Genomic DNA, 72,089 nt, shown 5'->3' with positions numbered 1-72,089 from the left:
GCACTGCAATGTACTGAGCAGGGACAAATTCACCAGGGCACCGGTGTTCCCCTCTGTGCTCCTTCCTCAAGATACCTTGGATGCTGCGATTGATGCTGCATCTAACGTGTGAGCTGAGAGAGGGCCATCATCGATCTGTTCATCTAAATAGGAGGAGCGATATTGTCTTCCTGCAGCCCACTTTGTCACCCCACAAGAGCCTCCAGCTGGAGGACCCCTCCAGCCACTTTTGGCCGCTTGATTTTGTCACGGCAGTTTAGAAGTCACTTGCCTGAGATGACAGTTTCTGAAACCTACGAAATGATCTGTTCAGAGATTATCTCCCCCACCAGTCTGCAAGCTTCGTAAGGGGAGATGGCATGTTTTTTAACTGTTTCCAAGCACCTTAGACATAATAGAAGCTCAATAAATATTTGTCCAATTAATGAATGTATGAATGAATAAGTAGAATGTCTTTATAGTTCAGTAGCTCTAATTCTTTTCTCTTGAATTTAAATTTCAGGTCCTTAAAATGATGAAGAATATAAAAATATTTATAAAATATTTATCAAATGTACATATAGCTAAATTTTTAAAGCCTGAGAACCTATATACACAAAGAAAATGAATAGCCATTTTTGGAAACTTGTGGCTAATGAATTACCATTTTAAAACATCAAGGGTAAGAGCTTATCGAATGACACTTTTAAAAGGAAAAGAGGAACTTCAACCCGTGTTTAAAAAGTAATGTGTTGGGCTTCTCTGGTGGCTCAGTAGTAAGGAATCAGCCTTCCAATGCAGGAGACACGGGTTCGATCCCTGATCTGGGAAGGTCCCACATGCCTCAGGGAAACAGGCCCATGCACAGCAACTATTGAGCCTGCGCTCTAGAGCCCGGGAGCCTCAACTACTGAGGCCATGTGGCAGCAAATACTGGAGCCCTCAAGCCCTGGAACCTGTGCTCTGCAGCAAGAAAATCCACAGCAATGAGAAGCTTGTGCACCGCAACTAGAAAGTAGCCCCCTTTCACCACAGCTAGAGAAAAGCCCATGCAGCAACAAAGGCCCAGCACAGCCAAAAATAAATAAGTAAAGGGGAAGGCGATGGCATCCCACTCCAGTACTCTTGCCTGGAAAATCCCACGGATGGAGGAGCCTGGTAGGCTCCAGTCCATGAGGTCGCGAAGAGTCGGACACGACTGAGCAACCTCACTTTCACTTTTCACTTTCATGCATTGGAGAAGGAAATGGCAACCCACTCCAGTGTTCTTGCCTGGAGAATCCCAGGGACGGCGGAGCCTGGTGGGCTGCCGTCTATGGGGTCGCACAGAGTCGGACACGACTGCAGCGACTTAGCAGCAGCAGCAGCAGCAAACATTTTTTAAGTAATGGAAAACAATACATGTATAAGGCTTTCCCAGGCGGCACAATGGTAAAGAATTCACCTGCCAATGCCGGAGACACAAGGGATGTGGGTTCAATCCCTGGGCTGGAAAGATCCCCTGGAGGAGGAAATGGCAACCTTCTCCAGTATTCTTGCCTAGAGAATCCCACAGACAGAGGAGCCTGGCAGGCTACAGTCCATCAGATCACAAAGAGTCAGCCATGACTGAGTGCGCTCACCCACACACACCCACACACACACGTATGTATAAAGGAAACTGAATAACTTGGCTGTACACCTGAAACATTGTAAGTCAACTATACTTCAATAAGAAATAAAAAATTTTAAGTAATGAATTTAGTTTAATAAGGTTCTAGCTCATCGGAATTATCTAGAAAATTAAGAGCCCCAATCCCCTAAAAATGGCCATTCCGTAATAACGAGTATGGGTTTTCTTCCAGACTTGTCTGGATATGTGCCAGCATGTCTAATTCACATTTGCTATATGAAATTCACATTTGTAAATGGAGTCTAATTAAATTTTTTTATTTAAAAGAACAGTTATAAATTAATTTGTTCTGTTGTTCCTCCTTGCTCTTCTTATAACAATATTTAGATATCATCCTATAGTTAAGATACAAAGCACTTAGCAATATCAATTTTATAATGAATTCAACAGTTCTTTATATTTGTTATTGTAACTTTATATTTATTTTAAAATAAAAATATGAACTTATTTCATGTAACTTTATATTTATTGTAACTTTGTATCTTTATATTTGTTATTGTAACTTAGATCAAAAAAGAAATGCACTGGTTCTTCCTTTTCAATTTTGAAAAGGAACAGAATGAAGGAAATTGTCTTATTGCTTGGCATTTGTTTGTTCAATACTTGTTCAACGAATGTGTTCAAAATTAATTCCTTTGGCAGTGCTCTTTATCTGACTCTCCTTGGGAAACTTACTCCTGCAATTATTTTTTTTACTACTGTATTTTCATCCTCTTCTCTACTGACTGTAAAGTATTCAAACTTCTCCTATCATTAAAATAAAGAAAAAAAGAGGATGGAGGAGTTAGGGAGGGGGGGAAATTTGGAGGAAATTCCCCATGATTTTACATTTCTCTCTGGCTATGGCCTTTGTCTTCCATTTCAGTGTCAAGCTCCTCCAAAGAATAGTTAACAATATGTTCCAATTCTTTTCCTCTCATTCACTTTTTAAATACACACATACACATACAACTGTAAGATTTATTCTCACCATGGAAAAGTTGGAAAATGCAGTCAAATGAAAAAAAGACAATCCAAACCATTTATAAGTTGATAGACTCTAGATAACCACTATTGACATTTAGTTCATTTTGCATATGTGCTTACCATTACTACAATCAGAATCATATGCAGTTTTGTATTTTTGTGACATTAAATTTTGATCATTTTACTCTCATTAAAAATTCTTCAAAACCATAAAATTTTAAGATTACAAATTATTCCATCATATGGTTTTGCAGTCATTCTCATTGATTTCAGATTTTCACTTTTTTATAGAAGTGTATGGTACTTTTCCCCATCTCTGATTATTCCAATAGATAAATTTCTAGAAGAATTCTAGAGTTAAAATGTAGCAATGCTTTAAAATACTTGCTACAAGTTTAAAATCACTTTCTTGAAAGAAAGTATGCAATGAAACACTAATAGTATGTGAAGGTAGTCATGGTCTTGCTTCTTCAGCATTCTTGGGTATTATAACTTTACTCATTTTTATTAATCTAGTAAGTGAAAAGTTTCTGGGTTTAATTTGCATTTCTTTTGTTACCAGTTCTGTTGAACTTTTTAAATGCACTTATTAGACCTTTTATTTCTTCTCTGAATTGTATATTATGTGTATTTTCTCCCAGTATTTTAGTGTTTTGTAATCCATTTGTGTAAGCTTTTTATATTTTAAAAGTCATAAGTTATAGCTACATTTTTTTCTGTTTTTGTCTGCCTTTTATTTTTTTATGTTCAGAAGTGGAAATTTCTATGTCAATAAATTGTTGTTTTTTTTTCTTAAACTTACAAATTAATTGCTTATACAGAGATAATATTCACCAGCGCATGGCTTTAGTTCTTATGACTTAGATATTTTTCCACCTGTTTACTTCTTTAATCCATCTAGGGAGGCTTAAAAATCTAAACTGATTTGTTCCAAATCACTAACCTATTATTCCAGTGCCAGCTGTGAAAATTCTTTCTCTCCTCAGTTGTGGTGCCTCTTTTATTCAATGTTATTATTTACTACAGTTTATTATGCCAGATGAATTTAAGATTATTAAGTCAATAAAACAAAACATTTCAACTTTTGCCACACCTATAATTCAACTTAAACACACACATAAAGGATTTACAAAGAAAACCTAGACTACCCAAGGATTCTCTTAACATGAAATATGTGTGTTGTCTTTCTATATTTTTTAAAGTGTAAAATATATAAATAAAGATCTGAATACATTGAGAAGTATACCACACTCCTGAACAACCTGAATATAGCAACTTGTCCTAAATTAATTTGTAGAAATGGAACTTTGCCAATCCAATCTTACTTTTTAAAATAAAAATATGAACTGTCCTAACTAAGACACCATGCACAACTAAGACACCATTTTTAGGTAAATTACATTTCTCTATCAGGTAAGCATATATGGGAACTTTTCATGTAGTCAATTTTTAGCTATCCACAATATATTGATTGACATTCTTATTTTGCAGGTAAACATTGACATTCTCATTTTGCAGGTAAACATTGACATTCTTATTTTGCAGGTCTAAGTCACCAAGAATGTTTGAAAATCAACCAATCAGACTTCTGTCACAGGTTGGATTCCCTGGGAAACAGTGTGAGACTGAAATGAATGAGTGTGAGGTTTATCAGAGATGCTCTTGCGATCCACACTTGAGGAAGGGAAGGAAAACAAGCAAGATTAGGGAGGAGGAAGTAGTTGGGCTACAACACAGAGCTAAATCCTCAGCCAGCCCTACAGGGAGCTCAAGGCTGGGGTGGTCCTTTAGAGTTGTATTTTTTCACCACCATATGGACCAGTCATGGGATGCAGACTGCCCTGGGAAAGGACTTCGGACAAATTAGCTTGCTTTTGCCAGATTCTTCCACAAGGGGGCAGATAAGTGAGGGTTTCCGTCAGCTGCAATCTTGAAGGGGGAAGGGACAGTGTCCTACGGTGTGCTCTGTGGCATAAACTTAAAAGTCGACTTCACCATTTCCTTGTTGTGAGTCAATTATCAGTGTCTACTCAGTAAGATTTGTAAAAGTAGAAAACAAATCTTGAGAGAAGTATTTTTAAAAAACACCCAGCCGAGTATACTCCATGTTATAAATGGAAAAGAACTAGATAAGAAAGCCTCCTGAAGTCCTCATTGTTGTGTTTTGTCTGACTCGTAGGCACGCAAAACCAGAACGGAAGAATTTCCATTCCCTTTGCTTCTCATTCCCCTCTTTAGTGAAGCAGCAAAATATAAAGAAGCCAGGAAGAAATAGGAGCGGATCAACGTACACATACATTCTTGGTCAGGGAATGTTAAGAATTGTCTGTCCATATTAACACAGAGCACTCAGTTTTATGGCCTTTCTTAACTGGGGTTGGGGGATGGGGGGACAGGTAGAAACGAAGGGGAGGATGGAGGGCATTGCAGAGGTGGCAGCTGAGGACGAGTGCGGAGGAGGAAACAGAAAGAAAATGACCAAACCCCTACCAGTGCCCACTTTCAGGTCACCTGCTTGTGCGTCCTGTTTCGCCTTCACAACAGCCTCGAAGGTAGACACTGGTACTGCTCAGTCACTCAGTTCTGTTAGAGTCTTTGAGACCCCACGGACTGTAGCCTGCCAGGCTGCTCTGTCCATGAAATTTTCCAGGCAAGAAATACTGGAGTGGGTTGCCATTTCCTACTCCAAAGGTAGACACTATTGTGCCCAATTTTCAGAGGGAAATGTGAAAGGCAGAGAGGTACTGTAACTTAGTCGAGATTTCATAGGCAGCAGCTGAGCTGGAATTAGAACTCCCATCTGTTGGCCTTCTGCACCTGTTTCTTTCTGTTATATGCTGTAAATATGAGGGATAGAATAGAAGAAAACAATTAGAAGTATCCTGCCATTCTAGTATCATTCACCTTTATCATCCATGTGGTTTAATGAATATTTATTGAGTGATTATCAGGACCTTTAATATTTGTGGGGTTTAAAAAGAGATGAGTAATATACAATTTTAGTCATAAGATGTACTGAGTTTATCAATTACTAGCATGTTGGTTTTGCTATTTTGTTCCCTATCAGCAGCAAAGTAACAAAAATGATTATCCAACTAATTTCTTCTTTAGCTTGCCTGAGTTACCAGGCTGCCTGACAAGCTAGCATTCAAAAGACATTACAAACATAAGGTATGCCCTGACAGGTTTCCCAGGTGGTGGAGTGGTAAAGAACTGGTCTGCCAATGCAGGAGACACAGGATAAGCAGGTTGAATCCCTGGGTCAGGAAGATCCCCTGGAATAGGAAATGACAACCGACGCTAGTATTCTTGCCTGGGAAATTCCATGGGCAGAGAAGCCTTTCAAGCTACAGACCATGGGGTCTCAGAGTAGGATGCAACTGAGACTGAGGATGCACATACCTTGACACAGATTTTTGGAGATGAAAGAAGCTGCTGGCATGGACAGGGGACTCATCTTTCCAATGGAGGCAAAGTAAAAGATGTGATGTAGGGAACTCCCTGGTGGTCCAGTGGCTAAGATTCTGCACTCCCAAGACAGGGGGTCTGGGACTGATTCCTAGTCAGGGAACTAGATCCTGTGTGCCACAACTAACACCCAGTGCAGCCAAATAAATAAATATTTTTTAAAAAGAATGTGATGTAAAGGAGTGGAAAATAAGAGATGAGGACATTCCTAATTGTTTGTTGGCTTCATTGAGGAACCTAAAAGAGTAAGTTAATACTGTTTATTCTTTCTCTTGGTATGGAGTCCTGGTTACAAGCAAAGGCTTTGTTACTAAATATACCCAAGTTTCCATCTGGTCCACATGCAAGATGCATATGTGGGCAAGTGACTTAACTTCTGTTACCTTGAGTGTCTCTGTACTTCTAAAACAAAGAATATTCATAGTACCCATCTCATTGACTTGTCGTGTGGGTTACCTGAGATACAAGCTTAGAGTCTGACGCTTAATGCTTTCTACTTATTAGCTCTGATTAAGAATTACTATGCTTTACTTGAACATTTATTTAACTCTGTTTTATATTTAATGTGGGAGACAGTTGGTTTAAAAAGTGGTCTCTGAAACTGGACAGCCTGAGTTCAAGCCCAGGCTCTGCCTTGTGCTGACTGCGCGTGTGACCTTGAGCGAGTTACTTACTCACACTGTGCCTCAGTTCTCTTGCCTGCAAAGTGGGGATTATAACAGATCTTACTTCAATGTTGTGAAGATCATGAGTTCATGTATGTAAAGCCTCTAGAACAAGACCATCTTGAAGACCTATGTTTTTATAGTTACCTACATACATGCATGTATACGTACTCCTAAAATAAAATATTCCAAGTTCTTGATTTCAGGCGTAACATGTCCAAAATTGAATTCATCCTGTTTTTCCCAACCCAAACCCTCCCTTCCTCCCATAGACCCCATCTTGGGAAACCTGACCACTGTGGGCACAGTAGTTGAGTACACACAAACCTTGAGACATACACACACACTGGAATGTATGCACACACACACACACCCACAAATACACCAGCTCCAAATAGTCCATGTCACTACAGTCCCTTCTCTGTGCTGAATTTCCCTGGGAAAGGGACCTGACTTTTGTCCTAGAATCTAAGGGCAAGATAAGATGGCAGGAATGTGCAGCCTGTGGCACAGTGAGCCCAAGTCGGAGGCTCACCCCAGTGCCCTCCGAACCTCCCTTATCAGCCCGCTTTCCTTCCTTCCATCATTCCCACCCACCAGTGCTCCCCTGGGGCCTCTTCCTGTGCCCAGTCCCTGGTTTCAGCCAATTTCAGCAATGAGCCTTCACAAAATATGATCTCTAATTAAAGTGTTTGCTGATAACTTCAGGTAGGAAAACTCCCCGGGGGCCTTTTCATTTTTTACAAGGAGGAAAAGGCAATGCCTCCTTCACGGCTTCTGCCCCTCCAGCCCTTCCCCTTCGTCCTTAATATCTGTCTGGCTTGGGAAACGCCCACAGCCGGTGGAGCAGAGGCCTACGTGGTTTTGTTCTCGGGGCTGCTCCTCTGGGGGTGCTGGGTTACAGGGCAGGGTTTGACAGGACACAACCAACATCAGCTCTATTACTCCCTTCCCAGATGAGGGGGCAAAGCAAGGGTCCTAGTTTTGGTTTAGAAACGGTTACTACCATTACCTAGTCAGGTTCTTTGACTATTCCCAACCCCCCCCCCGCCCCAACCCGAGACACTTTCACATTCTTAGTTGGGAAAAAAAGGGAGACAGGGGGCATATTAAAAAGAGGAAGGAGACATAGGTTTAGGTGAGGGCCTTGACAAGTTTTCTGAATAGACTAGATGTGCCTTGGATATACCAGTGGCTAAATGAGTGCCCCACTGGATCTTGAAAGCATAATAGAAATGTAGCATTTCAAGCTGGGATGCTGGAATTTCCTCCATAGCATCCCTGATAAGGGGCTTCTAGCCCCCTAGGACTGTTTATTTCATTTTCAGGTTATCCTCTCGCTGTCCTTCACTACCCCTTCCTCTCCTCTCCTCTGTCACATGACAAGAACTCCAGATATTCGACAAGAGCTATAGGTAGCACTACCCTCCCCCGGGGCCAGTGACACCCCAATCTGCCTTGCCTTCTCTTTCTCAGCATAAGCACTTTTGAAATTTCAAGTATGTGATCTGTGCCCACTTTTGCTATCTGCTGTCAAACCATGTGTCCCAGATTTTGTTTGGAGAAGTTGTTACTCTAGACTCCTAGGCTACTCCAATTTCTCTCATTCTGACCCCCTGATCTTGCTATCTTTCTTTCCCTTTGACCCATTACAACTTCTTAAATGTTTCACACAGGTACTTGTAAAATCTGCTGACTTCTAAAGAACTCTAACCATGGTTCTAAAGTACTGATGGACATGGAATACAGAGGTGACCAGAACATATGAGGAGAGGGTACAAATAATAACTCTCACATGATATACGGGCACAAAAGGGGAAGACAGAATGAGAGTCTAAACTTAATACAAAAGAGGAAAAGTGCATCCAATTCAGTTTATACCTGAAATCCCTTAAAACTTTGGATCTTTATTTTCCTAGATCAGTATTTGTCTTTTGTAGATTATACTTGCTTCCCTATCTCTTTACAAGTTAATTTTTTCTATGGTCCTCAATTAATTGTTCAACTTTTTCCTTAAGAATATCTACTCAACCTTTAGTACTCAAGATACCAGTACCACCTGGAGAACCAATACCATCACATGGGAGCCTGTTTGAAAGGCAGAATCTCAGAACATACATTTTAACCAGATACTCAAGTGATTCCTGTGCCCACTGAAGTCTCAGAGGCACTCTATTAACCTTCACTGTTGTTGCTAAGTCACTTCAGTCGTGTCCGACTCTTTGCGACCCCATGGACTGTAGCCCGCCAGGCTTCCCCGTCCCTGGGATTCTCCAGGCAAGAACACTGGAGTGGGTTGCCATTGCCTTCTCCAATGCATGAAAGTGAAAAGTGAAAAGTGAAAGTGAAGTCGCTCAGTCGTGTCTGACTCTTAGTGACCCCGTGGACTGCAGCCCACCAGGCTCCTCTGGCCATGGGATCTTCCAGGCAAGAGCACTGGAGTGGGGTGCCATTGCACCTGCAAATACTCCATGCTTCCTTGGCAGGGGCTGGAAAAATCTTAAAATTGTGTTCCAAAATTGCAGCAACACACCCTAGTCATTTATCCTTGACTGTGTGCGTTGATTTTCCTCTCAAAGGTGGATATAGTTAAATTTGCTTCCCTGGTGGCTTAGATGGTCAAGAATCTGCCTGCAGTGCAGAAGATCCAGGTTCGATCCCTGGATCAAGAAGATCCCCTGGAGAAGGAAGTGGCAACCCACTCCAGTATTCTTGCCTGGAGAAGTCTATGGACAGAGGAGCCCGGTAGGCTACAGTCCATGGGGTTGCAAAGAGTCAGACACGACTGAGTGACTAACATAAAAGAATAGTTAAATTCAGGGAAATTCAAGATAGGGGTGACATAAATACTCCAAGAACTAGAGATAGGGTACTTTACTGTACTTCTAGAAGAAGAAGGAGATTTAAATCATTGTCTTAGGATAAATATGGTGATGGGGAAAGAAAGAGACATGAGCAGAATCTAAAGTAATCTCAGGACTGAAGCTGAAAGGGCAGAAGATGGACTTGCAATGGCCATATTGGGTGGTAGTGAGGACGAATTTCCAGCCACTAACCCAATCCCCCCGGTTGGAAAGTGGGAGCAATGTAGGGGCAGTTAAGAGACTGTCTTGTAGATACTTAGCAAAGAAATACTGTGTATAAAAAGGATGCTGTAATGTCTTAAAGAAGTTGTGAAAGGTGGACTGCGGAACTTCCCTGAGCCTCAGTTTTCGCCTTTGTCAAATGGAAGGTCATTTCCAGTGTGAAGATTGTAATAAAGAATAAAAGCAAACCATGAGAAGCGTGTAGGCCAGGGTTGGCACATAAAACCGCACTGAATGGGCACAGAGGTAGCTGGAGTTATTCTGTTACCACTCTTCAGAGACTGAAAGCAGAGAACACATCTAGGAAGCTCTTCTAGTAGTAATAATAAAAACAACAGTGAATAAATGCTCACTGTGAGCTGGGCGCTTTTCTAAAAGTGCCTTACAGAAAGTAGTGGATTACTCCTGACCGCAGTCCTCTGAGACAGGTAGTGTTAGCCCCATTTGTCGGTTGAAAACTGAAGGACAGGGGAGGCTAGTGATTTTCATAAATTGCCACAGACAGAATTCAGATGTACAGTGTGACTTCAAATCCAGCATTCTTCACCACCAGCTATTCCAGTGTTCTACCAGCTACATGTGTTCCAGTAAAGACAAAGAAGAGAGGTTTGGAGGGGGATATAGAAAAGAAAGGGATGAGCAAAACCCTACCAGGGAGGAAGAGATGGCAGTGAGTGAGCAAGCAGCCCTGGATGAATAGCCAGAATCCAAAATAATCCTGAGCTGATGAGCAAAGCTGGGAGGAAAATGGAACTCTTGCCAGGGATGGAGGCTTGTTCGGGTTTTGGCTTGTCATGCTTGGAATGTTTAAGGTTTGAGCGAAATCTCTGGGATCACTTTAAAGCCATAAAGAATTATTTTTTAAAAATAAGATTGCTTTTGCTTTTTTGAACAAAGGACACTCAGAACCAACCATTCAGCTGAAGCCTGTGTGTTTAGTGATTAGTTCTGTACACAGGTGAGCATTTCTCAAGTAGCACATATTTAAAGAGCATAAGTGGCTTTTTTTCACACCCCATTTAATTTACACTGGTTTTACCTTCCTGCACAGATGGCCTGCTTTTCCTCTTCCTGTGCTTAATTCTCACTGAGCCAGAGAATGTTAAATGCCCATGAGGATTCTAGTGGAGTGAACGAATACAGGAAGAGGAGTCAGATGGTGCTGATATTACAACAAATCTGCAAGGAATGGTTTCTAAAGTTGTGATACTATGTACAAAGCATTAAAAAGATATTTTGCGGCATCATTAATAAGAAGATGCAAGTAATACTAATGGAAAATAAAGAAGGAAACTATATAGTACGCCCAGTATGATTCTTTCAAATGGTGAAAGCAAAATGTGTATAAATATATGTTTTTGTTTATCACATATTCTTCAAAGGCCAGGAATTTATTAAAAACGTAATAGTTGTTATTTCTAGGTGATAAGATTTAAGGTGATTTTATTCGTTAAATTCATTTTTATTTTTCTACACTGAGTAGTTATTTTATAATCAGAAAACTTCCATGCTTTAAAAAAAGAAAAGCAACATTTAGAGTCTCTGTTTTTCCTGTTAGGTGTTTAAATCTGAAGGAAAGCGGTAGTTTCTGCTGAATATTTTGCCTAGCGGGGGCAGTATTAGTCCCCAAGATCTCTGCAGTTGCCCTGTTATTGGGCTGTTTGGGAGAGCCTTAAGTTCAGGGAAGAAGTGAGGAGCTGGTCATCACCAGCTGTTGATTGTTTAGCGACATGAAGTAGAACTGCTCTTCCTATGAGGTGGAAAAGTCAGCCAAGAGGGACAGAAAGAGGGGGTGGAAGGAAGGAAGAACCTTCAGAAGAGCCTTCCTCTTCAGCATTTTTCAGTGATGTTTACAGGGGCTCTGCCAGCTGCAGCCTGCAGCTGTGTCTCCAGCTGTGTGTGGATGGGGCTGGGTGATGCACCCGTCAAGTGCCTGCTGGTCCTTTTCCAGGGCATGGCGACTCGTCAGTGCACCAGTGGGGCTGGGGCTGCCCTGATACTCTAGGAGCAGGGCTTTCTGGACAGCCTTCAGAACACTGAAGTTCTCAGAAAGATCAAGTGAGTCCATGTACATAAAACTGAAACCTACAAAGCATTATATTGATGCATTTGTTGAGATGATTTCGGTCCTTAAGCTCTACAACTTCAATCACAGTGACTTTCATAAACGCAGCAGACAAAAATTTTTATTGTTTAACATATTTTAAAATTCTGAAAATAACATTACAGTAACCATAAAGAATGCTGTAGAGCAAGAAAATTATGATCCACCACTCAAGAACCAAATTACTTCCATTTGGGGGACTTTAAAGTGTTTATACTCATAGTATAAGAAAGTCAAATTGCATTACAGAAATTCTGAAGAAAAAAAAGTATCATCCCTCTAAAATTCCATGACCCTAGGACAACTGTCATTAATTATGTATATTATCTTATGTTTTTCTAGAAGCAACATCTTTAAACCCTAAGTTGTAGTGGATATACTAAAGTTGTAATCTGATTTCCTTTTGTTTTTCTGTTTAACACCATATTAGGTAGGAGTCAGTTTAGGATAATCATTAAAAATCCCATGCTCTGCAGTCAGGTAGGAGATTCTTTAAGGAGTTCTCCTTCTATTAAGTGGAAAAGGGAAGTCACTGAAAGAGATCATTGATAAAGGGCAGGGGAAATGAAGAAGAATATTCAAAAGAGACTTCCAAGGGGGTAATACCCATTTCATAGAATTACTGTGAGACAGCTATGAAGTAATATCCGCAACATTGCAAATTTATGGCCTAGAATATAGAAAGCATATGGTACTTATTGTATCATATGTTGTTATATAGACTTTATATTAATTATTTTAATATCAATATAAGATTCCATAGATAAATATACTATAATAGCTCTATTATTGACTATTTTCTTAAAATTTTTTAGTGTTAAGTAATGCAGGACATTCCTTTTCTTACATTTTAGATGATCTCTTCTTGAGACCATACACAATTTTACGGAGTTACTATGTCAATGAATATTTTCTTGGTTCTGGATACATTTTGCTGTATTTATTTCCAAACATGTTCCAATTTACAATGCCATTATCAATATTTGAAAGCAGTAGTCTTACTGCACCATTGCCAGGATTGAATATTAAAGTTAGCTTGTGTGTAGGCACGTGCACACACATGTGTGCTTGTGTGTGCTCACTAATTTGGTAAAAAGCTAATGATGATGTATGAGGATTTTTGCTGAGTCAGGGCAAAGCCTCCAATAGGCTGGCATGTGGAATTAGGAAGCAATGCTCCCTAGAGGTATTCTTATGGTCTGGGCAGACTAACTTTTCTGATTATGGCAGAAAGTTCTAGGAATTTAACTCCAGTGGTATGTGCAGGACAGATGCCCAAGTGTGTCTCCTTACTTACATTGGTCCAGAAACTCAGTGGGAATTAATTAGTCTTCAGTTCATGAATGGGGGTCAGCAGGTGTAAAAAGTTTTAATGGTAAAATACAGAACCTCCAATGAAGAAAGAAAAAGGAGAAAAGAAAGAAGGAAGGAAGGAAGAAAAACTAAGCTTCAGGAAGAGGCAACTGAGCTTTAGAGTAAAAATTCTCTTTGAATAAAGGCATGTTCTGATACAGGCAGGATCTGACTGCTGAAAGGAACTGGTGCTCTTCTGAGCACTTAGAAAGAGAACATGATAATAAGAAAAAGGAAAAATATATCTCCTGGGGTACAACATCTCTGCTGTGGCAAATCTTTCTCGGAAACAACTAGCCAGGAAATGCGGACATTTCCACCCCGCCGGAGAGCGAGAAAAGTCCTCGAGTGGGCGGGCCAGGCTGTAGTCTGGGCAGCAGAGCATTAGCACCGGTGGGGCAGGGATGGCCAACATGATGGACACTGAGGCAGGGACAACCCTGCTCTGGGCACCATTCTGATAACACGTGAGGCAGAGGGCCTGCCTGTAGCTGCTTGCCATCCTCTTTCTGAATTTCTGCTTTTGATCTAGTGTCTTGGACACTAGATATCCAATCTTATCAGAATCATCAGTGAAATAACAGTAAAAAGTCCTGGGGAGATATCAGAGTAGGAAGTACCAGAAATGTCACCCCACCTAGAAAAAAAAATTGCAGTGGCAGAATCTGATTAACCTTCTCAGAATTTAGGAAACTGTCAAAGGCTTGAAACTTATAGAGGAGGGTGTGACTGTTAAATTGCAGTTAATTTTAGTTAATTCAGCTCACTGCACAGCAGCAGCTACCCAGTACCCACTCCCCAGACCCTTGGTAGGCAGCCAGCCATGCACACATTCCAGGAGAAGCTTGTATGTAGCTTGTAAGAGTCAGAGGGGGCAATAAGGATCCTCTATTAGGCATACCCCAGATCTGTGCTCTGATTACTGCTGCTGAGCATAGAAGTACAAAGAGGTGGGTGGCAACTTTTGTTGCACTTTTCCTCTTTGTTGCAAGATCCTTCTCTTCCTGAAGTTACTTCCAGGGGATTTAAGTGCCAGTGCTGTTCTTCACAGGAAGTTTTCTTTTTCCTTCCCTTCTGAGAGCCAGATATTAAAGACTGAGACTTCAAAAGATACTGAAAAATAGGGGAGATTAGAAAGTTACTGTACATGCCCAGGGAAAGGCACAGGCTTAGGAGAGATCTGAGAAGATCTTAAGTTTACTCCTTGGCACAGAGACAGTCCACTATTAAAAAAAAAAAAAAAAAGGAAAACAAAAACAAAACCCATCAACCCTAGGGAAGGGGAAGAATCTGACCTCCAAAGTTTCTATGTTATCAGATTCAAACGTCCAGTTTTCACCACCACCAACAAAAATCACAGGGCATACAAAAAAATAGGAAAGTCAGGCTCATTCAACAGAAAAAATCAGCAAGTGAAACTGTTTCTGAAAAAGACTTTATGGCAGATCTGCTAGACAGTCTTTGAAACAAATGTCTTCAAGATGCTCAAAGAACTAAAGTACAGTAAAAGTAACGTGTACGAAAAAAATGAAAATTAACTAAGGAAAAAGACTTCCGAAGCTGGAAAGGACAATAAAAAAAATTTAAAATTCACCCAAAACGATTCCAAGTAGAATTGAACAGAGCAAGAATCACTGAATTTGCAGATAAAACAATGGAAATGATCAACTGTGAGGAACAGAAAGAAAAAGATTGAAGAAAAGTGAGCAGAGAAAGCCTAAAGGACTTGGAATACACTGCTGAGCAGACCAACATACACATGATGGAGTCAAGGAGGAAGAGGAGGAGGAGAGATTATGTAAAGAAATAATAGTAAAAATCTTTCCAAATTTGAAGGCATGACTACAAACATCAGAGAAACTCAACTGCTCCAAGTAGAATAAACTCAGTGACCCACAGCAAGATACATTTTAGTTAAACTATCAAAAGACAGAGAGAATCTTGAAAGCAGCTTGAGAGAAGTGACTTGTCACAGATGAGGGATCCTCAATAAAATAATCACCAACTTTCTCATCAGAAACTTCAAAGGTCAGAAGGCAGTGGGCAGATATATTTAAAGTGCTAAAAGGAGAAAAACAAATCAAGAATCTTACGTCCGGCAGAACTATTTGTCAAAAATGAAGGGGAAATTAAATCATTTCCAGATAAACAAAATCTGAGGGAACTTGTTATTACTAGACCTGTCCTACAAAAAAATACTAAAGTAAGTACTGCAGGTTGAAATAAAAGGACAATAAACAGCAACTGAAAGTTGTATGAAAAAATAAAGAGCTCAATAAAGGTAAATATATGGGCAATTATAAAATCTAGTACTATTGTAAAAGTGCTTTGTAACTCCCCTTTTTGATTTCTACATGAGTTGAGAAACATACTTTTTCAGAAAAAGAATGATTGTTGTAGCTTTGGCCTATAACTCTACATCTTGCTTTCTGCATAATCCGAAAGGCTAATTCACGTTCTGAACACACGATATTTTAAAATGTAATTTTATGATAACAACTGATGAAACGGAGCAGAGATTTTGTATGTTATTATGGTTAACTGGTACATGTCCAAATTAAAGTGTTATAACTTTAGGATGTTAAAAGTAATCCCCATGGTAACCACAAAGAAAAGAACAATCCAATTCAAAAATGGGCAAATGACGTGAACAGGCATTTTTCCAACATGGCCGAGAAGCGTATGAAAAGATGCTCAACATAATTAATCACTAGGGAAATGCAAATCAAAATCACAATGAGCTATTACCTCACAGTCATTAAGATGCTGTGGTTGTTCAGCCTCTAAGTCATGTCCAACTCTTTGCGACCCCATGGACTGCAACACACCAAGTTTCCCTGTCCTTCACCATCTCCCTGAGTTTGCCCAAGTTTATGTCATGAACAGTACATGTATTTAAAAAGTATGGCTACTATTTAAAAACAAAACAAAACAGAAAATAGCGAGCAAAAAATTGGAAAACTCGTGCACTGTTGGTGAGAATGTGAAGCAATACAGCTGATGTGGAAAATACTATGGCAGCGCCTCAAAAAATTAAAATACAATTTGAGTATGATCCAGCAAACCCCATTTCTGGGTACATACACAAAATGGAAAGCAAGATCTTGGAGAGATGTTTCTACATCCATGTTCATAACAGCAGTATTCACAATAGCTACAACATGGAAGCAAATCGGGGTCCATTGACAGATGAATGGAAAGGCAGAATGTGATACCTACACACAATGGAATGTTACTTAGCCTTCAAAAGGAAGGAAATCCTCCAATACGTCACAACATGGAGCTAGTCACAAAAAGACAAATAATGTATGACTCCACTTACATGAGGCACTTGGAGCTGTCAAATCACAGAAACAGAAAGTAGAATGGTTGGTGCCAGAGGTTGGGGGATAGAGGTAATGGGGCATTATGGTTTAGTAGGGATAGTGTTTCAGTCTTGTAAGATCAAAATAGTTCTGGAGATGGATGGTAGTAATGGTTACACAAAAATATGAAGGTACTAACTAGCACCAAACTTAAATGGGTAAGGCGGTAAATTTCATGTATCTCATTATGTATATTTTAACACAATTAAAAAGTCTTGGAGAGAGAACCCGAGGGATTATCCTATAAGCAATGTGCATATATTTTAGTGTATAGGGTTTATAAAATCTGTTTTCATCACATATTGGTCCTTTTAGTTTCTTTCCCACTCTTAGCTCTGTTCTATTCAAAGAAGCTTGTCTAACAGCTGAGTTCTAAACAGGTGAGGTCCTTTGATAAGTGTTTTTATAGATTTATTTGCCCTCATCCAGGTTTATAACATATAAAGTCACTATAAAGGAGTGGATAAAAATGTAATAGACTGGAATTTAAAAAAAGTCAGAAAGACCTGGGATTAAATCTGAGCTCCAGAAGTAACTACCTATGTGACCTTGGGTAGTTATGCACCCTACATGCATATGAAATGATATGATGATGCTGCCTGGCACCAATAAGAGTTGGTGCTTGTTGACATTATACTCAGAAGCCCCAGCAGGAGCTAAGAGCATTCACTCTTTCTCATTCTGCTTGGTGTTGAGATGAATATGTCAGTGTAACACAGCCAGTTCACTTTGCAGTGAGAATTACATGCAGAGCATTGCTTAATGGACAATCAGATGACATCAACAAAATGAGGATTTGTAATGGATTTTGTAAAATATATATATGATTTTTTTCAATTAAATTTAGAAACTAGTCAAGCAGGGAAAAAAACCTTATTTTACCTGAATTTACCTGATAATCACAAACCTGGCCTGAGTAAGCATATAGCTTCTTAGAATAAGTCTTTCAAGACCTAGTTGTGCAAACCTGGATTTCCCTAAAAGACCATAGCTTTGACTATACTGACAAAGGTCCATTGAGTCAAAACTATGGTTTTTCCAGTAGTCATGTATGGATGTAAGAGTTGGACCATAAAGAAAGCTGAGCGCTGAAGAATTGGTGCTTTTGAACTGTGGTGTTGGAGAAGACTCTTGACAGTCCCTTGGACAGCAAGGAGATCAGTCAGTCCTAAAGGAAATTAGTCCTGAATATTCATTGGAAGGACTGATTCTGAGACTGAAGCTCCAATAATTTGATGTGAAGAACTGAATAACTGGAAAAGACCCTGGTGCTGGGAAAGACTGAAGTCAGGAGGAGAAGGGGATGACAGAGGATGAGATGGTTGGATGGCATCACTGACTCGATGGACATGAATTTGAGCAAGCTCTGGGAGTTGGTGATGGACAGGGAAGCCTGGTGTGCTGCAGTCCATGGGGTTGCAAAGAGTCGGATATGACTGAGTGACTGAACAGAACTGAAAAGACCTGGAGATCAGATATTCAAAAGAGATACTTTTTAAAACAATGCTAATATTTACATTTGAGACTCGCCTTTCTTAATTACTTTAAAAAAGTAATTTATTTACTTATTTTGTTTATTTGTGTATTTATTTTGGCTGTGCTGGATCGCCATTGCTGCAGGTGAGGCTATCTCCAGTTGCAGTGAGTGGAGGTTGCTTTCTAGTTGCGGTGCATGGGCTTCTCATTGCGGTGGCTTCTCTTGTTGTGAAGCACAGACTCCAGGCGCGTGGGCTCAGAAGCTGCAGCTCACAGGCTTAGTTGCCCTGCAGCAAGTGGTATCTTTCTGGACCAGGGATCAAACCCATGTTCCCTGTACTGGTAGGTAGATTTTTAACCACTGGACCACCAGGGAAGCCTCTCAATTATTTTTTATTTTGTAAAGGCTCTGGATGAAGCCTTTACACACACACCACACAAATATACATTGATAGGCTTATGTATATGTGTAAGTGTGTGTGTGTGTGTGTTTGTGTGTGTGTGTTTATTCTCAGTTTGCCTACTTAGTTTTTTTCACATGAAAAAGAAACACACGCACTTGGAAGATAACTGTGGTGAACTTCCCACTTCATTTTATATCAAGAAAAGAGTGTTTGGGGCTCTTGGTGACTCCCTTACTTTCTCTCTTTTCGATTTAGGCTTCAGGAAAGAAAGTATGAGCGTAAATGAGCATAAGGGAAAAGCACCTCAATAACCAATACAAATGTGTATTTAAAGCATGACTGGAATTGACAACATGTGTCCAAAGACTTGCACATGAATGCTGACAGCAGTATTATTCATAATAGCCATATTGACAGGCCTAAATGTCCATCCCTTGATGAAAAGATAAGCAAAATGTATTTATGCATACAGTAGAATTAATTTATATTTCTATATAAATACATACATATTGTATTTGGTGTATTTAACTCTATGAATATACTTAAAAGTCACAGAGATGTATACTTGCAAAGAGTGAATTCTATAATATGAATTTAATAGTATGTGAACTACATTTCAATAAAGCTGCTTTTTAAAAAAGAAAAGAAGTGTCAACTAGGTTCTGATGGGACTATTGTAATTTTCTTTTTATCACATCTATATACATAGTTTCACCCTACAAGTTATAGCATTTTCATAAGCAGCCTGAAGGTTATTTATACAAAACCAGCTTTTTCTGAAAACATCTTCACCTTAGAAATAAAAGAGTTTTCCGGGAAAAGCAGGGAACATTAACAGCAAATTTGCTCAAACTTCTTGGAGGATTATGGAAATGTTTGCATTCTCTATTCACACTCACCAGTTGAAGCTTCTGAGGCAATGTTTATTTTCAGAACACTGAAAGCTTCCTGGAGAGATTGAAGAATTCTTATTATTAAGAGTAATGCCAAAACAGTATTACGCATTTGACATGAAGAATTAAAGAGAATGACTAATGAAGCTCTAGCAAAGCTCCTTCTAAATTCTACCTCTGTTCTCTTCCAGTGTGTATGAGTCTTGTTTTCCTATGTCCAATTCATTTAAGCAATGAATTCTTCCAGAAATTGAGAGACTAGCAAGCAACGACAAAGTCCACTCTAAAAACAAATCTGAGCTTTTGATCGTGCTTCCATTTGATCTTCTTTAAAGATTAAAACCAACAATGCCATCAATATGCTAAAGGAAGGAATTAGTTTAAAATAATATTACAGATGTTTAAGTTATGCAATGCTTTTAATCTTATAGGTATGAAAGTGGAAGTGAAGTCGCTCAGCATGTCTGACTCTTTGAGACCCCATGGACTGTAGCCTACTAGGCTCCTCTGTCTATGGGATTTTCCAGGCAAGAATACTGGAGTGGGTTGCCAATTCCTTCTCCAGGAGATCTTCCCAACCCAGGGATTGAACCCCTGTCTCCTGCATTGTAAGCAGATGCTTTACCATCTAAGCCATCAGGGAAGTCTGGCAACTGATATTTGGGGGCTGGGGTCATTTTTTAGTTATCTATAGGAAAATTTCTACACAGAAAAAATTACATCATGAGATTAGATTCAGAGCTTATTTGGATCATGCATTTAATTATACTTATTGAGAAAAAATAAATTTTAATCCTAATAAATTCTAAAACAGATTAGAAAAAATAGCACAAATCTCCTTAGCCTGCCAACCAGTATTATTATCAGTTATTATCAGAAATTAGCTATAATATTCAATGAGCTAATTCACTGCTAACTCTTTAAAGAACATAGCCTCCAGAATAAAGCAAAAATAAATTAAAAGATGGAGACAGTCAGTCCTTTGCAATCTCTTTAAAGTCAAATGAGATGATTCCTTCCTGGGTCCAAACAGCCTTCTCTCCAGCTGATATCACCAAGGAATTCCCCATCCAGTAAGCCTGCAGGCTATGGTGGAAGTGAAGGGCAAAAAGATCCTCATTTCCAGGGACAGCTGCCTGTCTTTCCTAGCTAGAGACACCTGAACCCAGAACTGCCCCCCAACAAGCCTTTGGGGCACATTGGAAAACTTCAGAAGCCACTTTTGGTGGCCCCCCTCTTGACATGACCCACTGACTAGGCAGCCACGGCATCTGGTCATTGTAGACCATGTAAAGACTATCGCACCCACTTTGGATACCTTGAGACTCACTACATTAGATTTCATTTCTCACCAGTGCCTCTCCCAAACCATTCTAACATCTACAGTTCACCAACGTGATGCACTATTCTTCTACATAGCAACCCTATTTACTTTTATTCTCACTTTCTCTACTTTGCTTGCCAAGGCATACTTTTTCTCTTCACAGACTCAATCTCTCCAATACACATTTTGCCTATCAATTTTGGAAAAAAAGTTCAAATCTCTCCACTAACCCACCTACCATCTGGGACTGATGGAGCATATTAACCTGGGCCTAGCAGAGTAGATCAACCTGTTGCCACACATCCTACAGACAGCTGGGCTAGCCTGAGATTGAACCACTGTGGTGTTTTTGAACAGGACACCACTTCTCCCATGGTGCATCCAGTTCCAGATCATTTTTTTCTTTCTTTTGTCTGCTATGATTTCTCTGAACTTCTCAGCATCACAATTTCTTTACTACTGGGTATTGTCTAGAAGAACCATGGATATCTCATGAGGACTTTCAGAAGAACTTCCAGTAGTCCAAAGAGTACAAAGAAATGAACAACTGACTGAAAATATCCAAATGGGAGACATCACTAGACGCTGCTTCCAACACATGTATGCCCTGCTTATACCCCAAATTGGAAGACCCAAGTATAGAAGTCATCAGATCCATCACCCTCTTAAGTCAATTACTCCATTCCAGCGACCCTGACTCTAACCCCTCTGATACATTTACCCCATGAAGACACTCTATTCATGTCATATCTCAGAGCCTGACTCTATGATATGATAATAGAAAACCAAATACCTTATCAAAAAGATACTAGAAGAATGGTGATCATCAAAAACATGGATAACACAAAGCCTTGTTGAGGATATGGAGACATTCGAACTGTGCTACTGGAAATGTAAAATGGTGTAGCCACTTTGGAAAACAGCTTAGTGCTTACTCAAAGAGTAAAAAATAGAATTGCCATATAACCTAACAATTCCACTTCCAGATATATACTCCAAAGAACTGAAAACATATGGCCAAACAAAAACTTGTTTACAGCAGCATTATTCTCAATAGCCAAAAGCTGGAAACTACTCAAATGTCCATCAGCTGGTGAATGGATGAACAAAACATGATATAACCCATACAATGGAATATTATTCAGTCACCAAAACGAATGAAGGACCAAGGTAAACTACAGTGTGGATGGACTTTGAAAGCATTATGTTAAGTGAAAGAATCCAGTCACAAAAGATCATATATTGTAGGGTTCCATTTGTATGAAATACCTAGAACAGGCAAATTCGTAGAGACAAGAACTATGTTAGTAGCTCCCCAGGACTGGGGCTGGCAGGGGAGGAAGTAATGACAAGTGACTGAGGATGAACTTGGAGTTTCTTGGCTCTGAATAGGCTTTACATTTCCCTCCCTTTGCCTTTCCAGACAAGCAGTGGTAATGGCTCTGTGCTATTGTTTGTCCCAGATTCTTTATCTTCCCTTGTTATTTCCTTTAATCTTCTCCACATCCGTTTCTTGTTGGGACAATGGCTGATATCTGCCCCCTTTCTCTGATATGTCAGAGTTTCTAACTCTGAGGCTTCTTGCTGCAACTCCAAATATCCACTTCCTTATTCTCTAGGGTTAACCACATTGATGGATCAGGAGTAGAGAAAGGACTACATTACAACTCTTCCTTTCTCTTTTATTCTGCACATACTATTGAGAGGTGTCAGCTATCCAGGACACAGTGCAGTGCTGGCCTCGAACTAGGCTGTTAGGGTCTAGGGTGTTAGACAGAAACGGGCTCAGTGGCAAACTTGCTGTGCTCCCATGGAATTTTAAGAGACAGCTTGGTACCCAAGTTGCCCTGAAGCTTTAGGATTTTAGCTATTGTTATTTGTAAACCCCATTGTTTTTGTGAGTGAGGGCTTGTGTTATACAGACTAACTGGCTCCATTTTTCCAGGAAAGGCATAACTCATTTTCAGAAGACTGAGATAGTTTAGGGTCAAGGCAGAGCCAGACAAGAACCTATATTTATTTCATTATACAAAATACAAATCTTCCATTGTTAAATGTTTACAGTGAGTTGAATGCCCTGTCAGCTCAATCAACCCCACATCGCTGAAAATAAACCCCTTATTAGGCAAAATCAAATTTATTGGCCCATGGCTATGAAAGAGATCACAAATCAGAGAAACTGTGGAGCGTCTCACTAACCAAAGCAAAAGGTAAAACTAGGATAGAAAAAATTCTGGGTAAATGCTATGGCTAGGGTTAATAAAATTTAAATAAATCAGTGTTTTTATAGTTTCTCTGGGCTCAATCTCTGGATCAGGAAGATCTGCTGGAGAAGGGAATGGCAACCCACTCCCGTGTTCTTGCCTGGAGAATTCCATGGACAGAAGAGCCTGGCAGGCTACTGTCCCTAGAATTGCAGTCAGACTCAATTGAGTGACTAACACTTTCACTTCATTTTCACAAGCAAAGTAAGGCAGTGTAAAGTGGTCAACCTCATATTCAGAGTGCAAAGGAGAACCAGGGTCTCATTTCCTTGATAAAAAGAAAGCTAACATAGATGTGGAATAGAAACTCTTCATCTGAAGCTCTCCACCTGCTCTGTCAATCCAGATTGCTTCTCTGCATCAAAGCAACTCAGACCACCCCCTCCCCAGACAAGAGTGCATTGTTCTTCTCTTACTGATAACAATTTAAATCAAATTACTTACATTTCTTTTTAAATATTTTTTTTAATTCAAAAGTTTATTGTTTCATTTTATGCATTGGCTCCAATGTTAAAACATTATTTTCTTGAAATTGGCCATGATGGCCCTATTTACACCACAGAAATAATCAAACTCTACAGATAGGGTGTTTATCCCCAAAGAACTGGTTTATCAACCCCCTACTACCTCTCTCCTAGTCCTTCAGTTCCCCTCCTGGTCAGTGACCCATTGTTATCAAATTTTTTGTACCCTTCTAGAACTATTCTATGCACATATTTCACACTGAAACACACACATGCACCTTTCTTATTACAACCATTAGCATACCGTACACATCATTCTCATTTTTGTCACACTATGTTTTGGAGAATGTTTCGCATTGACAAATACACATTCGCCTCAATCTTTTCAACAGGTGCATAGCATTCTGTGTATGGATGTGTCAACTTGTATTTAACCAGTGACATAAAAATGAGTTAGAGAAGGAAATGGCAACCCACTGGAGTATTGTCTGAAAAATCCCAAGGACAGAGGAGCCTGGCAGGCTACAGTCCATGGGGTTGCAAACAGTCAGACAGGACTGAGTGACTAAATAATATAAAAGGTTTTAGGTTGTTCCCATCCTTTGTCACAGCAGATGAAACCATAATGAATAATATCATATCCACTGTGCACAAAATGTTCATTTTAGTTTAACAACAGACAAGTTTCTGCTCTAGCAAAGGTATTGAACATTGGAGAATAACACATCAGTCTTCCTCTGAAGCTTCCTTGAAGCATCAAGTTACTTATACTTTTGACAGTCTCTGATTTCAGAGAATAGTTTCCAAGTGAGGAAGAAAGCAGTCACTTAAAGGAGAGAGGTGGTATGTCCAACTCTCAGTGCACTGTGTCCTTGGGGGAAATACTGTTTCTTGTTAACTTTGCAGCTGGCTTTATCTTTTATTCCAGTCTAAAGAATGGCAGGACAGATCTTTACAGTCCAAGCTATTTTCACCTTCTCATTGCCTTGGTGAACTGCGTTGAGTATGTAGCAATAAGCAAGAACTAAATTTCCCTAAGATTAAGCTGCTGAGATTCTGGGGGTTTTGTTTTGTTGTTTTACCAGAGCATCACCTAACCTAGCCTGGATGCCATAGATTGTTCTGTTTTAATTAAATCTCCACAAAATGAGGTACTAGCTTTGGGGCTGGTAGCAGGGGACAGAAAACTATTATTGGAGGATGCATGGATGTATATCCGCATTGTCATGCTAAGTTGTTTCAGTCGTGTCCAGCTCTTTGCGACCCTACTGACTGTAGACTGCCAGGCTCCTCTGTCCGTGGGATTCTCCAGGCAAGGATACTGGAGTGGGTTGCCATGCCCTCCTCCAGGGGCTCTTCCCAACCCAGAGACTGAACGCATGCAATGGCAGGCTGGTTCTTTAACACTAGTGCTATCTGGGAAACCCATATCCATATTATGCACTGGAAAACTTTTGGTAAAATTGTCATCTGAGGTAATTTGGAAGGCATATCAAGTTCCTAATAACTTGTAGCCTTAGAAGAAGAGATTGGCCAGTATTGGTTGTTAATGACCGCTTTTGGCAAGGTATCTTAAGAAACAGATGAGCTCAGAAAACAATTGGCCAGTGTGTGAGGAGTGAAGGGAACAGAGAGTATCTATACATTTGGGAAATTATAGGGTTGCAAGAGGACTCAAACAGTAAGAAGTAGCAGTGAGCAATTCTCTGATAACAAAGTCTGATTAGAATAGTCCTGGAGCAAAAATCAAATCAAGATAAAACCGTTGGGCATATTGTGAAAATTTGTGTGGGCTAATCTGGCACCAAAAGATGCTTACTCCTTGGAAGAAAAGTTATGACCAACCTAGATAGCATATTCAAAAGCAGGAACATTACTTTGCCGACTAAGGTCCGTCTAGTCAAGGCTATGGTTTTCCTGTGGTCACGTATGGATGTGAGAGTTGGACTGTGAAGAAAGCTGAGCGCCGAAGAATTGATGCTTTTCAACTGTGGTGTTGGAGAAGACTCTTGAGAGTCCCTTGGACTGCAAGGAGATCCAATCAATCCATTCTGAAGGAGATCAGCCCTGGGATTTCTTTGGAAGGAACGATGCTAAAGCTGAAACTCCAGTACTTTGGCCACCTGATGCGAAGAGTTGACCCATTGGAAAAGACTCTGATGCTGGGAGGGATTGGGGTCAGGAGGAGAAGGGGACGACAGAGGATGAGATAGCTGGATGGCATCACTGATTCGATGGATGTGAGTCTGAGTGAACTCCGAGAGTTGGTGATGGACAGGGAGGCCTGGCATGCTGTAATTCATGGGGTCACAAAGAGTCGGACACGACTGAGCAACTGAACTGAACTGAATCTGGCACCTGCTATGTCTTTTCAACTGGACAAAATAGGGTTAATGAACTAAAAGTGCGGTTTTCCCACCAAAGATAGGCCCAAAGTAATTGCAGTTGAGAGAGAAAGAGATAGAGAGCAATAAAGCAAAGACATAGAAAATTCAAGATGTATGAGTAAAGAAAAATCAAAACTATGTCCTTTCAAAAGCTCGTGCATAAATGTATATAGCAGCATTATTCATAATAGCAAAAATATGGAAATAATTCAAATGTCTATTGCTTGATGGTTAAATATAATATAACCACACAAAGAAATACTGTTTATCAGTAAAAATTAAGTACAGATACATGCCACAATGTGGATGAACCTTGGAAATATTATGTTAAGTGAAAGACACCAAGCACAAAAAACCATATATTATATGATCCATTTTATACAAAATGTCCAAAATAGGCAAATCCATAACTTCAGAAAGTAGATTTTGCCCATTGCTGAAAGAGCTGGGGTGGGAGAAAGTGGGGGAAATAAGGCATGACTGCTAATTGGTATGGGGTTTCTTTTTGAGATGATGAAAATGTTCTGTAATTACTGGCAATGGTTGCATAATTTGGTGAAGATACTAAGAAGCTGTGGAATCTTACACGTTAAATGGGTGAATTGCGTGATATATTAATTTTATCTCAAAATAAGCTTGGATTTAAAAAAGTCTATCTCACAAAGAACTGTGGGTTTGGCTATTGGTATACAAAATTGATTAAAATCAGATGAGAAAAGGACAAAATTTTTGAGAGAGTTAAAAATGCTAAAGGGACCACTAGCCTAGAAAGGAGAAATTGACTGCTTCAGATTTAAAACAGCCCTTCATCCCAACCTTCGATGAGTAGAAAATGGGCTAGAAAAACTGCCTCACACTTTAGGAAGAGCTATTCAGTAATTCCCACTAAAGGCTAAATACGATATCATAAAGGAGAGATTCTTACAGAGGGTTCATTCAAGGGCTATGAAGACAGGAGAATTTAAGAGTTCCTTGTGAAGGCAGAATTGGAGCCTAGTTAAAAACTTATCTCATCTCAGGTGAGGAAGCCCTCCCCGGGTTGGTTCAGCAATATTTTAGAATTGCTACAGACCTGGACTTCCAGGAGTATTTGGTGCACTGACCTTACCCATGGAACAACAGACTGGTTCCAAATAGGAAAAGGAGTGCATCAAGGCTGTATATTGTCACCCTGCTTATTTAACTTCTATGCAGAGTACATTATGAGAAACGCTGGACTGGAAGAAACACAAGCTGGAATCCAGGTTGCTGGGAGAAATATCAATAACCTCAGATATGCAGATGACACCACCCTTATGGCAGAAAGTCAAGAGGAGCTAAAAAGCCTCTTGATGAAAGTGAAAGAGGAGAGCAAAAAAGTTGGCTTAAAGCTCAACATGCAGAAAACGAAGATCATGGCATCTGGTCCCATCACTTCATAGGAAATAGATGAGGAAACAGTGGAAACAGTAGAAACAGTGTCAGACTTTATTTTGGGGGGCTCCAGAATCACTGCAGATGGTGACTGCAGCCATGAAATTAAAAGACGCTTACTCCTTGGAAGAAAAGTTATGACCAACCTAGATAGTATATTCAAAAGCAGAGACATTACTTTGCCGACTAAGGTCCGTCTAGTCAAGGCTATGGTTTTTCCTGTGGTCATGTATGGATGTGAGAGTTGGACTGTGAAGAAAGCTGAGCGCCGAAGAATTGATGCTTTTGAACTGTGGTGTTGGAGAAGACTCTTGAGAGTCCCTTGGACTGCAAGGAGATCCAACCAGTCCATTCTGAAGGAGCTCAACCCTGGGATTTCTTTGGAAGGAATGATGCTAAAGCTGAAACTCCAGTACTTTGGCCACCTCATGCGAAGAGTTGACCCATTGGAAAAGACTCTGATGCTGGGAGGGATTGGGGTCAGGAGGAGAAGGGGACGACCGAGGATGAGATGGTTGGATGGCATCACTGACTCGATGGACATGAGTCTGAGTGAACTCCGGGAGTTGGTGATGGACAGGGAGGCCTGGAGTGCTGCGATTCATGGGGTCGCAAAGAGTCGGACCCGACTGAGTGGCTGAACTGAACTGAACAGACCTGGCCTTCCAGGAATATTTGGTGCACTGACCTTACCTATGATCCTTAGTGTATAGTGTATTGAGGGGCTGATATCTTTTTAGTTCCTAGGACTTTCAGCAAGAAGAATCACATCCAGACCTAATATAGACACAATAGGGTAGCAGCCCAATGAAGGGAATGCTATACTTCGCCCAGAAGTCCTGGACTTGAGGGTTGATGCTGTGCATGACTTTTGCCTCAACTCCCTCAGGACCACCTGTAGGATTCCCCTCAGCACAGTAGCTGGCATGTGCTAAGCACTAACTGATGGCGATTATGCTAAACTGTATTAGAAAGGAAGCCAGCTGGGTCATGGACATACATAACCTTAAGGAACTTGCTGGAGATCACACAACTAGTAATGACAAATCAGATCTTGAACAAGTTTTGCAAAACCACAAGGTCCTGCTTTTCCCCCGGACTTCCCATAAACCGTGGCAGAGTGACGATTAGCTGGAACGATTCCTGGCATTGCTGATTATTCAGTTTTCTTCAACAAGTATTGTGAAATTTGTGGTGCCCTTTTAATTTAATTATTGCTTACATGTAATGTGCGTGTGTGTGTGTGCGTGTGTGTGTGTGTGTCTGTGTGTGAAGAGTCTTGTTTCACTAGCTTCTACTCCACTAGCAAGAAGGAATGTTCACTTGCTTGCTTCGCTGCCTCCAGTGCAGGCAGTAAGTACTAAATATTTCTTTTTGGAGCAGTTTATGAGAGAAGAACCTTTTCAAATTTATGAGGCTTTCGTGCATTTTCAGAAGAGATTCTCATATTTCACATATTTCCTTCTTTGGATCTTTCTATTTAGAGATCAGTTTAAAAATACAACCCATCTATCTGGAGCAGAAGGGTTGTGAACCATGAGTTCCCCATCTCTGGAGACTTTGAGTCACTTTAAAGGCAAAATATGAAGAAAATAAAAGGAAATTAAAAAGATATATAGCTTAGTTTTGGCCTAGAATGCAGCATGATTCCATGATAGGTTATAATAGATTGGAGATACTGAAAGAAAATGCATCATTTACCAAAACCTGAGGGATATTTTTCCCCCCAAGAGAAATAAACAGCTGCTTGTTAGAACTGTGTCCTTATAGTAGGCATCCTCAATATATCTGGTTCGTTTTCCTGCCTGTTTAGACCAGATAACTTTACTCTTAAAAATTATACTGTTGTATGATTTTGCCACATTTTCGGTAAGCATGTATAACTTTGGGAGTTTAAAGTTATACACTTAGGACCTCGGATTATTTCCCCAAATCTTTAAGAAGCAGATGGTTCAGAAGATCAGTTTATGATCACTTGTCCTTTGAAAATTAAAGGCCTCCAAAACTAAATCTAAGTGACGGTCACCACGATTTTAAAGTTTCTTGCCCTACCTATTTGGAAAGGCTACAATTTCAGCAACCTGAAGGCAGCTTTTGGCAATGGCGCCGTTGTTGAGTAGGGGAAGGAGATGGGTTATTTGACATTATGTCTCTTTTCCACTTTGATTTCTTCACTTCTCCATCTTAGACATATCTGGAAGGACTTGCTTATCTCCTCAGCAACACATTCACCATCAAGGAGACTTGACCTCTGTGTGAACTTCGTGTTCATCTTGAGGCTATTGGGTTGTATTGAGGTAAAGAAGACTGAATTGTAGACAGGAAGCCAAGGCCACCATTCTGCCAATAAGGCAAGAAACAGGGGACGCGGCAGCTGAGCTTCTGGCTGGCAGGATTCTTGTTACCTTGGGGTCTCATTCTCCTGAAAGAACTTCAAGCCATGTGTTTCAAACCCCATTGCATAGAGCCCTAGGTTAAGGCTGCACCTTATGAACCATTGTGGTGGGATGAAGCAGGTGCAAAAAATTGGGAGGCTGAGTCCTTAGAATCTAGACTTCACCTCTGACAGTTTCAATCAGCACAGCTCTGTTTTTATCTACTGTACAGGTTGGGCCCTACATCACATTAAATAATAATAATAATAATCAGGTGAAAAAGTTGAACTTACCAGAACTCCTTTTAGGGAAAGTACTGTAAGTGGTTAGAAAGAATACGAAGGTCAGATATTTAGGAATGGTGGGAGCAGAAGTGATATCTTTAAGAGCAGAGTGGAAATAAAAAGATATGACAAGTAAACTGCCATCTCAGGAGAGTGGGTACTGATGACGCCAAGCTTTTGTTTTTCCTGAGATGAATTGGCTGATTTGAGGACAGAGTTGAACTATTCATGAGAAGAGGGGACATGGTGTGCAAGGAAGGGTGGACAGAGAAAATCTCCAGTTTATAGGACAGCCAGGCTGACCTGGGGGAAGAATATATCAAGTGGGATTTTATGAAACTGCACACAGTGGCATGTGCAAGGTAAACAGTCCCTTTACTATGTAATCCTCTGACATCCACACCCAGGTAATATTTAGTAAAACTTGCTTTGGGTCTTTCAGCCAGAGAAGGCAAATAATGCTGAAGTTTGCAGCTTGATGGTTTAGAGAAAAAAAGACACTGTAAGTGTTTCATTTGGTGATTCACTAGAAGGACTCGTAAGACTTAGTAGCAGATATTACTCACTGCTAAGGGCTTCCTTGGTGGCTCAGATGGTAAAGAATCTGCCTGCAATGCAGGAGACCCAGGTCAATCTCTGGGTCAGGAAGATCCCCTGGAATGGCTACCCACGCCAGTATTCTTGCTTGGAGAATTCCATGGACAAAGGAGCCTGGGGGGCTGCAGTCCACGGGGTCGAAAAAAGTCGGACGTGACTTAGCAACTAACACACACACACAAGGGTTGTTACAAGAAAGGATATAGAGCAAATGCAACAGGAAAGAGAGACACAGCAGGGGATACCAGAGAGGCCTGTTATGGGCTTCCAAGACCTTTTTTGTCCAAGGTCACACAAGAATGCTTTTTGTTGTTGTTAGCACTTAACTATAGGGGCGTGTGTGGAAGGTCTGTCTGGGGAAGTCTGAATGAGCCTCAAGTTCCAAGGATTTTATGTAGGCTGGTCACATAGGCATACCCTGCTCTGCAACCAGGCTTAGCTATCAAAACTCAGAATTCCAATAATGATATCAGGCACACGTCATAAATCTTGGTGTTTATAATGCAACCTGAAAAGCCAATATAGGATGATCTGTTGCTTCAAGGGTTTGTAACAAAATCATTGATCATCACATAAAGAACATTCTGAGGGTAGCATTCCCAGGAGTTGGCCAAGGGTCACTCAGTGTTCCCTCGAATCAGGCTTGCTGCGTTAATGTTTTCTTCACAACATGTTGGGGACAACCAAATTTGACTAGGATTTGGAAAAGGATGTCGCAGCCAGACTCACGTTGTAGAGGTTAAAGATGGCTTTTGCCACCCAGAGGCAGATCATAGACTAGGCAAGAAAGCCTTCCAACTGGAGGCCTCTTGTTTTTGTTTTTTTTTTTTATGTTTATTTTTAATTCTTAAAAAAGCTTTTATCAGAATTTAGTTGCTTTACCATGTTTTTGTTTCTGATGTACAGCAAAATGAATCAGCTATATATATACAGATATCCCCTCCCTCCCACCCTCATCCCACTCCCCTAGGTCATCACAGAGCCTGGAGCTGAGCAACCTGTGCTATCTAGCAGCTTCCTGCTAGCTAGCTATTTTAGATACGGTAGGGTATATATGGAGACCTCTTGTTAAAGACGATTGAACTCTTATTTTTTAAGTCTAACTGTTTGATTTCATGATACTAGCTATATTTATTTGGCAAGCATTTAGTAAAATTTTGAGCCTCACCTCAACTATGCTACACAGGGCATGTTTATTCATTCAACAATTATTTTCAGAATGTATGTACTATTTGCTAGACATTGTTATATTGGGGGTAAATTAATGAAAACTCAGATATCTGTTTTTATGAAGTGTCCAAGTCTTGTGGGGAGAAATCAGAACAGATGTGATTTGAGGAAGCTATGATCTACTGAGTTTGGAGAAAAGTCATAAGAGAAGGCAGGTGTACTACCTGGAAGTCTAGAAAAAAGAAATCCAAAGAAACTGGTTATTGGTGTCTGTTGGCTATTTTACTAGATCAGCCATTCTAATTTGTCTGGAACTGAGGTGTTTCCCAGGATGCAGGACTCTTTCTGTGAAAACTGTTCTCTCAGCCACGGGGCTGGGTCCTGCAGCCATGGCTCTGCTGTGTCACCTGTCCACCTTAGAAATTAGGACCCATTATTAGCCAGTGTTTATCTCCAGGAGTTGGCCGGAGAAGTTGCTATGAATCTGACTGTAGAGCCCCATCATGAAGTCTGCACACCTGTCATTGAAGTCTCTAGAATAAATCTAGCCTGTTTACCTTTTTATTTTGCAAGTTTTTTTTTTTCAATTTTAATTGGAAGCTAATTACTTTACAATATCGTGGTGGTTTTTGCCATACATTCACATGAATCAGCCATGGGTGTACATGTGTTCCCCATCCTGAACCTCCCTCCCACCTCCCTCCCCATCTCATCCCTCAGGGTCATCCCAGTGCACCAGCCCTGAACACTCTGTCTCATGCATCGAACCTGGATTGATGATCTGTTTCACATATGATAATATACATGTTCCAATGCTATTCTCTCAAATCATTCCACCCTCACCTTCTCCCACAGAGTCCAAAAGTCTGTTCTTTACATCTGTGTCTCTTTTGCTGTCTCACATATAGGGTCATCGTTACCATCTTTCTAAATTCCATATATATGCATTAATATACTGTATTGGTGTTTTTCTTTCTGGCTTACTTCACGCTGTATAATAGGCTCCAGTTTCATCCACCTCATTAGAATTTATTCAAATGCATTCTTTTTGATGGCTGAGTAAGATTCCATTGTGTATATGTACCACAGCTTTCTTATCCATTTGTCTGTCGATGGACATCTAGGTTGCTTCCATGTCCTGCCTATTGTAAACAGTGCTGTGGTGAACATTGGGGGTACATGTGTCTCTTTCAATTCTGGTTTCCTTGGTGTGTGTGCCCAGCAGTGGGATTGCTGGGTCGTATTAGCCTGTTTAACTTTTAATTTTCTGAGGTACCCCAGTCTCCTTCTAAGAAGCTCACTGCCATTTTCTTTTTCAAGAAAGACAATGACTTCAAAATGAAGGACAAAAGAGTCTATGCTGGATGTGTTATTGTTTCCATAGCTGAACTACTATTTTGATGCAGTCCAATGCAAATACCAAATGGACATTTTAATGTTATTTTAGAAAGTGATAAAAATGTGTTTCATATGAACCTCATAAAAGTTTCTAGAGGTCCAGTGGTGTGGGCCAGAGAAGGCAATGGCAACCCACTCCAGTGTTCTCGTCTGGAGAATCCCAGGGACGGCAGAGCCTGGTGGGCTGCCGTCTGTGGGGTCTCACAGAGTCAGACACGACTGAAGCGACTTAGCAGCAGCAGCAGCAGCAGCGGTGGTGTGGGCATGTCAAGCTCTTTCTTTTATAGCCATAACAGAACGGCCCCTTCTTCCCAGTCCTGGCAGACTGACTCCATCAGGTTGTTCTTAACAAGGCCACTCACTGTTCCAGTAGACAGCTGGTTTCCCACCTTTGACAGGAAGTCTCTGCCATCATTCTTGCTTATGTTAATTAAGTGGATCTTCTTTACTTTGTCAGAAACTGAACTAAAACGAATTCTCTAGGTAACAGTATTTCCAAGATGATAAACAACTCTGGATTTTTCTGTTCCTTGGCTGTTCTTCAAGCTTACTGGAAATATCTGGCTCTCCGTAGAGCTGAAATTTGATCTCAAGGGACCCACCCACCAAATATATTTCAAATTTCAGATCAATAAACTGGCATCCCGAGTTTAGTATTTCTTAAAATCATTTCACTAGATTTTAAAATTGGTGTGATTGAAAACTATGGATTCTGTGAAAACCTGAGTCTGACACATTACCCCAGCCTCTTTCCATGGGCATGTTACTTGCACACAGTAGGTGTTCCATTAAAGCTTCTCAGATGACTAGAAACTCTGCTAGTCCTTTGTTCTTGAGATGATGCAAATTCTGCTGTACTTTCTAAACACAAACTATTTCCTTCCCTCTTGCACAATGTTAGCAACTGGATATAAATGTCTTACATTTAAGGTTCCCTTTGTCTTTGGAACCGCTCCCTGGCACACCTGTTTTGGATATTTCACTTTCTAAGGCTCAAGCTTTCAACCAACCAGCAGGCCACACCTGAGCTACCCTGTGTATGTCAGTAACCTTCCTCAGTGTCCATCCCTCAGGTAACCTTCAGCTGGTCTGATCTCTCTCCAGCCATAGCCCTTCCTCTCACAAGGGCTGAACTCATCTGACTTCTTCCCAGGCCTATTTCAGCACCCCTTACTTTACTTATGCATCAGAAATCACTTGGATACTTTCTGGGGAAACAAACAAAACCTCCCAGGCTGCCCTCCAGACCCATGGGATCAGCCTACATAGGTACATGCTCCAGAAAATTGAATTCCATTCAGGACCCTAGTTCTCGGACCTGGAGTCCCCAGATAGTGGCACATTAAAAAGCTCCCCAGGTGTGATTATGGTGCACTATATTTACTTACAGCAGGTCTAAGACTTGGTCCTCCAGATTAAAAAAATTTTTTTTCCATTCCTCCAAATGCTTGGTATGCAAATGTTTTTGATGACCATTTTTTCTTCATCATAATCACTAACACTATATGAACCCCTACTAAGTGCTACCTTACTATGCTTACAAAACACACCAGACACGACTTATCACTGCTTTAAATAAAACACTGCTACTCAGGATTAAGCATGTATTTATTTTAGTTCAGTTAAAACAAACATACAATGTTTCATTGAAACGTGTAGCACTCTTTGCCAACAAGTCTTACTGGAATTGTTGGCCTCTATAACAGTACAGTGAGGATATTTACATTATATACAGAAAGCTTACCACGATCAGGTTCTCAAAGGTCTTCCACCACACTAGAGCATATTTGATTTCATTACACTAGATCATGTTTTAATAGCTACTACATTTTGAAAATTTAGACCTTATTTAAAATCTTAAAGAGTTCTGAACCTGCACCAAGTTTTCATGAAAAAAATGTGTTGTTCACGTAGTCTGCTTATTGCAAATACAATTTTAACAGTATTTTAAATTTTTAGTGTTTACACAATTGGTCAATTTGTTTATTGAAATCTCTGTACTTTTGGGACAATTCTTATAGATACATAATGTGAATTCATCAAAATGCAGTTAAGCAACTTATAAGGAAGGATATATACATTTCAACCCAAGACCCAAACCTGACATTATATACAACCTATTTACAAATACATATGGACAGACACTGTATGTACATAAGATTATCATAAATATTGAAAAATAGGTTAGCTTTAATGGATTAATGCTGTTCTATAAATAACATTAGTTATAACTGAAACATCCACGGAAGACAGTAATGCAAAATGAGGTGACAAGACAGTGGTTTTAATACTGAAGACTGCTCATTACTGGGAATTCACTGTTTAGGAACCTCCAGGTAGACAAAGATAGCTCCAAGAAAATCATGCAATGAAATTTACCCTTGGCAGTTGATTTGGAACCTCAAACAGCCAGGGGACTGGAGGAACCTTCCACATCGATTTTTTTTTTTTCATTTCTTCCTGGTTGCCTCGGTATTTTCTCCCAAATAAAAGGATGTAAACTGTAGAGGTATTCCCAGGCAAGTCTAAAGTTACAAAACCAGCGATTCTTTCCAGGAATTCAAGCAGAAGTGCCAATTCTTGGTCTGAGCTAGAGGTGAGGTTCTGGATTCGAATGGAGTGCCAAAAGCCCAATTGAATGAAAGCAGTGCTGTAGAATCCGTCTTCTCACTGCCTTTCGAGATGGTCCCCACTTTCATTTTTGTAGAAACAAACAAAAATAGACCATTGGTTTCACCCAATGGAGCACTACAAGACGTCTTCCAGTTCAGTTCCACAAGGGTCTCTGACTACAGACACATCTTGTCTGCAACTGAGTCACATATAATACAAGAATGCGTAACAAAAATCATGTCTGCCACATTTCTGGCCCTTGCCTAAAACTAAAAATGTTAAGTTCAAGAGAACAACCTTACAGTCAGGTGACCAAATGATGATTCCATTATTTGCTTCCCTCAACCACTAATGGAATTGTGTGTATTAGATTTTAGACATTATGCCTGATGAGCAAAGTACCACATTATTTAATAACATATTCACCATACACCATGACGTACAATAAATGTGCTCTTAAAGCCAAGTAATTTTTTCACGTCTAACTGGTATTGAAATGGAAGGGTGATCATGCAGTCGGACCAATAGTTACACTCAGGTTGCACTGTTTTCCCTAGCTAACCATTTGTTGGATGTAAACAAGTAATTCTACGTTGTACAAGAATGAGATGACAATGCAGTGCACGTGAGTTTTTTAAAAAAGCTTACTGCATGAGAAACCCAGTGGCCTGTATGAAGAGAACTTATACCAAATATAGGTGTAACCTATGGATTAATTAGACCTCTACTGTAGACAAAACATGAACACAACTAAACCACACATTGTCAAGTAATTCACACTTCCATAGCAGATGAGCCATATGAAAAGTTGTACTGTACTCTCTGGATAGAACAGTTTTGGCCTACAGCCATCAAATGCCCATTTTCCACTTCTGGAAGCAATGCCAAAAAAGGGCTGGCCCAAAAAAATCCAGAGCTGTCAACCCAACTCTGGAGGCAGATGCAACTGAATAAACCCTGTTTTACCCAATTGCACTATTTGGTACCTCAAAATTAGTTATTTTATTTCCCACAGAAATACCTGCATTATCTTCCATTCTAATAGACTGAAGCCATAAATATTTCAGAGTCTAAACGAACAAAAATATTTGGGGACAGAGAAGAAAAGTGATGAACAGAGTTCACCTGATTTGGTGTAGCCACAATCAACCAGTTGTCCTTTAAAGGTAAAGTCTGAATGGAAAATGCTCCTAATTACAGTGTAATTTTTCATTATATCATTTTCTCTAAAAATTATTTTGGATAAAAAAAAGTATTTGGCTTAGTATGCCTACAAAAAGGCAAATCATTTCATAATACTAGTAGTAATTGTTTTTAAATAACAATGATTTTTTTTTCATGGAATTCATTGACAACTGCTTTTGGATAAAGTTCAAAAAAAGCAATTTTTAAAAAATAAAAGAGTGCTTCTGAGGTCTTCGAATATTTTTGGTACAAAAAAATAATAAGTGTTTTTCTCAATGGTTATTTCAATACTTTGCTGTAAATTAAAAAGAATTATTTCTCACATCGAATGGTTCCATTAGGCACATTCAAGTAAAATCATAAAATATCCAAGTTAAACAATGACACAGCCAAACATGTGGCTTGATTAAAGTTAAGAGTTCGTCCATTCTCTGGAATGGAATAAAATTGTCACTTCCGTTAACCCGAGACTCGTGGTTTGGTGTTAATATCCATTTCTACCATACAGAATAGTTTCTTTAAGAACGAAACAAAACAAAACAAGAGTTCACTTATTCTGCACTCAGAAGAACCAGCGAGGAATCTGCACTTCAAAAGGAAGTGAAACTGAAAACATCAGGTGAAATTTCATAGTAGTTGAGAGCTGTAGACTCAACACTGGCATCAAATGGACTATTGTGGAGTTTTCGAGGTGGTGGTTAATGGCCACCTTCCGGGGCATTGTGGACCCAATCCAACACAATCAAGGCCATGCTTCCGGTCATCACCACTATGCCACTTAGCAGGAAGAACAGAGCCTGCAGTGAGCACAGAGAAAATGGATTAGCAAGCAACAAAACATGTATGCTAAATATTCTTCTACTTTTAAAAACTAGGCTCATAATTTCTAAAGGGCCTCCCAGGTGGCGCTAGTGGTAAAGAACCCACCTGCCAATTCAGGAGACACAAGAGATGTGGGTTTGATTCCTGGGTTGGGAAGATCCCCTAGAGTAGGAAACGGCAACCCACTCCAGTACTCTTGCCTGGCGAAATCCACGGGAACAGGATTTGCACTGGTGAGCAATAGTCAGTGGGTCCCAAAGAGTTGGACAGGACTGAGTGAATTAGCACATACAATAAATTTCTAAAAGTGTGTCCGTATTATTTCACAGAGCTACAGTTTAGCTCGTTAAACTGTCTTGAATGATTAAAGTTAAGTAAGGAAAGTCACTCAGCCGTGTCCAGCTCTTTTTGACCCCATGGACTGTAGCCTTCCAGGCTCTTCCGTTCATGGGATTTTCCAGGCAAGAATACTGGAGTGGGTTGCCATTTCCTTCTCCAGGGTATCTTCCTGACCCAGGGATCAAACCCAGGTCTCCTGCACTGCAGGAAGACTCTTTATGATCTGAGCCACAAGGGAAGCCACTGAATGATCAAGGGGTTATCCATAGAATACTAAGTTACTGTATCTTTAAAATCTTCTCAAAATTTCCCTTCTCATTCCTTTGTATCAAAAGAAAAAGTAAATAATCTTCTTTACTAAATAAACTGTTGCACGCAACAAAACTGGACTGATATTTTTGCATTGTTGAAAGGGAAAAATCTTAAATTTTAAAATCAAATCTATCTTAAAAATGCAGCCTGAGATGAAGCTGGAGGTTTTTCTAAGAGACATGAGTAGGTCTACTCTAATTCTACTCTTCAATGACTACACCAGATATTCTGAGTAAAACAAGGTAACTGTTGTTGATTCATAAGCATTTCTAGTACTTTAGTCAGACAACAGTTGTGGAGAAAATGGACTGAAATGCAGTCTTTCTTTTAAGTATCCCTACCAGGATCATTTGTGGTTAACATATCATAATCTTTGTAAAATTAGTTGTTATAGTTTATAGTGTAATAACCCCCTGACCCCACTTGAGCTTTGCTTTGAAAACGGTTAGTTTCATTTGACTAAATACTCCATTTTTTTCTCTTTTATACACTCCAGGCCTATTTAAGTGCCTGTCACACAGCAGGTGGTCAAGGTTATACTTTTAACCTCTATACCTATTTCTAAAGTATCTAGTAACTTTCTCGCAATAAACTTAAGAATACATATCGGAAGGCAAACCATCTCTCCCCTCCTCCCCCATTCTTCTATCTGTGAAGTTATGGGTATATTTATTAGAAACTTAAAATGAAACTACAATAAATGACATTTAGGAGACTAAAGTTACAATCAGTTGAGGAACTTTGGCATTACATTCTTCTTCTTCTTCTGGTCATAAACTCTCACTCACCCCAATCTTTTGTACAGACTTCATAGGTTCTTTCTTCACTAACTTGATATAGAACGCAGACGGAAGAATAAAAATCAACATAGCAGCTGCAGATGCACCTGTAAAAACAGCATTGACTATTTCTTAAGAATTCAATGAATCACTTGCTATTTCTTTAACTTTAAAACTTCTGATATTTAAATCAACTGTGCTACTTCCTAAAACTTACCAATGAAACCAAAGATATCCCTAATATTTGGTACAAAGATGACAAGCAAATTGGTAAACACCAAGATAGACACTGTAATGACACTATGACGCCACCAACTGAACTCCTTTGATGCACACAGCAAATGAGTTACGGAACTCCGGATCTGCAAAAAATAAGTGAGTGAATAAAAATTGCAGCTTTAATCAATGAAAAAGAGCTACAAACAATAGGAAACAAGTAGCTATTTAAATACTCAAAGCATACCCCTCCTCTACTGCTCTTTTCCTAAACATCTAAGCATTAGAAAGATCATTATATCCTGAATTATGCGGAAAAGATCCCAAGATGTATTTTAAAGCTGGACAAAACATTAAAAAAAAAAAAAAAACCCTTTCAAAAACCAAAAACCCTTGATACTGCTGTAGTAGTGGTTTTCTTCTTACAGAACATGAAAATCTCACAAATCTTCATGCCTAACAACTCATTCCTACTGAAGAGAGAGCAGGTGATCACTTACTGGGAAAATGACGACAGGTACTGTTAGGGTGACAGCCACCAACACAGCCAAACGGACAATGAGAAGCAGAATATCAGTTTCCATGATAGAAGAGTAGGTATGAAGCAGTTCTGACTCAACGTGTTCTATAGAGAAAGACAAAAAAAGGAAAAATGCTTCTTGTGTGTTGTTCTCTCTGGAGATTAGTTAGAAAATCTAACTTACAGCTATTAGCTGCACCAAAGTTATTAGCTACTCACAAAACAACCATAAACTAAGAGGCTAATAAGATTAATTTGGAATTAGGGTTAATGCAATTAAAATAACATTGAAGGAAAATTTTTCTCAATACCTAGAAGAGATTTAGCCACATGACCCCCATTAAAAACAACAGGAGCTAAATAGCTAAATCCCAGGGTTTGGCTTACAGTCTGCATGTGTGTTGTATAATCTGAAGGGAATGGGAGAGGAGAGTCAGGATGAACCTAGATGCAAGCACATCACATATAAAAATGCCATCATATGGCTAACGGTGGATTTTGGAGCCTGTACTCTAGAAATTACGAATTCAATATACACTACAGGGAATTCTATAACTCTAGGTTCAACTGCTCATCACAAATAGGAAACATACTGAAACAGACTGAGCATTTAAAGTGACAGAACTATACATACAAAGTATGAACTCATTTCACCAAGTGTCCTTTTTGTAAACTAGACATTATTTACCGTAAAACGTCAGGTATCCAAAGAGGGCAGCAAACAGGTACATGAGAAACATAGCAAAAAAGGAAATCTTGGACACATTCATCATTCTTCTACGGCTGCGGCTGCACAAATTCAAAGGAAAATACACATATATATTATAGCGGTAGTTAGAGCAGTAATCTAGTATTTTTCCAGCTTTTCCAATTAATTTATATAAAAGTTGCTAAAGCACTCACCCTTTAAGCTCTTCATAAATAGGAAGAATAGCAGGATGACAGACAAATGAAAAGGTCAGAATTGGCACAGCATAGACAGTCTGCAAAAAATGTAAAAACCTTCTTAACATCCTGATGTAACAAACTCATGTGATATCACAGTTCTGCAACTTACATTTTATACTCATTAATCTTAGAAATCAAAGCTTAAAATGTTTTCTTGCCTAATTAGCTCTTCTAATTTGTTCACTAGGTGTGAGCAATATTCTCACTTCTGAATGTGGCAGTTACAAGATACAAACCAACACTTTCTTCTCAGTCCTCAATAATGAGCTAATAACCATGTTTCCTAAAGAGGAAGCTATTACCTCATCTCCCTTTACCTTGGGAGTGTTAAAACTTCCAGTGGGTTATTTTCCCTATTTTCTTCCCTAAAATCTTTCTTTGAAAACAAAATGATTATAGTTACCTTTGAGTTGAAGATAAAATAACGTGGTTGGCAAGAATCACTTTCAGTCCTATTAAAACCCACATCAGGTACAAAAGTTGCTGGGTGTGTTAAGCTGCCGTTTACTGTTTCATTAACTAGAAAAGCAATTTCTGCAGGACAAGGAATCTGAAACTTCTTGCAAATCACCTGAAAATATATTATTTTGCATTTGTTAGAATGAATAATGTGACAGGGCTTAGAAGAAGAATCTTTAGCTTTAAAGAAAATTTATACCTACCACAATCAGAAAGAACATCATACACAGCAAGGAAAGGCCACTGGTGTATCCCAAATATCCTATAAGGAGGAAAAAACATGGGATTCATTTACTAAATCAGGTTTAGGACAAATATGACTCAATTCTGTTTGTAAGACTTCAGTGCGGACACATGAAATTTCTAATTCTTATACAGCAAGACAGAGAATTACTTAAAAATACTTGTTAATAACTAAATCGGTAACAACTATCCCTTTTGCATTTTTTATAAAGCACAAGATGTTCTAAATGGCAACCAAGTGCTTGGGCCTTTCGGTAGAGAATTTCTTGAAGACTGGCAAGTTGCAATTCTCAAAGGTATGTTTTTGGGGTTCTTTAACTCAGCTCTCATTAATTTCTATTAAGAGAAAGCTAACTAGTTGGTGGGGCTCATTTCGATTCTCTTTAGAGATGGATTTGCTCACCTAAATTCCTCAGCAGTGACAAGGGAAGAATGAGCACCAGTGATACCAGCAGAACCAAATAGTCACCATTCAGATACCACAATCTGAATGAAAGAGAAGAAAACCAAGGTCACAACCAGTTACAAATATCCTCAGAACAACATATATTTCTTCTCACAGCACTCGTTTTATACTTAAAAAAATAAAACAGAGAGAGAGACAGGTTGGAAAGAATTATCACTTATTCAAAAAGCCCACATAGGCAGGAACAGCTTTCTAACTTAGTGGGCACAGTGAATATTCACTCAGGTTAGAAATGGGGTCTGAAACAGTATCATTTTTGTCCCACTGTTTGCTCTGGGAAGGCTGCCAGCTGCTTCATAACATAAAATGCTTCTTAAAGGCTTGATACTAACGTAGGGAACAAAGCGGCACTGTTAAGCCAGTTAATCTTATCTTTAAGCATTTTTAGAAAATTGTACACCAACTTTGTCATAGCTTTAGCACACATTGTTTTAATGCTGGAAACAAGGAAATTTTCAAACAAGTTTCTATCAGACATTTGTTAGCAAATGTACTTACTAAACATTTCAACAAGGAAATTTTTTCACAGTTCTATAAAATACATAGGCAAAAAACAAACAACAAAACCCAGTGCCCTCCAAACAAGAGCTTATTTCAGGCTGTCAAGAGTATGTTGTGACACCTTGACCCACCTTGACTCCAACAGTAAAAAGATCCCTTCTGAACTCAGAGAAAATGTTATGCACCTCTCTAAAAGTTTTAGCAATGCTTTTTCCTTTTTAGGTAATCAACTACACCTTGCTTTAAATCACTGACTTTCAAATTCTAATTGCCCTGTCAATTCTAACTCTGCTCACTTTAGCAATAAAGAACCCCCACAGAGAGCTAACATTTAAAGACCAGCTTATTAGGTTTCAAATGCTGCAGAGATAACCACACTTTTCTGTTTTGAGATAATGAGCTGCATGTAAGCAGGGAAGTACATTATCCTTCCTCATGTTTACTTTAGATAAAAACCTGTTAGTCTGCTCCGATGAGTAACTCTGCGAGAAGGACAAGGTTTCTACAGCATGGCCATGTATTTTCTGGTATTCTGCTATTTTCAACAGATTTTCCAATTCACAAAAATCAGACAGGGATTGATTTTTAATGTAATTCAAAATGTTAGTCCTAACTTAGGTTGGGGTATAAGTTATTCAACTATATATTCTGGGGACAGTAAAGAGAAATGGTAAGTAGTTTCAGAAAACCTGTTTACATACATATATTTGAAATTTTTTATTCAGTTAACTATCTAGCTTCTATCTTGGCCTTTCCTTTGCGAAGTTCAAATCAGTTTCTGGGGGACTTCTTGGTCAGTTTCAACAAGAATATTAACAAAAAATAATTTACTGACAATCATTTTGTATCCAACTTTGATAAAATGTATCTAATCATTTTAGACTGCAATTGTTTCTTATGAGTAACCTTACTTAGCACCTACCCATTTGTATCTTCAATGTTCATTAATGCCTGGATCACCAAAGGTAACTCATATTTCACTATGAAGAGGTAGCTTGACATAGCTGGAGGAAAACAAAATTATACCATTACAAGTGCAAAATGTTGCATGTGACACCAAAAGTAGCGTGTCACCACTCTCTGCTACATAAAGAGCAAAAAACTATACCCAAATCGTCTTTCAAACACTCTTACCTCCAATGTTCTGCATTGTAATGGATCCAGATGCTGTGAGCTTCCCAACCATTCCAAATGCTTTATGTCCCAGCTGTTCATATAATAAAGACCCTATAATTTAAAGAACACAGACGCATGAAGGGAGAGAAAGAAAATCATGATAGGCATAATTGTTTTAGAAATATAGAGTGCTACCATACCTCCTTCATTGGCAGTCTTCAAAAGGAGATGAACAGAATACAGGGAAAATATTGACACAAATGTCAACAGAATTCTGATGAGAGAAGAAAAAGGTACAGGGTTATACATAAGCACGTCTATACCTAAAAGACAATTCCTTTTGACTTTATTTAAACATTAAATACAAAACTTGTCCTAATATTTTTGCTAGACAGAATGACCCCAATGATGTGTGTTCACTCTTTTGGCTAGAGTGTCAACAAGCTCTCTTACTTCCCTAAACATGACTGCATCATGTCTCAGGTGATAGCTCTACAGTCCTGGTTATGAACAGGGTCCACCCACTGAACCAAAGGTGCCGGGAGACACTGGAAAGACTATAACTTTCCAGTGGAAGGGTTATAAGACTTATACTTTGATTCTGCTACAGTGGTAATTAGTTATGTACTTGCTACTTCTTTGTGTTGTAATAGTTTCTATACCTATAAAATGGTTTTAACACTTGCCAGTTACTTGGGAAATCCAACTGAGACAAGTTCAGGAAAGGTCTGGAGTTCCCTTGAACCATATAGGTAAGCATAGGAATGGGACTATATGAAAGAAGGAGGGATGATATACGCTAAGTGTCAGGGTCAGCTTTACAAAAACTGTCATCAGTTATTTGTAAAACTGATGGGTGTCATCAGCACACATCAGAGGAGTAACTACTGTGACGATATACTATATTGCGCCCCATAGTATGGAAGACAAACCCAGCATTGTCACAAAGTTAAACAATGTCTGTGTGAGAACAAGCAATCTATCAGTGAGACTGGGCTGTCTCCTCCCTCAGTCCTTTCGCTTGGATGGAAGAGGAGAAAAAAAAGAAACGAATAGAGAAGAACTAAAGGTTCTCTACTCAGTCACTAAGTTTTCCTTTAGGGCATACATTCTCTCTCATTCCAGCTTTCCTTTCCTCCCCACCAGGCAAGCTGAGAAAAACAAATTTCTTTTTATTAAAATGAGCCAACAACAAAAACAAAAAATCAAAATCAGGGAAACTCATGGAAGACTCTGCGAACAAGATGACAGTCACATTTTCCAAATTCTGAAATGGCAAATTGATTAAAGTACCATATAAGGTCTGGCAAAGAAATAGATGTCTGTTAGTTAAACATAGACGGTGGCATTAAGCTGCCGTTCCAATGCCAAAAGTTTAAGGGTGTCTAATCTGTAGTAGCAATGACACCATCAGCCTCATCGCTAACTGAACAAAGCATGGCTTAATCAAAAACAATGTCGAAAGTGTGCTAACAAACTCAGTCCCTCTTTTACATAGAGAAGACAATGAGGAATGAACAGACTCCATAACCTTTGAGGTCACTTTCAATGTCAAGACTGGGTCTACTTTATAGGGTAAGCTACAGAGTTGTTTAACCAGATGAGGGCAGCCATGAGGCTTTTGGACCATTTACCTTTATACCTCTACATAAACCATGTAAAACAGTGATGGATTTAAAACTCACTTTAGCGTTTGTGATATTATTTAGCTATTTACTGAATAATCAAACATTCAAACACTATTAAAGTATAAATAATTTCAAAAGTGCAAGGGTAACATAGCAGAATTCTGAGTTCTTTTATGAAACAAAGGTAGCATTTTACCTCATGTAAATTCTGCACCACAACCACACTGGAAGCATTTAAAAATTGCCTCTGGTTTTTACATGAAGAGTTAGGAAGGGTTTCAAACATTTAACAATGATGCCATTCAAATACCCCACTAAAAACTTTGAAAACTCCAGGGTTCTTTCTATGTAAATTCCTGGCTCTTAGTCTTAGACCTCAAAAAGGCTCATGGTTCATGAAGCAGGGTGAGTGAATCCTAGCTTCCAGTGCTCAAAGCCACACTTAACACATATGGAATTTCACCACAAAGCAGAGTTTTGCAAAGGCTTGCTTTTCTTTTCAGAACATTCTCTTCTGCTAGGAAAAAATAACTTGAGTAGAAGGCACCAGTCAGCTAACTAAAATAAGACTGTAGCAAAGAGAGAATTCCATGTTCTGTGTATATGTGGTTTCTTCGTCTGCACAGTAAATCACCCTAAAAAGAAAGTGCCTTAGCCAGGAGTCCACCGTAGCCCAATCTTAGTAGCTATGATACAAACAACGCTGAAACATATCCTCAAAATCACAGGTATTTTTCTTTTATGCCTTTTTCCTGGAAATAAGGTCCATAGTTTTATATTCTCCAAGAGTCAGTGACCCTAAAATGGTTAAAAAACACTGTTTGAAAGTCTTCTCCTGCTCCAAAATCCTATTCTAGGTATTCACGTGGGAAAGCACAGGGAGTAACTAATTCTAACTAGACAACTAAGGGAAAAAAAAAATAAAGCAACTCAAAGCAGATATTTTTTAAAGTAGTCATATTTTGTCGTGGTAATCACACAGACATGGATTAAAAATAAAAGCAACCCCAAAAATTGAGACCAAAAAAAAAAAAAATCACATATGGGTTGTTTTTTGGTGTCCAGAAAATTATGACTCACTTTTCTTAAAAGTGTTCTAGATTAGACAAATACCATCACACCCTATATATTTAAAAAACAAGTTGTTTTCCATATGTACATAAGAGGCCACAGGTCCTTGGGGAGACTGTCAATTTACGCAACGGAGTTGAAGGTACCATGCTTTTAAAATGTTTCTTGCTTCAAAGTTTGCCAGAGTAAAAATTTTACCCTGGATTCATCCACAGTTCTTTATAAATACCCAATCCCTATTCAACTTTATTCCCTCCAACTCAAAGACTTTTTGGATTATTAGTTTTAAGAGTTGTCCTAATTTTCCCTACCTAATTGACTTTTTTGATATCATGCAGTTATGTAGCAGAATAAAGTGATTTTTGGATTTCTCACATTTTAAATTTTAAGCAAATGATTAAGTCAATTACTGCAACTGTAAATTCAGTCTCTGGAGCCAAAATATATGCTGTATCATCATATTAACTGCCCTGCGTGGCAGACTCACTACTTACACATACTTACATAAAAAGAGCAATTCCAGTATTAGCCATGGCATAAGAAAGCCCAAGGATTCCACTGCCCACAATCGCATTGCTCAGATTAAATACTGACATTCCAAAGGAAGTAGTACCTGGATGCTACATAGAGGGAAAAGGATAACCAAACATATAACAATAATTAAATGGAGAAAACCAGCTTTGGGCAAGTTAGACTTGAAATCTAAAAATAAAACTATTCTTTTACTCCATAAAGCCACAGAAACACAAATGATTATTTTTAACTTACAAAGTCAGTTTCATACTTCTTCTTCCCCAAATTCGACTCAAGTAAAAAGTTCTGGTTTTCAGGATCTACATCGGCATAATGGCTACAAAACAGAAAAACAAAAAAAATCCTAAATTGGTTGAAATACACAAAGGAATGCTTCAACACAAAACGCCCCCGCCTTTAGCTGTCACACATTTTAATTTAAATGCATATTAAGTAGTAGTCGACTTTCACACGACCTGAAGGCGTGTTCCCATACAACAACCAGATAATGTTCCAGAGATTACACGCTCTCTCCAAATGCTACAATAATTTTAAGCAACAGAATTCTACGTAAAGAACTTCCGATGCACACAAGCCGTTTTTAAAAACGCACACATCTCCCACCTTTTCAGAGCAGCTTGTTTGGTGGGGTAGGAGTAGTTGAAGTCGCTGTTGGAACTATAGCTGCTGCTGTCCTCATCTGGGGAAATATTGAACCTTCCCATTTCAGCTTTCTTCATGTTGGGCAGCGGGAGGAATCGGACGCTGAGAGTAGTGCTGGGTTCCTTTTGTCCTTGGAGACGCACGAGCCCGCGCGGCTGCCTGTGAAGGTAGAGGCGGGCGCGTCAGGACTGCAGAGCCCGCCCTGGTCACGTGACACCGCCGGGAGGCGCAGCGCGGCTGATTCATCCCCCGCCAGGCGAGTGGAAAAGTACCAGCCGAGCGCGAGGGGCGGGGGCGCGCGCCGAGGGGCGGAAAAGTACAGACCGCGGAGCCGCTGAGAACAAAGATGGTCCCACCGCAACGCTGCGCCCGCTGAGACTCGCGCCCCCCGGGACCCTAAGGACCCTCTCCCGCGCAGTTTAACGTTCTGCCCTCTCTGTTAGCCCAAGTTTTACGAAAGGGGCGTGGGGGGAGCTCTGCATCGCTTTTCCCGCAGCCTCCTTGGTCGTGCACAGGCACGCAGGGCACACATCCCACCCAGATATTTGGCTAGGTGTGCACTGCATGTAACCCAGGCACACAGCTCCCCGTCTCCAGCATTTACAATAGCAATGCCGCGTAATCCTTTCACGCCGGGAGCCCCCAGATGGGAAAATGCCTCTGCGGCAGACAGACTCGAAGGGGGCGTTAGGGCGGACACTAGTTTTCTCCCGAGAAGAGGAGCAGAGGGGGCGCAGAGCGCCGAGGGTTTGTTTACACGCGCACGCTCGTGCCCTCGAGCACACCCGTCCACTGGCATTTGACTCGCAAGCTCTTCGCCCGGCCGGCCCCTCCTATGCCCGGAAAGGAAACTGATGCAATATCGATCGCCGATTGTCAAACGTTCCCGGTATGTCTTCCCCAATCGTGGCCTCTGCTACATTAAAAGCTCGAACCCACATCCGCCCTCCCCTAAATTCCAAGACCCATGGATTTAATTATTTTTATTAACTCAAATCAGTCACCAGACTTGTCGCAGTGGAACCGCGAGCCTGGCTGGCTTCCCCTCCCCCTAACGGGAAGATGCGGCTCCGATCTTGGCGGGCACACGGCCCCCGCGCCGCGCCCCTCCCCCGCCCATAAGAAGACAGTGACCCCCGCTGCAGGCCGGGACAGAAGTCTGGCCAGCAAACCGAAAACGCCCTCCCCGGGAAGAAACGACATCCTCAGCTGCCTTCCCGCCGCGGCCCCTCCCGGAGGCCCCTCCCCCACTCCCGCCCGGTCCCCGCGGCTTTTGCACAGACGCCCCCGCGCGTGTTACCTTGGTGGTCTGGGCTCCTGTATCCCGGAAACAACACGCAAAAGACTTCGGTGAGTTTTTCTCAGTCAACAAAAATCATAAAGAAAAACAGAACAAAACGAAAACCCCAACAAGAAGCAGGAAAATAATTTTAATTAAACAAGGAAATGGCAAGTTGCCGCCCCAATCGTCCGGCGTCCGCCGTCTGAAGGGAAAGGCGCGAGTGTGCGGAGCGCGTGGTCGGGCTGCTGGCGGCGGTGCGAGAAAAGCGCTCCGGGACGGCAGCGACGCGCGGCTCTGGAGCAGCGGGGCGAGCGGTGGGTTTTAGCCGGAGGACGCGTCAATGGGCGGGGCCCCAGCCTCCGTAGCTTGCTTTTTCGTATATCAACACCACCTGGGCTCCGCCCCCGGCCAGCCTGGGCCCACGAGGCCCCGCCCAGCCCCCCGCCCCGCCCCCTGTCCCCCCTGCCTCCCTGCTCCCGCGCGCCCCTCCCGGGTGGCGGAATCAGGCAGCCCAGCCCCGCCTGCTTCCTCCCCCGCTCCTTCCAGGCTAACTCCACTCTGCCGACTCTGGTCAGCCTGAAAGACCCCTTCCCCTCGCCCGTGCTTTCCCCTATCTGTCCCTTTCAGCCCAGACTGGTGCCAAATATGCTCTTTCTCCAAATATGCTCGTGTCCGAGTTACCAGCAGGCTTTCCTTTCTCCTCTAGGCTCTTTGGGGACACATCCCGCCCATCCAATACTTTTCTGCATGTTATTTTTATGATTTACAGGGGGATTTTCTCTCGCACTCTTGGGCCAACGGAGCAACGTAGTCTCCATGGTTAGGTTTCTGTTCTCGTTCTTTCTTCTCGTTCCTAGACCTGCTTTCAGTCTTCAGAACTAGCCTGATTAGGTCGGTTGGCAGCTCCATATCGGGATATCCTTTTTGTACGGACAAGGAACACCCTATGAAGTGTAAAGCGACATCCTGCCCAGCAAGCCAGACTCTTTGCAAGGGTCCCCAGTGGGGACCTCCGAGGGAATGTAGGATCCCATTTTTCCTTCCTGGACACGTTTCGCTCATTCCACCACCCCGAATGAAGAGCTCTCCTCGCCCTCCTCGCCTTTCTCTCCTATTTACAGAGACACTGCCTCCGTTGGAATGCCGGTGCTCCCCTTCCAGTGTGGATGTGTTCTTGCTGAGCCAGGCAACTAGGGGGACCCTTCGCTGTGGAATACTCGGTGCTGCCGGAAAGGCTGGAAACAAAGGCCTCTTAGGAGAGAGAATTGTTGGTTGAATGAATGAATAAACAAACGACCTGACCTACTGCTCTCTTCCTTTTGGAGACGTGGGAGAGACTGAGCAGGGTTGGGTGTGATCACAATTTTTGCTTTCAATGTTTTCCTGAGGAAATCTGTACAACTGTCTGTTTCCATGACACGTGAGGCTGCGGGTGCCCTTGGCCTGCACCAGTGTGTATGATTGACATGGGAGGACCCGATTCCACTTTACACTCCTTTCTTCCCAACCCCTTCAACTGGTCAGACCAGTCTCACCTAAACAATACTCTTGCTTTAGTACCCAACTTCCCATCGCCATCACTCAGGGCTTAGTCACTGAGCCTCAGGAAGGCTTCCTTCCTTAGCCCTCTTATTGCAAGGACTGTTTTCTAAACCGTGTGGTGAAAACGTTTTAGAACCTATGCTGTCTTGTACCCCAAATTGTTCACGTTTGTGGTTTTGTCCTACCAGGGAGACTGTGAGCACGCCAGGGCAAGTTTGGCATTTGATACACAATTGTGACTTTCACACAAATTCCCCGATAACACTGATCAACTCTTCTAGACTGGACAGCAATCTTAATAGTGGGTTAGGGAGGACTCCTTGAAAGTTCCTTACTGTCAAGTTTCAACTGATGAAAATCAAAAGGTCTTCAGTCACTTCATCCAGTTTAGTCCCCTGCATAGTCTGAAGTGACAGTGGTTGGCAAGTCCTACTCAGACTAGTTCTCTTGTTAGTTGAATTTTTTGGTGGTATGTATTATAGTGCATGGGCTTCCTTTGGTGGCTCAAAAGGTAAAGAGGGGGCTCAAAAGGTAAAGAGGGGGCTCAAAAGGGCTCCAATGCAGGAGACCCGGGGTTCAATCCCTGGGTCGGAAGATCCCCTGGAGAGGGAAATGGCCACCCTCTCCAGTATTCTTGCCTGGAGAATTCGATGGACAGAGGAGCCTGGTAAGCTACAGTCCATGGGATTGCGGAGTAGAACATGACTGAGTGACTAATTTTCACTTCCATTATAGTGCATGCTTAAGGGAACCTTTAAATTTGACGTGTGTGTGTGTGTGTGTGTGTGTGTATGTGTGTGTGTTGGGGGGAGGGCTGTAATCTTGTTTTGATTTCTCTATGACAAGAACCTGAACAGTAAATGACAAAAAAGAGGTGGAGGTGCTGAAACATCGATTTTTCCATTGGCAAGTTTGATTCATGTTTTCAAAGGCCAGTCTGAAGCATATCTGATCAGTCAAGTGGCTTCCAAGTGAGGCCTCATGTGTTTGAGATTTTGCCCTTACACTCTGGGCTAGAGTGCATGGGACATAGTACCCTGACCCAATTTCTGGGAAACTAAACTGCCAAATTCTTGTTGGTCAGAAGTGCTACGATTTTGCTCTGTTCCTAAGCGAATGTTTAGCAGAACAGTAGTGCCTTTCAAACTGCAGAGTGGGTCCCAGGAGTCGATAGTGATCCACTCAGTGGATTACTACACTTTTTTCCCCTTTAATTCAATAGTACAAAATAGAATTTAAAATTTCAGTATGCCATACATGGAAATGCTAAGTACTAATCTATAAAACTTTACTTTTGATTATGTATAAATATGTATATATCCTGAGTTATGATGTAAAATCTGTTTCATACTGTGAACTGGGATCAAAGAATTTTGAAAGCTAGTGAGAGTAAAGACAGGGACATAATCACAAATATAAGTTGTCAACTCTGGATTTTCAGAAATGCACTACATTGTCAAGATAGTTTGGTAGCAGTTTTTAAGGAGGGTGGATAGCTTTCTTCCGTAGAATTATTTGACCTTTATCACCTGATAAAAATAGAGCGGGTCTGTTTCTAAGGGTTCTAGTGAATTGTTTCCTAACCTGTGGTTGAACGAGATCATATTTAGGATGGTCCTCAAAATTTTATTCATCCAGCATTTCAGTTTGCTTGAAGTGGGCTCAAACATTATATTGGTCCTCTCTACCCTTTATGGGACTTCCCAGGTGGCACACTGCTGAAGAATCAGTCTGCCAAAGCAGGAGACACAAGAGACGTGGGTTTGATTCCTTGGTCTGGAAGAGCCCTGGAGTAGGAAATGGCAACCCACTTTAGTCTTCTTGCCTGGAGAATTCCATGGACAGAGGAGCCTGGCAGGCTACAGTCCATGGGGTCGCAAAGAGTTGGACACAACTGAGTGTGCAGGCACGCATCCCTCGTGTCCAGCCGTTCTCAGGTTGGCTTTCACGGCTCTCTCTGATGTGGCACTAGTCTGTGGCCTGCATGCGTGCTCAGTTGCTTCAGTCATGTCCAACTCTTTGTGACCCCGAGGGCTGTAGCCCACAAGGCTCCTCTGTCCATGGGATTCTCCAGGCAAGAAGACTGGAGTAGGTTCCCATGCCCTTCTCCAGGGGATCTTCCTGTCCTGAGGACTGAACCAGCATCTCCTGTGTCTCCTGCATTGTAGCTGGATTCTTAACCCATCAAGCCATCTGGAAAGTCTAGCACTAGCCTTTATTTCCACCCTGATCCCCTACTATTTCTTGTTGTAGGTAGCTTCTGAGATGGACCTCAATGAACCTCACTTGATATTCATACTTATTTGTAACCCCCTTTCCTTGAATGTGGATTGGACCTAGTGATGTGCTTCTATTCAGCAAAGCAATGGTATGTTACTTCTAAGATTAAGTTACAAAGAGTTCTGGCTTCCATCTTGTTCTCTCTTGCTCTCTCCCTCATTTGCTTTGAGGGAAACCAGGTGCCATCTTGTGAACTGTCCTACAGAGATGCCCTAGGGCAAGGAAGTAAGTCTCTGGCAACAGCCCAGGGAGGCCTGCCAAGTCACAAGAGTAAGCATGGAAGCTGATCCTGCCCAGTTGAACCCTGAGATGACTGCAGCCCCAGCTAATACATTCGTGAGAGGACCCAACTAAGCCCAGCCTGGATTCCTGACCCACGGAAATAAGCAATAATAAATGTGTATCATTTAACACCACTAAGTTTTGCTATAGTTTATTACTGGCCATAGGTAACTAATACATTTCCCTTCTTATACCTTATGCTTTTGCCACTGTTCTCACTAGAAACCATTTCTCATTTAAGTGATACCCACTGCTTGGAATATTCTTATACCTCCTTGTCCCTGCTGTTACTATGTATCTAAACTTTTTCCTTTGAGACCCACCTTAAATCAATTTTTCTTTGATACTCCCATTTGAAAGTGGTCTCATTCTATTTTGAACATTGTACTTTTAAAATATCTTTTTGTGGCATTTATTTTTGTGTTGTCCATTTACTTGATTTTATGTTAGTTCTTTCCAGGGTTGTTTTTAAGACAGCTCCTAAGCCCCCCAAAATAGTATTAACTCTGAGCACCCTGGTGACTTTGGCATGTTTTTCTGGTATCGAAGGGTACTCTACCAGGTAGTAATTGCTGTGGAACAAATTATTGCAAAACTCAGTGGCTGAAACTTTCAAACTTTGTATGAATCAGAAATTTGAGAGCAACTCAATTGTGTGTTTTAGCTTGGAATCTCTTATGAGGTTGTAGTAATCTGATAACTATATGTATAGTTATCTGATGGCCTGACTAGGGCTGAAAGATCTGTTTCTAAGGTCACACACTCACATGCTGGCAAGTTGGTACTGGCCAGTTGACTCTTCTCCAAGAAGGCTTCTTCACAAGCCCGACTGGTGTCCTCATGACATGGTAGCTGGCTGATTCCAGAGCAAGTTATCCAAGAGTGATCAAGGCAGAAGTTGCAATGTCTTTATAAAGCAGACTTGGAAGTCACACTTTATATTTCCACCATATTCTCCCAGTCACAAAAGCAAGCCTGGATTCAATGTAGAAGGGGATTATACAAAGACATGAATACCACAAGGTAAGGATCACTGGAGGAGGCTTTCTGGAGGCTAGGTACCACCCAGAGAGGTTGTCAGTTGCAAAAAACTGTTCTTGTAAGAAACACAATATGCAATTAGAAGTGGCTTAAATAATGACACTTAGTATCTCATATAATAGAAAGTCTACAGATAGAGCAGTCCTAGAATTAATTCTTGGCCTTTTAATCTCCTCAAAGACTGAGAGGTCACCATCTTTTCATTGTGTCATCTTCAGGATACAGAGATATCTCCTGGCATGGGCACATGTTGGCTGCAGTGGTTTCAGAGCTCCTGGGCAGATGGGGCCACGTCCACTGAAAAAGAAAGAAGTGTCAATTCTGTGAATCATTTATATTAAGAGAGAGAATATTTCCTGAAAGTACTGCTGTGGATATCTCTGATCCTATTAGCCAGAATTAGGTAATATAGTCCTGCAAAAAAACCACTTTATATTGTGAATCTGTATGTTTGCGGGCATTATGTTTTGCAAGTGCACACCTTCTCATCCAGAAAAGGAAAATTATGGTGCCCACAGAAATTCAAGCTTAAAAAAATTTTTAGAAATATTTAGCTTTACAGACCTTAGTATAAGCGTACTTAATTATGTCAGGACTGTAGAACAACTACCCAGAGTGTCAGTACTCTGTTTATCTCATTTCCTCCCCAAATAAAAGGGGAAGGAATGACTTAATTAAAGATCTTTTTGTAGTACTTACACAGTGCCCTTTTCCTGAGACCCTGGAAGAGTCCATTTTGGTAGACATGGTATATACTAATGAATATGAACAAAAACAGTGTCAGAAAGATGACAGATGTTTTAACTGACAGTTCTTTCACTTGGAGAAGGCAATGGCAACCCACTCCAGTACTCTTGCCTGGAAAATCCCATGGATGGAGGAGGCTGGTGGGCTACAGTCCATGGGGTCGCTAGGAGTCGGACACGACTGAGCGACTTCACTTTCACTTTTCACTTTCATGCACTGGAGAAGGAAATGCCAACCCGCTCCAGTGTTCTTGCCTGGAGAATCGCAGGGACAGGGGAGCCTGGTGGGCTGCCGTCTCTGGAGTCGCCCAGAGTCGGACACGACTAAAGCGACTTAGCAGCAGCAGCAGTTCTTTGGGTAAGTTAACATCTGCTAATTAGTAGTAAGTGACTTAAAAATTTCACTCATAATTTTCCATAATAAATGATTTTAAAATACTTTTATTTTGTTTTTGTTAGCAGTCTGCTTTCTTGTCCAGAGAAAAAGGACAGCGACTGAGTGATGTATGCCTTCGAGCTCAGTGGTATCCAACTCTTGGTGACCCCATGACTGTAGCCCACCAGGCGACTCTGTTCATGAACTTCTTCAAGCAAGAATACTGCAGTGGGTTGCCACTTCCTACTCCAGGGGATCTTCCCCACCCAGGGATCAAACCCATGTCTCTTCTGTCTCCTGAATTCGGAGGCGGATTCTTTTCCGCTCAGCTATTTGGGGCCATGATGGATATTTATTCCTGGTCTTCAGTTTCCCGCTCTTTCTTTGCCCAGGGCTATAACATACTGAAATAAGGTTTTATGAAAATTAACATGTACAATTCTGGTTCTTAGATGAAAAGCATTTTATCTGGGCTTGGTTCTGGGATCTTTACTCAAGTAAAACTACTGTTTTGACTGAAATATTTGGCACCACGTGTCAGATTAAGGTGCCTGGGTCCACCTCCAAGTAACCTCGTCATGGGATACGTGGTGTACCAACGCCACTTCTCAACCCCTCTCCCCAGTCAGCGACACCCATTCGCAAGAATAGTCCAGGGCCCACCAGTCCCCGAAATTGTTAAATTTTGTTTGTCATCTTGAAGTGAACCATGCACGTAACACATCCCTTTTGAGTACCGTTTGTCAGCCCTGGGTGGGTGAAGTCAACAAACGCCCCGAAGTTGCCGTCTCGGGAATACATCTTATTCGTGGCTGGGGAAACGAAGTGGGGAATGTCAGGGACAGAGGAAACAACTTGTTTTCCACGTGGTGAGCGGGATAAGGGAACTACAATAGAGCTGACGACACGCTGTGTCTGAACGACGACGCAGTTGCAGGGCGTTAAATGAGTGAAAGCCAAGACGCCCATCGGAACCGTGTCCTCCCTTTGTCTATCCTTCCCCTGAAAGGTGTGGGGGGACCCGTACCACGCGGATCGGAGGTGCCGGGGCTGTGGGGGCTGCGGCGCCACAGAGGCGAAGGCGGAGGCGCCAAGACGCCGCTCCTTGCCTTTCAGGATGCCAGCGGGGTACAAGCAAGGTCGCGGGCAAGGCCGCACGGCGGCTCGGAGCTCCAAGGTGGGGCGCGAAGGAAGTGAAGACTGCCGGCCGGAGGGCCAAGGCGCGGACGGCGCCAGCCTGGGGGGCTGCGGCGGGCGGGGCGCGCGGAGCGCTGCTCCCGGGGGAGAAAGGCACCTCAGCAGAGGCGGCTCGGGCAGCCGCCGGAAGGCTGGGGGCCGGGGTCGGTGCGGGGGACAGAGGGGAGGGAGGAGGGGCGGGGCCCTGGACGCGCAGCCGCAGTAGGTCTCTGAAAATTTTCCACTAGGGCCCGGAGGGACCCAGCAGCAGAGGCGCTGCCAGCCTCTGCGCCTCCACAGCCACGTGACCGTGACTCAACAGGCGCCGCCTCCCGGGTCCCAGGCGGGGTAGTGCAAGGCCGCGGAGGGAAACTGGAGAGAAGGCTAGAGGTGCGGGGATGGGCGTTTATCTAGGCCCCACCAACCCCCCTCCTCCGTCCAGTTCGGCCAACTGGGAGGCTGCCAAGTGCGCGCCAGCCGGGCTCGCCTGGGACGCGCCCAGCTCACGTCTGCGACTTGGAAAACCTAGAGAGCCCTAAACATCAGGGCTAATCTGGGGTTCTTTGAGGAAAGCGGCAGGGAGCTTCGAGGCCCCGGGGAGTTTTCGCGGACTCGCCTGGCCGCGTGGGGGCATGCATTGCGGAAGACTGCAGCCTGGAAAGTGATCACGCCCTTTTGGCAGCTGTCGATGCTTGTGTACGTGGCTCCTGCCGTGGGGAACTGTGGCTGTGACAGCCTGCACAGGAGGGAGGGACGAAAGGGTGAGGCCTTGACCCATCCCCTGTGCCTGGGGAGTCCTGAAGGCACTGGTATTTTTCAGATGAAATTCCCGGACTCACCAGGAAATCCTCGAGGCTTTCGGTGACTGTGGGATTTGTCGCGCAGCAGGTTCCAGATGGTCCCCCGTTAAGACTTTTGGAAATCGAAATTGGCATACCAAAAATTTCCTCTGATCCTGCTACTGCATTGAATAGACGTTACCCAGACACCCCGCCCCACCTCTGCTCTTGTAAGGAAGGAAACGTTTGTTACAGAAATACTCCCAACTGTTTCATCTCTCTTGTTTTTCTTTTTTTTAAAGGTTCTTTCTAGTAACTGTGACCGTTTCCTTCTCCCGAAGTCATTCCATCAAAGTCTTGGAAGCAAATTAAAAAAAGGAAAAAAGAAAATACTAGACCAAATTAGAAAGTTAAGATCTTTGTTGACCGACTGCTTTGCCTGAAAAGACAGCCTCATGGATCTGCTAGGTTCAGGCTTCCTAACAGCCTCTTCTGGGGGCCTTTTCCTCTCACTCCCACCTTGAGAAAAAAGCCCAGACTGGGACTTGCCCGAGGCCCCTGATTTTCCACACCGGTTTTAACTTTCCCACCAGAACTGCATTTTTTTTTCTTATAGGCTTCTGTAATTAGAATTATTGTAATTAATAAGAATAGCTAATATTCATATAGTACTTGAGACGGTTGTTTATAAATATATGATTATTTAATTCATCCACTGTGTGAAGTATGAACTATTATTGTCCCATTATTCAGCTTACTTCATTCCTTAGAGATGAGGAAATGGAGGCACAGTCAAGTTAGATGACAAGGCTCTTTCAGCTTGTAAGTGGAAGAAGTGGGATTTGAACCCCAAACTGTCTGAGGTAAAATCCATATTGTGGTCACAGTGTTATAGAAATGCTCTACTAACAAGCATGATTGTACTGAAACATGAAATTTACATTTTGTTGGAGGTTATTTTCCTTTTACTTATTTAGCCTTCCTGAAGTTTATTTTGGAGAAATGTCTGAATTTAATGTGGATAGAAAACCACACATAATTTAAAATAGAAACATCTTGAGAACAAACCATACATTCTGGGGCAGTTTTATGCTTTTCTTACATGTAAGATTATTGAACTTTTTGACCTAGGAGCTTATTTTCATTAGTAGACGAGTTTGTCTTCATATGTCTTGAGCCCTGAGAACATGGTGAGCCCTCCAGGAAAATGATAATGAAGTTCTTCAATCGTCAGTTTGAAAAATATATATTGATTAAATGTGCTCAAGAAGTGAACACCCTTGAAGTGATCGATGACATAATGCCAAATGAAAAGGAAATTTCCAAAAAGAAACATAATTATTAGGTGGATTCAATAGGGAAGATACTCCAGGGTGTTTGTTTTTTTTTTTTTTTCTTTTTTCTGGAAACTTCTCTGCCCTTGAACTGACCCTCCACGACTGGGTTAGAAGCCTCTTCTGTATGCTCCTGTGGCACCTAGAATCTATGCCTGTGGTGAAACATTGTATTCTCATTGCTTGCTTGCCTGACTCTACTTCCCAGGAGATTCTTAAGTTTTTGGGGGGCACTCTGTCCTTGTCAACAGTGTGTCTCCAGATCTCAGCACAGTTGTTTGTTTTAAGAAGGAGCTTAGCAATACTAGTTAAAAGGATGAGTTTACTGGTAAGCCTGGTCTTGTTGGGATGTACTGAGTTGAGATTATAACAGAAACTGTGAGACCAGTAGGGGCTTCCCAGGTGGCATAGTGGTTAAGAACCCACCTGCCAATGCAGGAGGTGCAAGAGATGTGGGTTTGATCCCTAGGTCAGGAAGATTCTCTGGAGTAGGAAATGGCAATGCACTCAGTATTCTTGCCTGGAAAATTCCATGGACAGTGGAGCCTGGCGGGCTACAAAACTGAGCACACAGAAGACCAGTATACCCACTGTGAATACAGTCTCCATCCAAACCCCTCCCACTTTGCACCTTTCTTACATTTCCTTGTTTTCTTCCTCCCTTCCTTTCCCACTAGATATAAACCAGCTGTATATTTTGAGTGTGTGTATAGACCCTATTGTCCGGCTTGTTATTTTGCACGTAACAGTTTTTAATGTTTATTAAATGAGAACAAAACAACCTGAAAAATTTTGTGTCAGGTTAATTAACTTTATTTCTGCACCCAATTAATAATCCCAGCCTTAATCCTGACCTCACAACTTGCAGTCTTTAGAATGACAGAATCACAGGATTTTCCTTTTTTTTTCTTTTAATTGCTGAAGGAAACCTGATAACTCTCTAAGACAGCCAGTAGCCACAAGAGAGTATTTAAATTTAAATTGATTAAAATAAAATTAAAAAGTTACTCCATAGCCTTAGGTACATTTCTGGGACTTAATAGCACATGTGAGGAGTGGCTCCTTTATTGGTGCGTACTGTAGTACAGAGATTTTCATTATTGCAGAAGGTACTATTGGACAGAGCTGGTAAGTTTAAAAAAAAGTAGGTAAAAGGGCATCGTTTTATTAACTTAAATATATCACTATTACTAAAAAGTATTTCATACTTTTTATGAAATACTTTTTAGTATTTCATGTGATACTAAAAAGTATTACAGCAGTTCTTTTACATACAAAGAACAGCACATTCCTCTTTAAGATGTGTGTTATTTCACATAGATAAAGATTTTTCCTTAGTAGTTGTGTTTAATGCACATTTAAACGTATTCAGAAGAATATAGATGGTTCAAAAGTATTCCTGTTTGTATACCCCTAATGTGAATATGCACTCAGTCAATCCTTTGGGAATCTTAATTTTTTTTCTGTTTTAAAATACTCTGATCAACTTTGAGTCACTGCACAAGTTAGACATTCATTAGATTCGGCTGTGCATTTTAAGCTCGCGTGATTGAGAAACTAGAATAGTCAGTAATGTTGGTAAAGGACAAATGCCAGATAGTTTTGGACTGACCAAATATATATTTAATGACATCACACATACCATAGAGACAGTTCTCAATTTACAAACACTCTATTCAGAAGCAGCCCAAATATAAAACACACTGGTGTACTTTCCTTAATCTCCTCCTTACAACAGTATTGCCAAGGTAGTCATAGTACAAAAAAATTAGTCAATAAATAAATCTTGGAATTTTTAGAGAATGGATAGCTTCAATTTTAGAGGCAGTAAAGACGCTGAGAAAAACCCTGGGGAATTGATAGATGTTATTTCTACAGTAGAGCAGATTTGCTTAAGTGGTAATCCCCCTGACAAAAATAGTCTAGCTCCACCTTTTTCCACAAGGCTCTGCCCCTCCATGTTGAATTTCTGTTTCTCTGTCACTCCCCCAGTCTTTTACAGTTCTCCAGTTTAATTTGTAATTCGGTTTTGTGGCCTCACTTCTCTAAGACTCAGTTTTCTGAACTGTAAAATAGGAATCATAATGTGCTAATTGTCAAGAATTAAAGGAACATTTATGTGAAAATACTTTATAGATTAGAAAATTAATGCAAAACAAGAGACTATGATTATATATCTTAATAAAATTCAGCTCACTCAACCCCAAGGTTAAATGACCCTCGAATGTGCATATGGTCAGAATCTGGTTCATCAGAATATTTAAGCCAGAGTTGATGGTTTGAAGGATCTGAGGCTTGCGGAGGTGTTCTGGGAGATGGAAAAAGATTTAAAAAAGGAAATGGAAGGCTGTGAAAGAAAATAGTTCAAATTTGGCAAGAGTTTGTATAAATACCACCTTTTCCTTTAAGGAATGAATGTAATTGCTTGCATTTTCTGCCTTCTTCCATCTTCTGTTTCATTGATTATTCCTAAGGCTAAAGTTTCTACTTTACATCCTAATTCATCTGACAGAGCATGTTTTAAAAAACTTAACGTTGCTTACTTGGATTTTCCAGTTGTCTTTTGCTGATGGAGCTTCTGTGAAGGGCAAATTCGAAGTACAACTGACTCCCACAGCAAAGAGGGAGGAAAATGGTGGTTGTGTTTCTGAGTGGTCCTGGGCAGCTGAGCCTTTAACTCTTGAGGTAGCAGTGCCAGTCACAGCTACTTGCTGGCCTGTAAGGCAGAGGAAGCAGTAGTTAGACCAGAGCAAATCAAATCAAACCAAATAAAGACAAATAAAAATGGCATTGAGGGGTGGGGGAAAGGGAGAGAGAAGAGAGGGAATGAAAACGAGACTGAACAGGGGAGTGGTGGTGGATGAAGAGGAAGGGAAGGATGCCAAAGAGAGTGCTGGGCACTGTCAGTAGCTCTAAGCACAGTACGTGTATCAACTCATTAAAGCCTCACGACAGTCCAGTGCATAAGCACTGTTATTTTTATCCCCATTCAGTAGATGAGGAAATTGAGGCACAGAGATGTTGAACAACTGCTCCCAATGTCACACGACTCCTAAGCGGCAGAAGGAGGACTTGAACTCAGCCAGTCTGGCTCTGCGGTTTGTGATCTTAATCACTACACTAGCAATTCTTAAAGCTTCCTGGTCTCAGGACAACCCTCCCTCCCCCCAACCCCCCACCTCAACACACACACTTTCAAAAATTATTGAGGACCATGAAGAGTTTTGTTCATGTGAGTTAACTTTTTGATATTTACCATATGAGAAATTAAAACTTTTAATGAATAGAGTGCCCTGTGCAATACTGTATGTTCTCATTAGTTATCTATTTTATAAATAGTGTTGATAGAGTATACATGTTAATCCCAATCTCCCAATTTCTCCCTCTCATCCCCCATTTCCTCTTTGGTGTTCATACATTTATTCTCTATGTCTATGTCTCTATTTCTAGACACAAATAAAATCATCTATACCATTTTTCTAGATTCCACATATATGTGTTAATATACAACATTTGTTTTTCTCTTTCTGACTTACTTCACTCAATATGACAGTCCCTAGGTCCATCTACATCTCTGCAAATAACCCAATTTTGTTCCTTTTTATGACTGAGTAATATTCCATTGTACCACATCTTCTTTATCCATCTAGTCAAAGCTATGGTTTTTCCAGTAGTCATGTATGGATGTGAGAGTTGGACCATAAAGAAATCTGAGCCCCAAATAATTGATGCTTTTGAAATGTGGTGTTGGAGAAGACTCTTGAGAGTCCCTTGGACTGCAAGGAGATCCAACCAGTCAATCCTAAAGGAAATCAGTCCTGAATAGTCATTGGAAGGACTGATGCTAAAGCTGAAACTCCAATACTTTGGCCACCTGATGCAAAGAACTAACTCATAGGAAAAGACCCTGATGCTGGGAAAGATTGAACGCAGGAGGAGAAGGGGATGAGATGGTTGGATGGCATCCTCGACTTGATGGACATGAGTTTGAGCAAGCTCTTGGAGTTGGTGATGGACAGGGAAGCCTGGCATGCTGCCGTCTATGGGGTAGCAAAGAGTCTGAGCAACTGAACTGAACTGAACTGCCTACTTTAATTTTCAATGGGTTGTTTGGATTCTTTCTCTCTCTCTCTATGTGTGTGTGTGTGTGTGTATACACGTATATATACATACATACATTTATATACATATATTTACACATAGGTACATGTATTTGAGATTCAGTAAAAAACTGAATATAGGATAACTTCTGAATTGGGAGGCTTCCCTGGTAACTCAGAGGGTAAAGAATCTGTCTGCAAAGCAGAAGACCCGAGTTTGATTCTTGGGTCAAGAAGATACCCTACAGAAGGGAATGGCAACCCACTCCAGTATTCTTGTCTGGAGAATCCCATGGACAGAGAAGCCTGGCAGGCTGCAGTTCACAAAGAGTCAGACACAACTGAGCCACTTGCACTTTTTTCTGAATTGGGAGGAACTTTAGAGATTATCACAGGTCTCCTGTGTTCTCATCTACTTCAGGGAATCATGGGTATTAATGAGCTATATTATTCAGCCATTAGATAATCTGTTTCTACCAGAAAACCTGTGATTTGACAGCCGTAAGATCTATGGCACATTCACAGACTTCATCATTGCCATGGTGAAAAATTGCCCTTCTCTTCCCCAAATTGCCTCTCCCCAGATATCTTGCTGTGGTGGATATTTTGTCAGGATTTATTACCACTCCTTGCTTATTGCCTTTTGCTTTACAAGTATTGCTGAAGAGAACGTGGGCTTGATATTGAAAAGAGGGTAAGGATGCGTGAGAAGCAGCCATTCTGAGACATCTGAGAATCCTGACTGTCAGCCCCGTTATCTGCGGGACTTGCTTTTCTTAAGGATGAGCATATTTGGCTCTGAAGGTTTCCAAGACAAGCACATTCCTGCCAACATGATCCCCGGACAAGCCGTTCTGGAATTTGAGCTTGCTACTGAAAGGGGTTAAGTCCAGGACACACACACTAGCTTCGGTGGGGGGTGAGCCATAGTTGGCTATGTTCGCACCTCATTATACAACAGTTCCAGAGAAAGTGATTCCAGATGTGCTCTCAGAAAGTACCTAGTACTTAATGTTTTTAACTCATTAAGCCAAAAATCTACCTTTTCAATTTTGGAGAACCAGAAATTAGTTGATTTACTAGTAATTTCTAGTTACTTTGTAAAGTTGATTCTAAATTGGCCTTACTTAGCAACATACTTCAAGTTACCTGATTATAACCAGAAAAAACATATATTTACACACTGTTGTTGTTGTTCAGTTGCCAAATTGTGTCTGACTCTTTGCGACCCCATGGACTGCAGCACACCAGGCATCTCTGTCTCTCACCAGAAGTTGCCCAAGTTCATGTCAATTGAATTGGTGATGCCATCCAGTCATCTCATCCTCTGTCACCCTCTTCTTCTACCTTAAGTCTTTCCCAGCATCAAGGTCTTTTCCAATAAGTTGGCTGTTCACATCAGGTGGCCAAAGTATTGTATATTTACACATACATCCAAGTAATCATGGGCTTCCTGATGGTGCAGTGGTAAAGAATCTGCCTGCAATACAGGAGACCCAGGTTCAATCCCTGGGTCAGGAAGACCTTCTGGAGAAGGAAATGGCAACTCACTCCAGTATTCTTGCCTGGGAAATCCCATGGATGGAGGGCCAGACAGAGGGTTGGACAGAAGCGTGAACAGATACTCCATCAGGTCGCAAAGAGTCAGACATGACTGAGCGACTAACACACACACATGTGTTCATGCATACATATATCTTTGACTACAATTAGAAATTCATTTTGAGTACTGACTTATGATCACTAAGTTCCTTTGTCCTGGAAATTTCATTATGAAAAGTAAAGAGAACATATGTCTGAAAAGTAGTATTCTAGTTTCCTTCTAAGTAATCACGCTGCTTGTGATTCTGATATTTCATGAAAAGTCATCATTAAAATTCTCCCCCATCACTCATGGTTTTTTTTTTTTTTAACATAACTTGAAATTTTTGTCTTCATAAACTTTGTAACCTGAATTTACAAAGTATTGAAGAGAAAAGTTGCTGAATGCTTTCTCTGACAAGTCAGATGATTATTAAGAGTGGGATTTTTGCATCCCTTGGTCCCGAAGAAAGGAAAGATGAGGGTGAGTGTTTCATCTTGCTTTAAACTATTTCAGATTGCAAAAATTATGGTTTCTGTTGAATACAAAGCAGATCTTCTTAGCTGGTCTCTGTTTACTTGAGAACATTATATCCTGATACACTCTTTTGATAAGATATCTAAAACATTAAAAAACAACAGCAACTAGGTATTATATCTGGCTTCAAGGACCACAGCATTTATTTGCCAGACTTTAACCTAGGACATTATTTACAACATGGAAGGACTGGAAAATATCTTTTTCAGAGGTGACCATTTTGTTGCCGACAGAGTGGCAACTGTGCCATGCTTGTGTCAAACTCTCTGCAACCCATGGGCTGCAGCCCCTCAGGTTCCTCTCTCCATGGTGTTAAACTCTCTGCAACCCCATGGGCTGCAGCCCCTCAGGTTCCTCTCTCCATGGGATTCTCCAGGCAAGAACAGTGGAGTGGGTTGCCATTTCCTGATCTTTCTAAGGCAATCCAAACCAAGGGATGGACTCTGGGTCTAGACAGACTATGTTGATTCTTGGTTCTGTTTGTTAATAGCTATGAGCTTCAGTTTCCACAAATGTAAAGTGGAATAATAACTTCTGAGGATTTAATGAGTTTGTACTTGCAAAGAAAGCACTTAGAATCCTGCCTAGCTGACGTTAACCATTATGCTAGTGTTTTTTTAAGCAAACAAAAAATCTCAAATTTTCTCTTTGCCATGTCAGAGATGCTAATGTCAAGTGGCAGTTTAAGCAATATATCACTTGTTAAAGTTAAAAGGAAGATGAATCTTGTGATTTATCCCCTCTTATGAAGCACCTCCCAGGTGCTTCTATCAGACTGGGGCTACAATCGGAGGACAAGAAGATGAGGAACACATAGCAGAGTGTGAAGGCTATTGCTTAGAGCCCCAGGCGGGGGCCTTGCTACATACTGATTTGTTTATATTATTTCCAATTGGAGATAAAGGCCCTTGGTAGTACCCTTCAGTGTGAGATGGGCCTTAGTCAGTGTCAAGCAGTTGTAGTTTGATCATGTGAAAGGCTTACTCTGGAAAAAATGGAAAAAGTCATGTTTTTTCCCAAAATCATTTAGGGACTCACTACTAAGTCAGTTAGGTAAGGCCCACTAGTCTTTATGACAGTTTTGTGACAGCTAGCCTTGCAGCCCTTCAGACTCATGGGCTTTTGATCTGGAGAAGGCTCCCTTCTTCCTGGGCTTCCCTGGTGGCTCAGAGGTTAAAGCGTCTGCCTGGAATGTGGGAGACTCAGGTTCGATCCCTGGGTTGGGAAGATCCCCTGGAGAAGGAAATGGCAACCCACTCCAGTATACTTGCCTGGAGAATCTCATGGAGGGAGGAGCCTGGTAGGCTACAGTTCATGGGGTCACGAAGAGTTGGATAGGACTGAGCGAGCAGGCCCATCCCAGGGTGCAAGGCTTGACAAGTGGAATACAGGCTGGATTTCAGCCCCCACCCCCTCCTCCACCCAGCATTTGGTGTGGTACACAGATTGCACATTGAATGTGGTAGCCCTGAAAGCAGGTGTTTGAATATTACCTCCTATACCTCGACTCAGATGTGTTGTGCGTTTGGTTTGATCATAGTCTACTTAAGTAGTTGGAGCTGGGGAAGAGACGGTTGAGTGGTTTTCGTCATTGAATCCATTGGGCAGTTGTTAATTACCACTTAAGATAATCCACAAGCATCTTGCTGACAGTCCAAGACTGTTTTCTCTCAGAGGTTTTACTAAGGTAGTTAATTTAGGGTTAAGATCCTGCTGAACTCTATATGTGTCTAAAAATGAGGAGAAAGGCATCAGAATATTAGACCCTTTTAGCCAGAAATCATATTTCTGCAATGCCGTTGGTTTGTTTTATCTACATGCACCTACAATTTAAGATGATGCTTTTTATTCTATTTCCAATGATTTACAAGCTGAAAGACCAAGTATTTGGTGAAGGCCCTGGCTAACAACCAGTCAGTCTATTGACATAAAATCATGTCAAGAGGGGCCTCACAAGATTTGTGGGTTTTGGCCTCGCTTGTTTCTCATTCAATATACCTTTTCAGTATTATCGTCAGTTAAATTCCTCATTGGACAGGCAATAGATTAAAATCACATTAAAGTCTGGACTTCAACCAAACATAGCAGAAAGTCTTGACTCTTTGACATTACCTCCGCAGATTCTTCTATTACAGTTTCAGTGGTCATCGTCTCTGGAATCAATTAATATCTCTACTAGCCCATCAGGGAGAGTGCCACATGTAAAAAGGCATTTCAGAGTTTTATTGTCCCAAATATATTTACTCTCATTCTCAGAGAAACTTGAAAGAACTTCTATCGGTTCTATTCTTATCCTTTTTTTCATTTAGAAACCTTTGCTTTCCATTCCCATCTCCTGCCCTATGTTTTTTTTATATTCTGAAATGAGTAGGAACTCTGCTTTTTAGCTCATTTGTGGTATAAGCATAACTCTAGAAACAGTTGTTTCTATTATCAGATTTCTGTTTAATAGTAAGTAATATGCATTCAACACATTACAGTTTCTAAAGTACTTTTCAAATGTGTTATCACGTTTAATCAACCTGAGCGTTCGAGAGGGCTATGATGATTTTCTTCATTTTTACAAACTGGCAGACTGGGCTGCTGTCTACTCTGCTACCTAAAGGACATAGGAAGAGAAACAGGCTTTGATTTTTCACCTCTTATTGATTAAAAAAAGATATTTGTCTCCCTATTTCCCACTAACCAGTACAACAATTTAAAAACATCTTTCACTTGCTTAGTTCTGTGTAGCATAGTTCATGTGGTGGGAAACACATACCTTGGTAGCTAGCCTGTGAATTTGATCCAATTTATTTAGAGAAAACTTTTGGAATGATTTAAAATTCTTGGGATTTTCAACTCAGACTAGACAAAGGACAGTAAAACAACTCTGGAGCAAATTTTAAGTAGTTAGTATATCTAGCCTTTCCAAGTAAATCAGTCAGAAAACCTTGAATTTCTGTTTTCTTTTGCATATTATATGCCCGAGTTAATTTGACATTTTCACTTTTTCTAACTTTTTTCTGGGTGTGTTAACACTTAGGTTAATTCTGAACTGCTTTTAAGGACAGCCAGTGCCTAGCATATTATAGGCATTTAATGCATTTCGAGTAAATGATTGAATTGTTCAACATATGGACACATGGCTGTTTGTAAATACATATCCCTAAATACAAATAATCACATTATATTTATGGTTTTAAACGTGAAGGTTTTGACACAGTCTGAAGTGGTGAGGAAGAAGCAAGGACTTTGGAATCTGGAAAGATCTGGATCTGAATCTTCACCCTAATATTCACTGCTTGTTATTACACTTTCTTTAGGCAATAACTTCTCTGATCTTCAGCCTCCTTACTTGCAAGTTTGGGATTTTATGGCCCACTCTGCAAGATTGCTGTAGGGATCATTTGAAACAGAACATGCAAAGTATACAAGTATGCGTAAACTGTGCTTTGAGTTTATGGTCAGCTGATGAAGACAGATAACTGTCATGGAGATAACTGTCAAGCAGAGATAACTGCTCTACATTATTGCACTTTGATAAAGATATTTTTGAGTGCCAGTAGGTATTAAACATGTGATAAGAATGTGAAGATAATATATAACATTCTCCTAGCTCTGTAAGATTCCTACGCTTGGGATGGAGGCAGTGACAAGCCTAAAGTTTTCAAAGAAGTACAGACTAATTTAAATCCTATCTCAGAATTTGAGGACTCTGAAGGGCAAGCAGTTTGGAGGAGTGCCGGGGAGCAGTATAGTTGAAGTGGGACATTCTCCAATCTCGCCTTGCACACTGGCCAGTGAAACAGTGCTGGGACTTTCTCCTGTGTCATCAGGAACTGAAGAAGCTGCTGCCAGCTACTGATACTAATCAGGAGGGGAAAGAATCGTTGGTCACTGATTGCCATTATATAAAGCAGAGTGAGGTGGCCAAGTCTCATATGTATGAAAGACCCAACATCTGTCAACATTCACAATTAACCAATGTTTTACAGCAATCGTTTTTTAATATGATTTGAGGATATGGCACTTTTCAAATGTGTATATGTAACTTATTAGTATTTAAGCTCCCACTGATCAGATGGTACATATCTATTTAACCTTTGTTTGTAAAAATCAGCTATACAATCCATAGCATAAAATGCTCATGAGGACAATAGCAGTTCAACAAATTATTTTAAATTTTGCACAGGAGAGCAAAAAGCCAAAAATAGTTAAGATAATTTTGAAGAATAATAGAATTTTGCTTTAAAAGAAGTGCAGAATTTTACTTTAGTAGATATGAAGACTTACTATGAAGCTGTAGTAATCAAGATAGAATAGTAATGGCAAAGGCTTAGATATTTATGCTTGTGCATAGAATGTAAAGTTTAGAACCTCATCTACACATATCAAGTTTTTATATATGTATAGACCAGGTTCAAAACTTGGCATATATGAGAGGTCACATTGGAGAAAGTTTGATGGCTCAGTAATGGATTTTGTTATAACAGGAAAAAAAGTAACATTAGATTCCTAAATCATACTATACATAAACATCAATTATAGACAGAGTAAAGGCTTAAATGTGAAAATCATATGTTTTAAACATCTAAAAGAAAATATTTCATGAACTTGGGATAAGTAGAGATTTCTTAAACAATGTACGGACTGGGTAAATAAACTTGACTATGTTAAAATTAGATCCTTCTGTAACCAAAAGACTCAAGTGAAAGACAAATGAGCAAGTAAGGAAGAGATTTAAACATATAAAAAAATTCATGCCCAGAATATATAAATAATCCCTCAAAATCAATATGGAGAAGACAACCCAATAGAAAAATGGGGAAATGATAAGACCAGGTAGTGCACAGAAAAGATCACCCCCCATGGCTAGTAATCATGAGAATGTGGTGATCAGGGTAGTGCAACATGAAAACTGTCAGAAGTCTGGTCCCACCAGAGAGCAAGTGTTGGTGAGGATGCAGAACAAAGAGAAGTCTTAGGCATTGCTTGTGGGAGAATTTCACTGGTATTACCATTTTGGAAAACACTTTGACAAAATGTAGTACAGTTGAAGATGAGCCTGTCATACTACCTGTATCTGCATTGCTGGGTTTAATCCATGGAGGAAGCCCCACTGTACCAACCATAGTCCACGTAGGAGCTCAGTGTATAGAACTTACAGGAGAGAAGGAAGGAGGGGTGGGACGAGGGAGGAAGGAAGAAAATGTATGTTTTTGACTTCTTTTTCTTTGTTCTGGGTGTTGAGGAACTGCTTCTTCCTTGCCAGGGTGGTCCCAAACTGTCCTAAAAGTTTGTCAACTCCATTGCAACTTTGGGGAGCTCAGAAGATTAGCTTCTATATCTCTGAGAATCTACTGTGAATGGAAATAGTGATTTTCATAACTGATGAATTGAGTAATTCTGTAAATGTATTTTTGCATAGAATGCACAGTGGTATGAATACTGAGCTCTAATTGCATATTTAAAATGAATCTATCTAATGCATGAAATGAGATGCACCAGTACATTATGGGTAGCATAAAATATGAGTTATTACTGGATCCTTAACAATTCTATTGGCAAAGGAAAATGAGACGTAATGCCCCCAAAAGATAAAAGTTTGGGGTTGGATGATTTGGGCATTAATTCATTTTGCTGTACAGCAGAAACTAACATGACATTGTAAAGCAACTATCCTCCAATAAAAGTTAATTTAAAAAGAGAAAGGCAGATGAAAAAAATTCCGCTGGTTTATGAAGAAATGGGAGCTCTTTTAAAATAGTAGATATTCATATACACTAAGCCAGTCCTTTTATAACATATATTCCTAAGAGCATAGAAAACATGGCAGCTCTTCCCATAGCTGGAAAAATGTGTGGTTACCCTGGCAACAGCATCTTCGTTCATGCCAAGTACCACCTGGTGATTTCAAGTCTAACAGCTGTGCAGCATCTACATTTCCATTGAGGAAATAAAATGCATTCATGCATCACCTCATGGCACATTGAAGAAGAAACAAGCTTGCAAATTTGGGGAAGGAGGGAAAGAAATAGCATTACATACTAGCAGAGCCAATGGAGGTTTGAAAACCCTAACTGCAGTCTTGGAAACATGCCCAAAGCAGTCAATGCCACCTAGGGCTCTAGGATCTCGAGGCAGAGTTTTCGTCAAAGCTCTAACACTCATTTAGGTCCAGTAGCTCGAGAATATTTTTTATCCCTTACTTAAAATGTGTACATTTAAGTGGAATTCTCACTCTCCATCCTAACAGGCATTTAAACAAAATGATTGTATACCCATTACTATGACAAACAGAGGATTATGAAATAAAGTGTTCCCAGTTTCATGATTTCTCAGTGCTCCTAGTTTTACTCCGAGTATTGGGACCTTCCTGAGATCTAGCCGTATTAAAAGAGCCAAGTCCTACAGTAATTACTACTAGAATAAATTTCATGGCCACTTCTGAATCAGGTAGTTGAGTGCTGCTGCTGCTGCTGCTGCTGCTAAGTCGCTTCAGTCGTGTCCGACTTTGTGTGACCCCTTAGACTACAGCCCACCAGGCTCCTCTATCCCTGGGATTCTCCAGGCAAGAATACTGAGGGGGTGCAGTGGGGAAGAATTGCATTATTAGACTGCAGGGGCATAGTCAGATAGGGAATAATTTCCTGCTCTCTCAAAAAATCCAAAGACTATGAACAAACACTTTAAGATATATATATAATTTTTTCTCTTTCCCCTTTTTCTGTATTATAATTCTACACATATGTTATGGAAAATTTAGAAACAGCAAAAATTATATAGAAGGAGAAAAAAATCGCTGAAGATTCTAACCTTGTTAATATATTGGAAAATTTCTTTTATTCTTGTTTATGCATTCTTTTGCCTTTGTGCTGCATTTCAGAAGAGGTACTCAAGTTATCCATCCATACTACAGGTGATTTTGTGCAGGACCAAATGTAATCATTATTACTTCAGGGGAAGACTTTCATTCTGATATGGCATTTTGAATTCCCTTGCACATTTTTTTTCATTCTGTTTTTTTCCTTTCATTGTAATCTATTCATTCTTAAATATCTGTCCTCTGATTTCATGGAGATCATGTTTTCATACACCTCTATTTAGGACACCAAAGACATCGACATTTTCCCTGGTACTGCGAAATCTTTTCAAACGCATCGAATTGCTTTTGTCCTGCCTCATCTTTGGTCAGGGAGAGCTCTACGTAGCCCAGTATAAACAGGGTGTACTGTTTACGGCCCTAGCTCTGTTCTGACAACTTTTCCTCTCTCACTAAATGCTGAAGGCTGGCTACGTGCACAGCTTCTGTCCAGTTTCCAGGGCTTAGAATTCTTTCATTCAGTTACTTTTCTAAATACCTGGATCCCTACTATGGGCAGACAGTGCTGTAGGTGCTGAGGATAGGGCAGTGGACAAAACCAGTTAATGTAAATGAGATTAACCTGTAACTGTGTAATTATATAAGATATATTACAAGGGCAATTGTAATATTAATCTTCTGGTAAGGAAAGGAGGGGCTTCCCAGGTGGTGCTAGTGGTAAAGAAA

General features: G+C 40.7%; 1 protein-coding gene across 4 annotated transcripts; it reads right to left on the bottom strand.

Moving 5' to 3' along the window:
- Positions 1-34,703: 34,703 nt before the first annotated feature.
- On the bottom strand, positions 34,704-56,334 carry SLC38A2 (solute carrier family 38 member 2). 4 transcript variants are annotated; one of them, XM_052639953.1, is made up of 19 exons: positions 56,078-56,334; positions 55,788-55,862; positions 54,628-54,683; positions 53,655-54,225; positions 47,463-47,660; positions 47,094-47,175; positions 46,830-46,945; positions 43,827-43,900; positions 43,645-43,737; positions 43,433-43,514; positions 41,947-42,029; positions 41,504-41,562; positions 41,245-41,412; positions 40,797-40,876; positions 40,582-40,682; positions 39,874-39,998; positions 39,375-39,519; positions 39,167-39,264; positions 34,704-37,702 (listed from the first exon to the last, which is right to left on the bottom strand). In XM_052639953.1, coding segments are annotated over exons 4-19 (1,605 nt in total). In that variant the 5' UTR covers positions 53,657-54,225; positions 54,628-54,683; positions 55,788-55,862; positions 56,078-56,334; the 3' UTR covers positions 34,704-37,603. The 4 variants fall into 4 exon arrangements, with proteins under 4 accessions (XP_052495913.1, XP_052495912.1, XP_052495911.1 ...); XM_052639952.1 differs by lacking the exon at positions 54,628-54,683; XM_052639951.1 differs by lacking the exons at positions 54,628-54,683; positions 55,788-55,862.
- Between the last annotated feature and the right edge of the window lie 15,755 nt (positions 56,335-72,089).

The sequence above is a fragment of the Budorcas taxicolor genome, chromosome 5 (assembly GCF_023091745.1).
Source record: "Budorcas taxicolor isolate Tak-1 chromosome 5, Takin1.1, whole genome shotgun sequence".
NCBI classification, from domain to species: Eukaryota; Metazoa; Chordata; class Mammalia; order Artiodactyla; family Bovidae; genus Budorcas; species Budorcas taxicolor.
The sequence above is the reverse complement of the archived record's forward strand: the minus strand, read 5'-3'. Positions and strand labels throughout refer to the sequence as shown.

What these genes read in the sequence shown, in the direction of transcription:
- SLC38A2 (XM_052639953.1), bottom strand. An exon ending in ACTGGAATTGCTCTTTTTAT is followed by an intron (nt 43,901 to 46,829) that starts GTAAGTATGTGT and finishes TTCTCTCATCAG; the next exon opens with AATTCTGTTGACATTTGTGT. An exon ending in GAAGACTGCCAATGAAGGAG is followed by an intron (nt 43,738 to 43,826) that starts GTATGGTAGCAC and finishes TTTAAATTATAG; the next exon opens with GGTCTTTATTATATGAACAG.